This window comes from Medicago truncatula, chromosome 8 (genome assembly GCF_003473485.1).
Source record: "Medicago truncatula cultivar Jemalong A17 chromosome 8, MtrunA17r5.0-ANR, whole genome shotgun sequence".
Taxonomy (NCBI): domain Eukaryota; kingdom Viridiplantae; phylum Streptophyta; class Magnoliopsida; order Fabales; family Fabaceae; genus Medicago; species Medicago truncatula.
Window position 1 is genome coordinate 2,009,333 of NC_053049.1, and position 60,311 is coordinate 2,069,643.

General features: G+C 31.9%; 3 protein-coding genes and 1 long non-coding RNA gene across 4 annotated transcripts; all 4 read right to left on the bottom strand.

The window, feature by feature from the left end:
* Positions 1–4,586: 4,586 nt before the first annotated feature.
* On the bottom strand, positions 4,587–5,942 carry LOC112417014 (uncharacterized). Its single transcript, XM_024771616.2, has one exon. It carries the CDS (start codon positions 5,591–5,593, stop codon positions 4,778–4,780), a length of 816 nt encoding a protein of 271 aa, XP_024627384.1. The 5' UTR covers positions 5,594–5,942; the 3' UTR covers positions 4,587–4,777.
* A 1,950-nt stretch (positions 5,943–7,892) lies between these two features.
* On the bottom strand, positions 7,893–10,786 carry LOC120577667 (uncharacterized). The gene is made up of 3 exons (XR_005643635.1): positions 10,646–10,786; positions 10,488–10,557; positions 7,893–8,194 (listed from the first exon to the last, which is right to left on the bottom strand). It is a non-coding gene; the product is annotated as an uncharacterized lncRNA (long non-coding RNA).
* Positions 10,787–38,291: 27,505 nt separating this feature from the next.
* On the bottom strand, positions 38,292–40,957 carry LOC11421991 (pentatricopeptide repeat-containing protein At4g16470). Its single transcript, XM_039828513.1, has 2 exons — positions 39,734–40,957; positions 38,292–38,556 (listed from the first exon to the last, which is right to left on the bottom strand). The coding sequence occupies exon 1, from the start codon at positions 40,764–40,766 to the stop codon at positions 39,816–39,818; it is 951 nt and encodes a 316-aa protein (XP_039684447.1). The 5' UTR covers positions 40,767–40,957; the 3' UTR covers positions 38,292–38,556; positions 39,734–39,815.
* A 3,452-nt stretch (positions 40,958–44,409) lies between these two features.
* LOC11420682 (NAD-dependent malic enzyme 62 kDa isoform, mitochondrial) lies at positions 44,410–58,882 on the bottom strand. Its single transcript, XM_003626777.4, has 19 exons — positions 58,569–58,882; positions 55,723–55,819; positions 55,281–55,399; positions 54,032–54,199; positions 53,169–53,297; positions 52,537–52,597; positions 51,750–51,853; positions 51,558–51,641; positions 51,084–51,190; positions 50,585–50,696; positions 50,170–50,283; positions 49,226–49,291; positions 48,849–48,921; positions 48,664–48,750; positions 47,034–47,088; positions 46,862–46,933; positions 46,213–46,275; positions 46,008–46,122; positions 44,410–44,830 (listed from the first exon to the last, which is right to left on the bottom strand). The coding sequence occupies exons 1-19, from the start codon at positions 58,752–58,754 to the stop codon at positions 44,756–44,758; spliced, it is 1,887 nt and encodes a 628-aa protein (XP_003626825.1). The 5' UTR covers positions 58,755–58,882; the 3' UTR covers positions 44,410–44,755.
* Positions 58,883–60,311: the final 1,429 nt, after the last annotated feature.

The following is a 60,311-nucleotide window of genomic DNA, read 5'->3' on the forward strand; positions in this document are numbered from 1 at the left end:
TTCAATTACCCCAACAATGTCACCATACAAAGTTATCAAACCAGTGAGATTCATAAAGTGGGAACCCCAACGATGTCATTCGCTCGAGTAACATATGAATCTTGATTCATTCTACTACCAGTCTATATCTTGCCCTCTTCAATCAATTTAGCAAATTGAGTTAGTTGTTTGTCCTGAAATATTTTTTGTCTCTTGTTAGAAGATCATATGAAATTAACAAACATATTGACCTTACCAATAAAACCACTAACATGTTTGTGATTCTTAGAACAAGCAACAAATGCCAATTAAAGTTGATGTGTGAAACAATGCACATAATAAGCATATGAATTCTCATTTTAGATTAAAATTTTCAAACCACCAAACCGACCTCGCATATTGCTAGCTTCGTCATACCCTTGCCCCCTAATGCTAGACAAACTCAAGTCATTAATAGACAAAAATGTCAACAACTGCTCAAGTGCATCTTTAAGTGACTTAGCACTTGTTTCTTTAACATTTACAATGTCAAGAAATCTTTCATTTAAAAAACCTTCACTATCAACATAACAAACAACAACGACCATTTATTCTTTACCAACATAATGAATATTGCTTAATCTCTGATATATATTTTTAATTGATTTTGTTTTTGTAGGGACTAAAAATGAAATTCAAAATTTTTACAGGGATCATTTTCTTAAATAACTATATGTATCATTATAGTTTTTTTTTATTTTTATTTTTATTTTATTTTTATATCAATTTCATTATAGTTCTCCTCTTTTTTCTTCTTTTTATTCATTGACATCAAATATCAAGTCTACATCTTGGAAAAAAGAGAAATAAAGATAATTAATGTGATATGTTAATGATATGACGAGAAAGAAGAGATAAAAAAAAATGTTGAATAAATATATTATTGATGTTTTTAATCACACTCACATCAAATGATCACATTAAAGTCTATGTATATACAGGCGTGAGAAAATCGTTCACCATATTTACTTGATTAGTCTACATTTATTATCATGATGAATACCAGAACATGATGACCATTAACTTCTGCAAAATTACGATGGATGACCGTGGTTACATGCATATCATGATATCAAACATATAATTTGAGTGACCCAGTTGCAACTTGCAAGTTGCAATGCCTTTGCATCATTTTGCTTGCGGGTCTCACGCCTCCATATTTAATATTTTATATGTCACTTTCTTAGCATTGTTATGACTTTTTTGCATTCATTACTCTAGCACAACAATTTCAATTTATATTGTCTGTTTGCATTTGTTTCTTTGCCATATTCGGTAAGGACTACACCTCAAATGTCGAGAATATTTTACCTTTTTTACGGCATTAGTATTACTTTTTGAAATACATAAAATTCAAATCAAATTTAAAACAACAGTTATGGTGAATCATATATTTACCTAGAGTTCTCTCAAAAAAAATATATTTACCTAGAGATAGAATAAATTCTTTGACTGCACATGAAGGCCAACCTGGACATTTGTCCATGACTAATTATTCACCATACAAGTTCCTGAGTTCCTGATACATGGGGTGGGCAAATACGGGTGGACCCGAATTTACCCGACCAATCCAATGTAAATTTATACATTTGGTTTGGGTTAAAATGGATAATGTATTAGTCGGGTGAATTTTACGGATTATTATAGCTATATTTGGTTCGGTTCGGGTATATACCAAATCCAAATCCTGTTTGCAAACTCTTAGGGGTGAAGCATCAATCTTCCAATGACATTTCACAGTGATGATTCTTTATTCCAACAATTAACAAAATGGTGACAAGAAATCAACAGCAAGGGGACACAATGAAGGGCATGTCACTTCTCATCGACCAAGATTAACTCTTGTTGGGAGACAATTCCTTGTTACTCTAGTTTGTAGAGCAGTTGCACATCTTTAGGATTTGAATGAAATCATGTTCATTAATTGAACTTGAACTTTGTAATGGATGTATAGAAGCTTCCCTCAGTTCCATGAAAAACTTAGACTCTTAAAGGCACATCTTAATAAATCAAATGTAGCAATGTAATTTTAAAAAACATCTGTTCAAAGTTAAAATTCATCGACAATTAATTGCTGATGAAATTATTTTGGTATTCTATATTTGGACACTAGATTTTCTACCCAACGCAAATCCAAATAAAGGCCTAGTCATAGTCACTTGGCCCTACTGATTTATTATCTTGTCTATTAATTGAACTTGAACATTGTTATCCCTTTGTTGACTCATGAACTTGTCTATAGTTTGTGAATTTCTACTACTTTTCAAACCGTGATGCTTCATTTGTGACTAAGCTATCAACCCATCGTTGTTTATTTACTGGCTTATAAATTACATTTTTTTTTTTGTATTGAGATGCACATGGTAAATTATTGTTTGATGTTTATTTTTTTTTTTTTAATTTGTAATGGTTATTAGTTTGTGAGTCTAGGTTTTAGTCACATAATTCACAATTCGTCTTGGTACGTGCTAATAGGTTTTAGTCACATAATTCACAATTTGTTTTGGTACGTGGTAATAGTATGCGATATGAGAAGAGTTTGGTATATATATGAGTATAGAGTTTCGGTACACGTTGATTCATATTATTAGAATTTTTAAGCGGAAGTTAAAATTTACAGGTGATCATAACTACTACCTCCGTCCCTATATATAAGACTCTTTTGTTAAAATCACGTGAATTAAGAAAGTGGATATTTATATTAAAGTTGTTTGTAAGTACTATTGTTTTTACAGTTTTATCGTTAAGAGAGAGAGTTAGTTTATGTTTTCCATATGCTATTTATTGCTGATTCAAGAAAAAGATGTATAATAAATAGGGGCATGTATGTAAAGAAATAATTAATGTAGTTGGAAATAGCAAATAGGTCTTATAAAAAGGGACAAAAAAAATTCTCAAAAGGGTCTTATAATTAGGGACGGAGGTAGTATATAAAAGTTTATCAACCCTATGCTATTCCCGATATTTTTTGGTCCTATTTAAGAAAATATCACAATTTTTAAGGTGTGTTATTACTTAAAAGACTTTTCTACCCCTTATTTAATGTTTATCTTTTTTAATATTAGCGAGTCTATTTAATGCTTCACAATTTTTTATAAGGGTATATTTATAAAAATATTCAAAAAGTTACACTAACTAATGAACGTAAGTTTTATGTTTTTTAGTTTTTCTTCTTATAATAAGAACGCGAGGGAGTATCTTAATAACACCTAGAAAAAGCCTTTTACTAATATTTATTAATAGTGCAAGAACATGGAGTGATTAAAGTAACAATTGCACCAAATCCAACAAATGTCCACTTCCCAATTTTTTGTCTTTTCACTTTCTTCTTTTTATCGATGTAATTTGCAATTGACGATTCTCTTTAGTCAAGCTTTCTAGACGTTTTTCCTCATCTTCCTCTTTCTTCGATCTTCATCCGCTCATGGATTCTTTGGTTTGCATGAATTAAAGAGAAATTTGTGTGAACCAATTCACAAAGGTAGTGCGAATCGGTACGCACATACGAATTTACAGTTCATAACATGTCAAATGAATTATGTAATTATGGTCTAGTTTACGAGCCAAATTTGTATAAGTTCCCGGAGCTTAGAGACTAATCTTAATTGTGAAAAATAAGATTGGACTAAGTATAAAACCTTAATGCCTAATCCAATCTTATTTGTGTTTACAAGCCATCCAAGAGATAGTCACATGTAGTGAGCCTTCTCGTCGTCGAGGGAATCACACACACCTTTCATGCATTATGAGAAGGATTGTGGTGCTGTGTCACATTTCTTTTCTGTTTTCATAACAATCCCAACCACCCTAGGTTTCCGGATTACAATTATATATATCCATTACTAACCTTCTATAAATGTACAACTTTATCTTGCATTTAACAAATTGTCACAAATTACCTTACAATTCTCAAACTCTTTGCTCTCTCTGCAATAGCTATTCACAAATTGACACTGAAAGGTTTTGGCAAACATTAACATAATAACTCGACTATTTTTGGCACTCATTGCTTTGGTTGCTTTGGAGTAACAGGTTGTGGAGAACTCGCTACCGTCTTATAACACCCACCTGTTCGTCTAGTTCAAACTGTGGTCATCTTGATCATTGCATGTGCTATCAACTCTCATTGATGTACATTTGTGTTTATCTTTTGGATCATTACTTTATGGATTGTTGTATTACGATGGAACGAAATGGTTCAACAAAGCAACAAGGAATGCTGTGGCAAATCAAACAAGGTTCAGCCAAATCAATCTTGATCATTACACACATTTATTTCATTGTAGTTTTCTAGGCAATGTTAGTTTATTGCAGCATCATTATGTTTTTGTATTTGTATTGTAATTCCTCATATATGTTATCTTTCAATTTCTTCACAGTCTAGACAAGAGCTAACAAAATTTTTTACCAATTACTCACAAGACAACTAGAGTTGAACCGACAATGACATAATCAACTTTTAACTTCTTATCAACTGAATCAACCTTCGTTGGTTTAATAAGTTGGATGGCTAGTTTTAAGAAGAAGACATTGTAAAATCTAAAAAATTCAGATTAATCATAATACAATTGAAAAGATATGAATTAAATTGCACCTCAGTGTCAATAATCATTACACAAGTTCAATTTCTTCTATAAAAAAGAAAAAAACTATTAACATTTAACATTGTATACAGAGTGAGAGTACTATATACAGTATACAATACATGGAGAAGAATTATGACAACAAGTAAAAAGGAATTACCACCGTAAAAAAAACATCAACGTTTATTCACGGGTCTTCCAAGATCAACAAGCTTCCTTGATCGACTGGCGCAAAATGAAGCTGCACTGGAAATATGGTGCACCCCACCCGCATTCAATTCCTGTCCCAATCCCTTATTCCAGTTCCGATTCGGACTCGCCCGAACCAACGGACTCAAACAAAACGCCATACTAGCTAAACTCTTCCCGGCGTAACCTAGCTTCGACCGCCGCGCCGTCGTCATCACCGTCGTCTTGTTCCGACTCCGCGGTGAAGATTCCGACGAGTTTACAAATTCCGATCGGTCTAGTGTTTCGAAATTATCCACCGGTGATGCTCCCCGATCTATTTGACGGCATCTCCGTTGATCACTAACGCGGTTGTTGTTTTTCCGGCGAGCGGGAACCGTCGTCGCTGACGGAGGAGATGCTGATGCTAGCACCGATGATGAAATCTCGCATGATTCTTGATCTGAATTTGTTCTTGTTCGGAACAAATTCGATAAAATCCAGAATCTCTTCAATCTCCGTTTCTCAGATCCACTTCCTCCGTCGTTTACGGCGGATGATTTTAATTCAACCTCCGGCGTAGTTTGAAACACAATCTCCTTCAGGCGAGTATCGGATTTCAGGTGAGAAACGTACGGCGAAACCGAGCATGGAAAATCAGCCTGCAATGATGGAAGATTCTTCTCGTTCTCAGGTGGTTGGGCCTGGTCTTGGGTTTGGGCTTGGACCTGGACTTCAAAAATTAGCTGGAGGCGTTCACGGAGGCAAGAGGCGCAAACACCGACGGTGCTTGTAAGATCCGGTAAGTGTTTCTTACACCTCATTTCTTCTTCTTCTTCCTTCTGGTGTGTGTTTCTCTATACGACACCGTTTTGGTTTTATATTGTGGTTGCGTTCTTAATGATTGTGTTGTGTTACCAACTATAAGAAAGGATCTGAATTTGATGGAGAATTCTAAGAGAAGGTTTTGTCCTTTTGTTGGATTATTAAGTTGATAATTTCAATAAACCAATAAATGAATAAGAAGATTATAAGGATTTAGATTTTGAGGAAGAGATTAAGAAGAGGTCAATGTTGGTTAATTGTTGGGGTTAAGGATAAAGATGGAGAACCAGGTTTGTTAATGTTAACAAGTTGGTTAAGAGAAGATTATGTGCTGGATTACAACGTCCTTTGAGGTGTGTTTTATTGTGGTCCAATAGTTTTGTATAATTGGTTAATTAATCTACCTTTTTTAGGCAAACATTAATGAATCTACCTAAAAATAATATTAATATTTTTTTTTACCATTAAAAACCATAATCAGTTAGTTAATGTAAAAAAATGAAATCAGTTCATCATTAAATTTAAAAGATATTTTAAGGGAACTTTGTTACCCATTGTGGTCTTATCTTGTTGGTACGGTCCCATTTGATTTGAGTATTAAACAAGTCTTTGAATTACGAGCGGAAGTTCACACTAAAGGAGCGCGCTTTTTAACTTCATTTTCATTTGTTAAAATTAATATAAGTGCCACCAAATTCATGTGAGATTCGCGTAATTTTACAAGACTCAAATAAATTTCAATCAATGTCAAACGAATTTCAATCTATGCATAATTTTACGGGATTCAAATGAAATTCGATCAATAGATGAGAATGTTATAGAAAATGTATATTAAGAGTTGTAAAAAAATTAGTATATTTTTTTGAAGGAAAAAAAATTGTATATTAAAGAGTGTGTTTTCATAATTATTCAATTTAAAAATACTTTTTTTTTAATCAAAATAGGAAGGAATTAAATTAAAAACCAAAGGAAATATAAGATTGGGGGCAATGACCTGACCAGTAAACCACAAAATCAAAACCCTAACAGATGACACAATAATACAGGACAAAGTGGTATAATACATCCAACGCTAAACCATCACTACCACAGATAATCCAACGAACCCACGTGTGAGTACGAAACCGAATTGAAAATCCCACGTGTGAGCACGAAACCGAATTGAAAAAAAAAACAGAGTGACAAAAAGATAATTCTTTTTGCAGGCAAAAACAAAAGGTATGATTAATTGCTTAAAAAATAATAATTATGGAGCATAAATTTGGACCAAATACATATTGTTTTTGACAAATTTTTCTTTTTTATATATTTTGTTACGGATGGAATAACCGAAGAAATAATATGTTGATGCCAGCTATTGTGTTAATTTAAAATCATTTGTTATTTTCCTTTTCCTTTTTCGACAATATCATCTGTTTAATGAAAACAGCAAGAGTAAAGAAATGTACAACCTCGTTTACCCATGAGTAATTTTTTTTTTTTTTTTTGGTTGATATAGGTAAATTATTTTAATTAACAAGAGAAGAAAAAGATATAATGATTTAAATACAAATTAAAATATTGAAAAAGTAATGATTTGTGGGGGTGCTGACTTTTCAAGTATACTATATTTTTTGAAGGAAAAGTATACTATATTGAAAAGTAATGATTTGTAGATAAGATAGTATAATGATTAATTGAAGTTAATGTTTTTTTTGACCAAGTTAACATCTTTTTTGACAAGATGTTAGTGTTTTCTCTAGTAAGGTGTCTTGCTTTATCGCGGGTTTATTGATTATATTAGTCGGTTCCTCCTTTTTTAGTGACAATTTGTGCTGTTCTTCTCTTCTAATGATTTTTTTTAAAGATTTTAAATAACTTTTATTAAATAGACCTTTTTGTTACAATTTAAGCAAAGACTTTGATTCCAAGTCTATTTATGTATTTATGGATGGATGATGTGTTAGATTAGGAACCAGATTCTTGCTGTCACTAACCAGATGTATGTAGTTAAAAGATCTGTGACCGTCTGATTGAGACCAAACTATTCAAATCTCAAACTCCTGATTAATTTTAGAGCTTAAGATTTAGACCTTTTGATCTTGATTTGGATGATCATAAATCTCTTGATCGTGTGAGTGAATGCGGTCGGTGATTGCAAGGAATTCAAATTCTTTCATCTAATGTTTGTTTACTCGTTGACAACAGATTAAGGTTCTTTTTAAGAAGCAAAAGATACATTTCAATAAAGTAAATTGCATCCCAAAGCACAAGTTATGATGATCGGATGCTGGAAAAAACAGTACAAAATCCTCCGACGATCAACCTCAACAAGAATAAAAACAAGAAAAACCTAGATATGTAAAGATTAATCTAGCGTGAAAGTGCTATTACCCATTTGCCACATAGGAAAACCTCACCCGGACCTCCAATATCGAAATAAGAAGCTACCAGGCCTCCAATATAGCTCAAATAATACCTGAGCTGATCAAACTACACTGACACACTTTGAGAATCCTCTGCCCTACCTAGCAAACCTTCAAACTGCTCTAGATGTAACATTCCTTCCTTTTGAAAGGCCGTAGAAATCCTAAACCAACTACATATATTGTACCATGAACCTGCCAAAAGACAACAAATTAAGGTTACTTAGTGTGGATGTGTGGTGTGGGAGTTGCTTTCTCTTTATTTTACGATATATGCTCTCTCTAGTTTCAAATATAAGCAACAAAACTTTATATTTTATTTTTTAACACACACGCACACGCAATAACAAGCTTTTATACGAGGTTATATTTTAAAACTTCAAATTAATTGAATCTTCCATGTTTGATTCCAGTGAGATATTTGCAAAACAGACTGAACTGTGTATCATGCATTTTCTCCTGCATCATTTTTTGAATATTGGTTTCTTCTGCAATTCTTTTCTATATAAACATCAATGCTTAAAAATATCCATGTATCAATTCAACTATGGAAAGCCTACTTCCTTGCATTTTTATGCATAGTATCAACCAAACTATTGAGTGAGGTTATATTTATATTTTGTCTCAATAGGATTCTGTGTTTGGTGGTATATATTTTGATGTTTGTTTTATATTCTCAGTGAAGATGAGTAATCTTTGCTCTTCATATTTCAATTTGGTGAAGGTGTTTGATCTCCAATAATCATCTAAGGAACATAACTTGAGCAAATGGAGCAGGCATATATTAAGGCGTTTCAATCCATGAAGTATGTATTAGGTTCATAATCCATTCCTCTCTAAACTGATTCAAATATCTTTTGCAAATGTATAATTTAATATACAATTTTAAAATACATTACATTCAATTCAAACGGTTTATCTTCTGTCTCTGTACAATTAATAGTCTTGAAATGCAACGAAACACATGTAATAATCCATTTGAGATGCATGTTCCTGGTAAGGTAAGATACTGTTATGCGAGTTAATTGTAAAGCATGAAATAAAATTTTTGCATGATAAATATTGAACGAAATTCAAAGTGTATTCGAAGATGCAAAAGTTTATAGCGACTATAAACAATCCGAAGTGTATGAGTTGCTTAATAAAACATATCAGTTACTAAAACATGTGCTAGAGGAGGTAAATTGGCACAATTATTTCAATTTGGGTTCAAGTTCACATGACTTCCAGCCATGAATTGAGAGAAGTTGATTAGTTCTGAGATTTCAGATGATTAACTACATCAACCAAATGCTGCATATTCTGCCAAGAACAAAGGGGTATCCAATTCTAACATCTCTTAACAGATACACAATGATTCACACCAAGAACAAAGTTAAGGCCAAACAAGTTAAAACCCAATTCTACACTCACATACAAATTCACCAGTGAAGAATTCATGACCCCACCTTAAAGAGTTCAGATCTCCCTCTTTCTCTGCAAACTTTCGCGATCCCATCCTCTTCCCTCTTCTCTCTTCCACTGCACCATCGCTCGCCTGCTGACCTTTTCCCTCCAGCGCTGCCCTGCACCAACCCTTAATACGGCCCAACACCGCGGCCCACTCAATTGATATGGTAAATATTTGAATTTGATGTTAAATGAGAATGGACTACATAATGATTCACAATTGAATTCTATCAGGAACAATTGTTTTTTAATTATTATCTTTGCATTTTGTTTAAGATACTCAAATTTATAGAAAGTCAAGCTAGAATTTTGGTTGATGCTGACATGGAAGCATATGTTGTACCGTATGATATTGATTTATCAAAACCTTGCACAATTATGAAATTTCTACATTCGAATTGGAAAGGTACCTCTAAAGTAACGTGACCTCAAATCCAAAACACCACATTCGGTGTACTTTATTCATAAATGATGTTTCTACTTAGATAAACAAAATCGTAGTTGGTCTATATAGGAGAAGAAAACAAAATTATGAATGCTTATTGTACACCATGCATTTCATAGTGTAAAATAGGAATATGACCCAAATAATTGCTATGGTTTCTTAATTCCTTTTGAATACTATATCTTCACTAGAGATGACTTACCAATTAGCAATGATAAAGTGATGCAATAATCATGCTCCAAACGATCAAAATGATGATATCAGCTGTCCACGAAATAATAGTCATTTCCAAAAATGATATTGCACTTGTTTTCAGAAGTATGAATAAGATTCCAAAGATGCTGCTGTTTTTAGATTTTAGGGTGGTTTATCGTAACTCAAAGTAGGCATACTTGAGTAATTAAAACAAGAGCGACCAACGAGACCGAGCATTTGATGACATGTTTAATATAGGGTAAGCATAATGTACTATATATTTATATGTATTTATGAGTTTTTTTTCTTCTGCTTTTTTCTCTTTGAACAGCAAGAATGTAAAAGCTATAAAGAAAAGTATAATAGTGGGAAAGAAGGTAAATCAAAAGGATTGGGTACCTTTGTATCAAAGGAATTAGTTGATTCTTCCATCGCGATCACTTGATCTTTAATGTTTTGGTCACAATCACTATAATAATGTGTATATATTCATCAATTATTATGAGAAATAAAAGCGAAAAACAATAGGATGAGGATAAATTAAAGAGATAAAATACCTTCGGTTAACTGGATCATAAAAGGACTTAGATTCAACCATTAGAATCACTTGTTCTTCGATTCTTATGCTTGTAATGCTAGATTAGAGCAGCTTTAAGTAAATATTGATTGAAGACCCGTGTTCTCAAACTCTACGTTAACTGCCCAACTCACTCGAGTTTATGTTTTTAAATGTGAATTTAGTGTTACCTTGGTGGTAAACTATTTTTTTTTTTTTTGTGAAATCGGAGTTTGCATCGAGTTTGAGCGAGATTTCACTCGGTGAAATGGGATAAACTTGTTCGATTTTCAGTGAGTTTGCGATTTTACTTTTAAAAACTTTTTTTTTTTCTAGCCAATTTTTTTCCTTTCTGGCCCTGAAGTCCATTTAACATGCTTTTTTGGATTATTTGTTGGATGTTTATGTATTTATGGGATAATTGTGTATTTTTATACAATATTGAGCATGCCAATTTATTCGGATGATTAAGTATATTTTGACTTTATAAATAAATTAATCTTTTGAATTTTTGATCTATTTATAACATTATATGTCAATGTGTAAAAAATTGATATAATTTTAATTTTAGATAAACTCATACAATTTTAAGAGTCAATTTTTTCTTGGGAAAAACAAATTGAGGTAAAAGCGAGTCTCACAACCTTGTTAAAGAGAAATTGTAAAAGAACAAGAGTGGATACCAAAGGCACAATAATGATAGACACCTAACCCATATAGCAACATAAGAAATTCATTGAGGGCATTACAAAACCAGAATGGTGAGTATTTTTCAGGAGCAGGACTTCAACAACTAGGCATGTCGGGAGTCATGAGTTTTTCCAGCTGGAGCTTCCGGATTTGGGTAACCCAAGACCTCATTTGGACGTACCAACTGGGAGTATTTTTGTGTGTGAGACTTTGGTATATGCCAGCAAAATTGAGGAGATAAGGTTGAGTTTGGGATTCGGATTCGATGCAGCATTTGCACTTGACAGAATGAGAAGAATCGGTGGGTTTTGAATGGTCGCTACAATGGCACTCATCAAATTTTATTGACCTGGATGACACTTTACATGTTTCTATCGTTTCCCTGATGCTGCACAAACGAGTGAATCTTGGAATCTCCTTCACAAACTTGCACTTGATAATGTTTCAAGAAATACCTTAGACAAGGCTGATCTAACTTGTTTGTTATTCTTTTCATGTTCACACTTTATTTTTGCCGTGACATAAATAAAATGGTGGATAAATCTTCAATTTGTTCCCTCTAAAATACACACAACACATAGGCACAAGGCTATGCAATTATATTTTAAAGCTTTATGTTAATTGAATTTGCAAGGTTGACTCAATTAAAATATTTGTAAAACAGATCGAAATGTTCGTTGTTAACACAATCATAAACGATTTAAGGATTGATATATTAAAAGGGTTTGTCTAACATGTGCAATATTGCACATGTTAAGGTAACTAAAAGTAGCAAGTTTTTATTGAAACCAACAATTATTTAACAAAAAGTTATATATTTAATTCAAAATGTTCAAGTTCCAATGCAAAGTTACTATTTTAAATTTCTTAACATGTGCAAATTTGCACATGATAGAAAAACCCATATTAAAAATATGCACAATTTTATAAAGTAATGTGACCTCATAATTCCAAAACACTAAACTTGTTTGTTGCATGGATAAAACAAACAATTTTATTGAAATAGACACATTCAAGCACAAGGTGTGCAAGAATATTAGTACTCATATGCTTCTTGCATTAAGAAGACGTGAATAACATTTCCCGTGTAAAAAATAGAAGAAATACTAACTAGATTCTAAATTTCAAAAGCTAGATACCCTACCAAGCTAGATGTAATTCTAGATACCCTATCAAGCTAGAATTATGACTTGAAATCAAGCACTATGCTTCTAACAGCGTAACCTAGCAATAAGATGCAAATAGCTGTTATCAATTTCTGGATTCCATGCGAGAATCTAATCTCTTCCGAATAGATCACTTCCCAATGCACTATGAAAACCCAACAAAATACGTGGAACCAAGTGATCGAAATAACGATAGTAGCAGTCGTCGAAACAAGAATCACTTCTATAAATGATATTGCACTTGATAGAAGAAGTATGAATAAGATCCCAAAGATGCTGCTGTTACTAGGGCGAAAGCTCGCAAGATAGACTATACATAGCTGAATAGATATAACAAAACTGATGATCAAGGCAGTCACGACAGTCTCATTCAATTCACCATCAGCTGATGACATCTTTAGTGCAGGGAAGATAATCAACAGCAAGCATAATATTACTGAGGTCACGAATACACGCCAAAGCCTCTGTTCATCATCGGTATGATCGTACCTATATATTTATAATTATAATGTGTTCATACGATTAGATACTTACACACCTAACAAAGGTTAGTAGCACACATTCTAAACACTTTTTTTAATACTCTCTCTAATTGTTTGAATCTTAAACGGGTCCCTTTAAATTCATGTGGGGACTACATGATTTAATGGAGTCCTTTAGAATCTCAACCAAATTAGAGATAATTGTTGAAAAAAGTGTGTTAGAAGGTTTGTAGTTCGCATTTCTTTAGATACATACATTTATGAGATTTTAAGAAAGTAAAAAACTATAAAGAAAAAATAATAGGTTGAAGAAAGGTAATGAAAAGGATTGAGTACCTTGTTTGGTTATTTGGATTAGAGGAATTAGTAGGTTGTTCTACATCAATCACTTGAGCATCGCTATAATGATGTGTATAAATATTCATGAGATACATATACATATTTGAATTATGAGAAATCAAAAGAAAAAGAAAAAAGAAAAAAAATAGCATGAGAGGGTAAATTAAAGAGATAAATATACCTTGGCATAATTGGAGCAGAGGGAATCACTTGTTCCACTGCCATTATTTTGCTTGCAATTCTAGAGTAGAGAGAGATTTAATTATGTAAATTCTCATGAACATATAGCAATTTTGAGAATAGGTGTTCAAATCAGTTACAAAATTTAAGGATTAATATTGATAAACCTTAGACTAAACTCACCTTCATTTCCATTTTTTTAGATATTTTTTGTTGGTTTTGTTTTGATTTTAAAATTATAACCATTATTCACATTTTTTATGTGGTTTTTCTTTCGATAAACCGGCCGAAGAGATCGGAAAAAATTCCCTTTTAATTTGGAAAATCCTTTTGACGAAAATCTAGAAAATATTAGCTTGGAATCTCTGCATTTTTTTGATTTTTGTTTTTGCCCACGTTTTTTTATTAACTTACACTTTTTTTCTTTCTTTCAGTAAACATATATTCTTCTAGAGATTCCAATTTCTTTTGGATTAAATACATTTTTTATCCCCCTATTTTGGTAAAATAACAATTTTTATTTATGAAAATCATGGATGGTACATTATTACCCCTTAAAAATAGTTGCGTCTTCGAAACTACAATGTCTCAAAAGATTATGGTTAATTGAAAACACTCCATTGTGAATTTCTTCATTGGTATTGTCAGCATGTTGTTTACATTCTTCAAAGTCAGCTAAATCAGTGATGAAATTGTCTCATTCTCTAATGGATGAGATAATCTTGATACTCATAGTTAGTAGTTGGTAAGTTGGTTATAGTTAGTTTACTATGTTCCAACTACTTGGTGCATGGGTTAGAAAAATAACAAGCTTTGTAGTTGTCATTGAACTATTATACAAGGCACAAGAATATAATCAAAATAGATGAAATTAAGCCATCAAGAATATGATGATTGAGCTTTGACAGTTGTAACTGCATGAGACGAAGTGATCAATAAAGAGACATATTCAACACCTCATTTTTTCTCTATATCTCTATCTTCCTATCATATACAACCACATGTGACATGGGGTGTACACAAAACATTTTTATTGTCTATAATCATTCATTGTTAATTAGAATCAAATGAAAGAAGGAAGGGCTGCAAAATAGTAAGGAAATCAGAAGAGTCAAATGAAAATGAGGTATATTACTTGGTTATTCGATGTTTCTTCAAGTTACCTTAATATAATTTAGTCGATATTTTTTATCCTTAATATAACTTGATATATTACTTGGGTATTCTCAATGCGAAAAAGCAGAGACAAATTCCTCAAGTAAGACTACAAATAGGTGACCTCTTCCTCTATAAATTTTACACTGTTGTATTCTTAGGGTATGATTCGAACACATGATCTCTAACACTGGAATATTCCCCATGAAAATAAAAAAAAACACCAAGAACCAAGTGATCGAAATAACGATAGTAGCGGTCTTCGAAACAAGAATCACTTCTGTAATTGATATTGCAGTTGATAGCAGAATTATGAATAAGACCCCAAAGATGCTGTTGTTTCTATGGTGATCGTACATATTACAAAGTATAATTATTTGATAAACTATAACAAGTGGGATGATCAAGACATCCACGACAATCATATTGAATTTACCATCATAAGATGACATCTTTAGGGCAGGGAAGATAATCAATATCAAGCATAATATTAATCCTTTACCATCATAAGATACCTAAATATTTATCATTGTGTTCATGAGATTAGATACATACATTATTTTATGAGCTTTTTTTTGTTTTGAACCACAAGAAAGTAATTAAAAACCAAAAAGAAAGTAATTAAAGATCATGAAAAGGATTGAGTACCTTGTTTGGTTATTTGGATTAGAGGAATTAGTTGGTTGTTCTACCGTAATCCCTTGAGCATCGCTGTAATAATAATGTGTATAAATTTTCATGAGATACATATACATATTTCAATTAGGCAATTTCTATGGTACACTCAATAATTTTGAGTGTACCGGTACATCCGTGTATTTAAATGAATAGTTTAATGATTTATTTTCTTTAGAAAAAAATATTTTCTATCATTTATAATTATAATAATTATATTTTATTTTTTAAAAGTGTCGGCAAAGCAAAATTCAATTTTTTTTTAATTTTTATTACTCATAATAGTGAATATTGATTATTTTTTTCAATAAAATGTTAAAAAATTTAGTATAATTCTTATAAAAAATGAAATGATGTTTTTTCTTATGGGATAATATTTTCTAAAATATAAAAGTCGATAAATATCTCTTTATCACATAAAAATTATCGTTAACTTATAAATTTATGAAATAGGTGTACTGGTACACCTTAATTGCAGGGTGTACCGTAGAAACTCCCTTTAAATTATATGAGAAATCAAAAAAGAATAGCATATGAGATAAAGTATACCTTGGCATAATTGGAGCTGAGGGAATCACTTGTTCCACTACCATTATTTTGCTTGCAATTCTAGAGTAGAGAGAGATTTAATTATGTAAATTCTCATGAACATATAGCAATTTTGAGAATAGGTGTTCAAATCAGTTACACAATTTAAGGATTAATACTGATAAACCTTAACTCACCTTTGTTGGAACACTAGTGTATAATGAAAAAATTTTGGAGTATACTAGTGAGTTTGTGGAGTCTTTGGGAATGTAAACACAAGGATGGAGAAACTAGTGTAAAGTGTGAATTGAAAATTTTATGTCCCACATCGGGTAGATCACACACTCTAGTAGAAATCCTCCTTATAAATTGAGAGCTCGGGAAAAGTATTCTTCACTCCAAAATTGAGAATCAAATGCTCTTCTCTAGTTTTCTCTCATCTCTTCTCCCTCCCGCGGTTTGTCTTTGGGCGGAGGTTGTTTATTGTATGGTGTTTCTAGAATATGTAAGAATAAAGAAGCTAGGGTTTTGAAGGAGTGAAATGAGTATATAATTATTTTAGTTTTATTTTTATTTTACCACTTATATAATTATTTATAATATATCGTAACTTTTACTATCTCACCTCCGCCTTGAAAAATGCAACACCCAACTATTTTTCTTTAAGATATTCACATTAAACAAAGATGATACATGTACCATCCCATGTGACAATACACCCTTTACACCCACACAAAATTCTGACACGTGGCAACCTGAACCCCACACAAATAGAAGATAAAGTGTGGTTATGAGATGAACTTACCAAAATATCTCTAATACATGGGGTATACAATGGGGTGTAGGAATAAATGGTGTTCATGTAATATTTTCCCACATTAAAATACTATCATGTTAGAAAATAATTAAATTATAAAATAAACAATTATAATATTAACACTTTTATTTAACTACTCATTAAGAAAAGACTTATATTTAACTGATAATACATATGTATAAAAAAAATCACTCAGAAAATTAAAAGAATTAATTACAATATTACTACTAATATAAATATATACGAAAAACGATACTTAGAAGTAATTAAAAATATAAATATATACAATTATCATCACTCTAATATATACGAAAATGTCATGATAACTACCAGCACACATATACTTAATTCAAATGAATTGAGCCAATAGTTATTTGCATAAATGGATTCACATTGTTTGCATTTAGGAGCTTCTGAAATTAGAACAACTGTATTTGCATTCATATTTGGTACATTATTGACTTCATTCTTGATGATATCCTAGTATGTATGAAAGAAGAAAGAACCAAAGCCCTTTGGACCAGGGGCTCATTCTTTGTTAATTGAAAACACTACATTATGAATTTCTTCATTGGTCGAAGTCATTGTGAGCATGTTGTTTACATTGTCATTGACCACCTTTGGCAGAATTTCTTTTATGAGGCCATTATTAAATAGTGCAGTGAAGTGATTGATCATATGGTTTACGAACCCATTTGGGGTTGGCCCAGTGCAGTTGGTTTGGGATCTTGGAGTTTGCTTCTCCAAAGGTCTCAGGTTCGATTCCCTCGTGCCAATTTCAGTAGGCTAAGTCCATACAGAGCTTGCTCTGGCTTTAAATAAGACCCCGCAAGTGGGCGGTGGGATTGGTCCCCTCAGATTAGTCGATTTTTTGATTGGATACCGAGTTTTAAAATAAAATAAAAAAACTGGTTTACAAAGTCTCCTAAATTAGTGATGAAATTGTCTCATTCTCTGATGGATGAGATCGTCTTGATATCATCCTTGACTTTTGCAATTCTATGAAAGTAGTTGGTGTTTTTGTCCCCTTCATTGCAGCATCTTACCTTTGCTTTTTCTTGCCAAAAAAACTTCTTCCATGCTTAAAGTTAAGTCCAAATATATTTGTGCTCGCTTCTTCTGATTCAACAAATTATCATTACACTACAAGAAAATATGCGATTTGCTAAGGCCAATTTCGTAGCTACTCCGTAGCTAATTTCTAGTAAACCTATTTAGCTAGAGATATGCTACGGAATAACTATTGAATCAGCCGTAGCATGGATTGAGAGACAAATTTGCTAAGGAATTAATTCTTAGTAAATCCGCAGCTAGTAAAACTAAAATCTTAGAAAACAATATTAATTTGCATCTATGAAAATCTCAACCACAAGTAAAAAGATCATAGAAAAGTAGCAAGAAAATATCAAGTTCAACAATACTTTAGTAACTCGTGCATGAATCTTAATACTTTAGTAACCCGTGCATGAATCAAGTTTAATTTCAATGTAGTTGAAGTTCAGTACTACAACTCCAAACATGCATCAATAATGCAAAACAACAAGAGTAAACTTGATTTAGTGCATATATAAGATACTGAGCATAAGGTATATAACATCATAGTCATAAGTAACTCTACTTGATATAAGGAATGACCCAGACATATTCCAAAAAGTGATGGTGGTGCATACCTTTGTATTTGAAAGTAAGGTATATATATAACACCATGGTCAGTTTGTTAGTATATTATTATAGTGTAGGGGAAAAAACCTTGATCAAAAAAGATTAAACTTGATCAAAAAAATTATAGTGTAGGGGAAAATGTTTGTAGGGATAATCCGATTTTGAACCTCTTAAGCTCCGTCAATGTCGCAATCCTTTAAATACTGGACTGCATGTGACAAACTCTAAATAAATCTAGATGGTATTATAAGAAAAAAAGAAAATACTAACTTGTGTCCTTGAGGCATAAGTTAAGAAATCAAAGTAGAATTTTTTTATTAGAACTTTGCATTTAATATCTTAAAATTTGCAAAAGTTATACTTTCAATATAATTTTCTTTTTTTAATTTCTTTTTTAAGCTCCTTAATTTGTGCTCTAAAGGCACAAGTTAATATATATAACCCTAAGAAAAAATAATTATTATATGACTTTCATCACCTACAAGATCCAAAAAAAAAAATTAAATTAAATTAAAGTTGGGATTGTTACCTTGAACTATGTCCACGATTTGATTAACTTACGCTCATCTAGAGAGATACTCCATGATCATGTCTTTTAACAAATTTAGTAATTTACCAAAATTTACTCGATAAATTTTCTCAAAAAATATTATTTTACTCGTTATATATTTTAAAATTTTAATCGTTGGATTATAAGTTTGTATCATAATATATTTATTTTTTTGGTCAAGTAGTATATTGAGTAGAGTTCACACAATTTAATTGTGGAGAGGTGGAGTGTCTGGTATTCGAACATCGGCACCTGTATATAAAATGTAATATCCCTACCAACTGAGCTAAGCTCACGGGGATAAGTTTGTATCATAATTATCTGTGTAAAATTTGACACAAATCAATAATCATTTGATTTAATAATATCAAGTTCACAACCCATTTAGGTTGGCATAACAAGGCTGGTTTTTAACTTCGATTGTGGTTCGATTTTATCCAATACGAATTCAATGAGTTAATATTGGTTCTTCAAAAAGAATAATATCATGACCACCTAAATGGTAAAATCGATACAATTTTATAGATTATCAATCGAATATAAACGGTAAATCAATAAAACTCTAGATCATCAATCAATTATAACGGTACAACATTTTTTTTTTTTACTTTTATCATAACCATTAGATATTTGATTAATAATTTTCTAAGACTTATTTATATGAAATTAAGTATGATTTTCGATTAGTTGACATAGGATTTAATAGCACAAAACATATTAGCACATAAGTGAAAAGCTTTGTTGTACTGAAAGCAACAATGCACAAGTAAGACCTAAACTCATTTGGTGCAGTTAGTATTAAAATTTGAAATCACAACCTTAAATGTTAATGGTAAATTAAAGAAATAAAGTACCTTTGCTTGATTGGAAAATAAAAGAAGTTGGATTCAAATATCAGAATCTCTTGTTCTTCTTCCAGTCTTTCCTTTGCTATGCTACGGGTAGAAAGAGAGAGATAATAAAAAATGAAGTGAAAAACACGAACTTATTTTCTTTCTCAAATCAAACTAAGCTACGGGTTTTTGTAGTCGTTGTAGTCAATTTGGATGATGAAATGGTGCCTCATTTTTTGTTTTGTTTTGTTAATCCTCCTATCTCATGTTTCTAAGAAAAGGAGCATTGATTAGGAATTTGTAGTTCGGCCAAATAAACCAAGAATTATAACAGTTACATTTAGAAATAGAACTCGAATTCAATGGCGTCTCATTGTAAAATTTATGTGCTGACTTCCAAAAAATTACATTTATTAACAAGACAACACATAGTTAGATTTAATTATGAAATAACCTTACAATACTAATTAAATCGCTTTTGTTTACAATAAGCAAATATATTAATTTTTTAACCCTTTAATATATATATTTTGTTAACAAATAGATATATATCGTTAGCAAGAGTATTCTTTGACCATAGTTAGAAAAATTAGTTAGTACACAGCACCTAAGCGTGATGCTTGCAACAACAATCTACCCCGGCAATTAAGGAGAAACTTGACAGTACAGCTTTTTCGATTTTTTTTTTGTTTTTGTATGCTTCATATTTTGGACTGTCATGATGGTTATTATATTTCTTTCAAAAAATTATGGTTTTTTTTTTAAGAAACAAAAATGGAATATATTACTATGAACACCGTAATTGTTGAAGCATAAGACGTGCCATAACAATCACGAAAAGATCACAACCCTGTCAAAATTACATCAAAGATAATCGATGTCCATACATAAAAGCGGGCTCGACCACCAACTATGTGTACCAAAAATAAAGACTAAGTTACTAGCTTTCAACCACCACAAGGTATGTGATTTTACTTTATCTAGCAATAGATGTATAGAACTTTGACGATTCAGAAATAACATATCATTCCGTTCTTTCCATAAAACCGAAGCACACTGAAGCCAAATCAAATGAAATAAGGATCGACGAGATTTCAAGCCACCTGCATATTCAATAAATTGCACAAAATGATCTGAGATAGCATGAGAATCTACCCCTTCGACACCAAGCCAAGCCCGCACCATAGGCCACAATGCACCAAAAATTGGACAAGACAAAAACAAATGATTCACATCTTCAACCTGCCCACACCCCGTTACACAAAACACCGATTTTCCACAGATAGAATCCCACGTTCTACCAAATTTGATTTAGTAGGTAAACGATCCCTCAACGGTCGCCAAGCAAGGATAGAAACTTTTAAAGGAACCTGTTTATGCCAGATTAACTCCATATTTTGATGAACATGAGGTTGTTCCTGTGATGTCAACATGTCATATACACCACGGACAGTATAACCAGTAATCTGATCCGGCAACCACAACCACATGTCTGTTTCTGTTTCCTACAAAGAGACTGTTAGTAATAAATCCCTACACTCTACTAGCAATTCCTCCTCCCATACCCATAAACGACGACGCCACTGTCACGCCCCCCCCCCCCCCCCCCCTAACAAAAACATGTTCCGCACCGTAATTACTTTATTGACAGTTAAATCATAAAGCCGCCTAAAACGCACACATAACGGAACACTACCACACCAACAATCTCGCTAAAAATCGGTATCGACTCTATCCCCCACCCTCCTCCTAACCTTAAAAAAATATGGTTATTATACTTTTTTAAGGGGTATTAATATTATACTTTTGTCATAGAATATTATTTGAGGGGACTTTAAATATAAATTTATCTTCATTAAAAAGTTTAAACTTTTATTACTTTTAATTTATAGTTATTGCTTATTAATGAAATATAAATAGTTGATCAAACGTAACTTTATTCAAATTAAGAGAAATGTCAACAACACACTCTCTTTTATTAGTTAAAATTTACATGTGTCCCACCAAAATTATGTCGGACCCATATAAATTTGGTGGGGTCCAAGCGAATTTTAACCAATTAAAAAGAGTGTGTTAAAATGTGTATTGCTGACATTCGTCTAAAATTAAAATAGAGTTAATTTATTTATTTTTATCAAATAGCATATTGTCTAAAAATTAACCTGTTGAATAAGTGGAAGTCCGGGATTGGATCCTCAATTTCTACATATTTAATAAATGTTTCTACAAATTAAGTTAAACTTAAGAAAAATAGATTTGCATTATATAACTACCTTCCAACCACCGTAAGAAAATAAAAAGATTTATCGTCCAAACATATGTTGGAATTCCAGGCTATAGGAATTTGTTAATGGAACTAATAAAAGTATAACGAGTCTATGGAACATAAGTTAAAATAGTGAGTCATAGATTGAATGTTGGACTCGAGTGAACATAATGAGTCGGACAAATGTGTATTGAACTCGTTTTTATTTATATATTTATCGAACTTTGGATAACATGCTATTTAAATCAATAATAATAAAATAAAATCTTGTATAACTAAAAAATATTATTCTTCAACGACACATGCATCATATTTACATAAGTAATTTCCATAAAATAAAACATAGTAAATTTTTTTTTTTGCGCAGAGTGATTTCACACATGCATCACATCATATGTGATTGTAACAGAATTCCAATGCAATTCTAGAGAGAGAACGGTGTTTAGTCCCCATATAAAAGGACACGGTACTATTTCATTCATTCCGATTATCATCATTTTCCCTTTCATTTTTACTCTCTCTCTCTCTCTCTCTCTCTCTATATATATATATATATATATATATATATATATATATATATATATATATATACACGGAAACCATGGATGTTTTACCACCAACCTCTTCCATTCCTCTTCTACCTCCCATCGTTACTGAGCTCCTACCTACTGTCGTATCTGAGCTAGTGGAAGAAAACAAAATCCTTCTCTTTTATCTTGTTTTACTTGTGGTGTTAGTTTTTCAAACGCCGTGAGATTGCTGCTAGGGTTGCATGGATGCATAGTGATATCTTGTCAGCTATCATGGCTATAGGGCCTTTCTTAGAGGTTATTGGTTAGAATTAACATTAGCAATCATACACCAAAACGGAAATTAGAATTATGGATACCACATGTTATTCTTCACAAATTCCACAAAGAAGCATGTCTGGCATTAACTTATAGATATGTAGTTGTAAATCTTTGAATTTGATGTTAAATGACAATGAACTACTTCACAATGAACAGAATTAAGGATTAACATGAATATTAATGATTTAAAAACAAATTACACCTAAAATAAATAACTTGTTAGCGGAAATAAGACGACAAACTATTGAATGCTAAACGAATGCACAAACACTCAAATACAAATACGACGAGTTAGTTGAAACTTTCTCCGAGGTTGTAGGAGTATTAAAACCTGTAAAAACTTGATAACATTTGACAACTAGACATTCTAATTGTGATCCATGTTAATTTATAACACCACTAACGGAAAATTAAGAGAACAAAACCATATTTTGAGGGAGTTGCACACACATGGATTAGTAAAGAAGATAGGGTGATTCACGCATTAGCCGTGTAAACAACATAGCATAAGCCTAATTTCTGTAGGTCACTTTTTTTGTCAGTAGGACTATTGTTTGTTTATTATAAACACGACTTGTAAAAAAAAAAATTCACACGCAATCATTCAAATAAACTATTTTAAATTTTTATCTCTTTATTGTTTTTCATGTATGTTTCATTTTATTCATTTTTTTAGACACCCAAAATATTGTACTTAAACTTTTTGGAGTAGTTGAAAAATCTATAAATAATTGACAAATTTTCTTCCTCGGCATAATGACACAAGAAAATAGAAACATTGTTGAGAGCTATTAGTCGATAATCACATAAGAAAATCACACACACACAAATATATATATACACACACACACGCACGGAAACCATGGTTGTTTTAACACCAACCCCTTCCACTCTTCTTCTACCTCCTATCGTTACTGAGCTCTTACCTACTGCCGTATCTGAGCTAGTGGAAGAAAACAAAATCCTTCTCTTTTACCTTGTTTTACTTGTGGTGTTGTTTTTCAAACGTCGTGAGATTGCTGCTAGGGTTGCATGGGTTCATGGTGATATCTTGTCAGCTATCATGGCTATAGGGCCTTTCTTAGAGGTTATTGGTTAGAATTAACATTAGCAATCATACACCAAAACGGAAATTTGAATTATGATACCACATGTTATTCTTCACAAATTCCACAAAGAAGCATGTCTGGCATTAACTTATAGATATGTAGTTGTAAATCTTTGAATTTGATGTTAAATGACAATGAACTACTTCACAATGAACATAATTAAGGATTAACATGAATATTAATGATTTAAAAACAAATTACACCTAAAATAAATAACTTGTTAGCGGAAATAAGACGACAAACAATTGAAGGCTAAACGAATGCACAAACACTCAAATACAAATACGACGAGTTAGTTGAAACTTTCTCCGAGGTTGTAGGAGTATTAAAACCTGTAAAAACTTGATAACATTTGACAACTAGACATTCTAATTGTGATCCATGTTAATTTATAACACCACTAACGGAAAATTAAGAGAACAAAACCATATTTTGAAGGAGTTGCACACACATGGATTAGTAAAGAAGATAGGGTGATTCACGCATTAGCCGTGTAAACAACATAGCATAAGCCTAATTTATGTAGGCCACTTTTTTTGGCAGTAGGACTATTGTTTGTTTATTATAAACACGACTTGTAAAAAAAAATTAACACACACAATCATTCAAATAAACTATTTTACATTTTTATCTCTTTATTGTTTTTCATGTATGTTTCATTTTATTCATTTTTTTAGGCAACCAAAATATTGTACTTCAACTTTTTGGAGTAGTTAAGAAATCTATAAATAATTGACAAATTTTCTTCCTCGGCATAATGACAAAGGAAAATAGAAACATTGTTGAGTGTTATTAGTCGATAATCACATAAAAAAATCACACACAAACACAAATATATATATACACACACACACACACACACACACGGAAACCATGGCTGTTTTACCACCAACCCTTACCATTCATCTTCTACCTGCCATCGTTATTGAGTTCCTACCTACTGCTGTATCTGAGCTAGTGGAAGAAAACAAAATCCTTCTCTTTTACCTTGTTTTATTTGTGGTATTGTTTTTCAAACGCCGTGCGATTGCTGCTAGGGTTGCATGGATGCAGAGTGCAATCTTGTCAGCTATCATGGCTATAGGGCCTTTCTTAGAGAATATTGGTTAGAATTAACATTAGCAATCATACACCAAAACGGAAATTAGAATTATGGATACCACATGTTATTCTTCACAAATTCCACAAAGAAGCATGTATGGCATTAACTTATAGATATGTAGTAGTAAATCTTTGAATTTGATGTTAAATGACAATGAACTACTTCACAATGAACAGAATTAAGGATTAACATGAATATTAATGATTTAAAAACAAATTACACCTAAAATAAATAACTTGTTAGCGGAAATAAGACGGCAAACAATTGAAGGCTAAACGAATGCACAAACACTCAAATACAAATACGACGAGTTAGTTGAAACTTTCTCCGAGGTTGTAGGAGTATTAAAACCTGTAAAAACTTGATAACATTTGACAACTAGACATTCTAATTGTGATCCATGTTAATTTATAACACCACTAACGGAAAATTAAGAGAACAAAACCATATTTTGAAGGAGTTGCACACACATGGATTAGTAAAGAAGATAGGGTGATTCACGCATTTGCCGTGTAAACAACATAGCATAAGCCTAATTTATGTAGGCCACTTTTTTTGTCAGTAGGACTATTGTTTGTTTATTATAAACACGACTTGTAAAAAAAAATTAACACACACAATCATTCAAATAAACTATTTTACATTTTTATCTCTTTATTGTTTTTCATGTATGTTTCATTTTATTCATTTTTTTAGGCAACCAAAATATTGTACTTCAATTTTTTGGAGTAGTTAAGAAATCTATAAATAATTGACAAATTTTCTTCCTTGGCATAATGACAAAGGAAAATAGAAACATTGTTGAGTGTTATTAGTCGATAATCACATAAAAAAATCACACACAAACACAAATATATATATATACACACACACACACACACACACACGGAAACCATGGCTGTTTTACCACCAACCCCTACCACTCATCTTCTACCTGCCATCGTTATTGAGTTCCTACCTACTGCTGTATCTGAGCTAGTGGAAGAAAACAAAATCCTTCTCTTTTACCTTGTTTTATTTGTGGTATTGTTTTTCAAACGCCGTGCGATTGCTGCTAGGGTTGCATGGATGCAGAGTGCAATCTTGTCAGCTATCATGGCTATAGGGCCTTTCTTAGAGAATATTGGTTAGAATTAACATTAGCAATCATACACCAAAACGGAAATTAGAATTATGGATACCACATGTTATTTTTCACAAATTCCACAAAGAAGCATGTATGGCATTAACTTATAGATATGTAGTAGTAAATCTTTGAATTTGATGTTAAATGACAATGAACTACTTCACAATGAACAGAATTAAGGATTAACATGAATATTAATGATTTAAAAACAAATTACACCTAAAATAAATAACTTGTTAGCGGAAATAAGACGGCAAACAATTGAAGGCTAAACGAATGCACAAACACTCAAATACAAATACGACGAGTTAGTTGAAACTTTCTCCGAGGTTGTAGGAGTATTAAAACCTGTAAAAACTTGATAACATTTGACAACTAGACATTCTAATTGTGATCCATGTTAATTTATAACACCACTAACGGAAAATTAAGAGAACAAAACCATCTTTTGAAGGAGTTGCACACACATGGATTAGTAAAAAAGATAGGGTGATTCACGCATTAGCCGTGTAAACAACATAGCATAAGCCTAATTTCTGTAGGCCACTTTTTTTGTCAGTAGGACTATTGTTTGTTTATTATAAACACGACTTGTAAAAAAAAAAAATAACACGCAATCATTCAAATAAACTATTTTAAATTTTTATCTCTTTATTGTTTTTCATGTATGTTTCATTTTATTCATTTTTTTAGACACCCAAAATATTGTACTTAAACTTTTTGGAGTAGTTGAAAAATCTATAAATAATTGACAAATTTTCTTCCTCGGCATAACGACACAAGAAAATAGAAACATTGTTGAGAGCTATTAGTCGATAATCACATAAGAAAATCACACACAAACACAAATATATATATACACACACACACACGGAAACCATGGCTGTTTTACCACCAACCCCTACCACTCTTCTTCTACCTTCCATCGTTATTGAGCTCCTACCTACTGCTGTATCTGAGCTAGTGGAAAAAAACAAAATCCTTCTCTTTTACCTTGTTTTATTTGTGGTGTTGTTTTTCAAACGCTGTGAGATTGCTGCTAGGGTTGCATGGATGCAGAGTGCAATCTTGTCAGCTATCATGGCTATAGGGTCTTTCTTAAAGGTTATTGGTTAGAATTAACATTAGCAATCATACACCAAAACGGAAATTAGAATTATGGATACCACATGTAATTCTTCACAAATTCCACAAAGAAGCATGTATGGCATTAACTTATAGATATGTAGTAGTAAATCTTTGAATTTGATGTTAAATGACAATGAACTACTTCACAATGAACAGAATTAAGGATTAACATGAATATTAATGATTTAAAAACAAATTACACCTAAAATAAATAACTTGTTAGCGGAAATAAGACGACAAACAATTGAAGGATAAACGAATGCACAAACACTCAAATACAAATACGACGAGTTAGTTGAAACTTTCTCCGAGGTTGTAGGAGTATTAAAACCTGTAAAAACTTGATAACATTTGACAACTAGACATTCTAATTGTGATCCATGTTAATTTATACCACCACTAACGGAAAATTAAGAGAACAAAACCATATTTTGAGGGAGTTGCACACACATGGATTAGTAAAGAAGATAGGGTGATTCACGCATTAGCCGTGTAAACAACATAGCATAAGCCTAATTTCTCTAGGCCACTTTTTTTGTCAGTAGGACTATTGTTTGTTTATTATAAACACGACTTGTAAAAAAAATTAACACACACAATCATTCAAATAAACTATTTTACATTTTTATCTCTTTATTGTTTTTCATGTATGTTTTATTTTATTCATTTTTTTAGGCAACCAAAATAATGTACTTCAACTTTTTGGAGTAGTTAAGAAATCTATAAATGATTGACAAATTTTCTTCCTCAGCATAATGACAAAAGAAAATAGAAACATTGTTGAGAGCTATTAGTCGATAATCACATAAGAAAATCACACACAAACACAAATATATATATACACACACACACACGGAAACCATGGCTGTTTTACCACCAACCCCTACCACTTTTCTTCTACCATCCATCGTTATTGAGCTCCTACCTACTGCTGTATCTGAGCTAGTGGAAGAAAACAAAATCCTTCTCTTTTACCTTGTTTTATTTGTGGTGTTGTTTTTCAAACGCCGTGAGATTGCTGCTAGGGTTGCATGGATGCAGAGTGCAATCTTGTCAGCTATCATGGCTATAGGGCCTTTCTTAAAGGTTATTGGTTAGAATTAACATTAGCAATCATACACCAAAACGGAAATTAGAATTATGGATACCACATGTTATTCTTCACAAATTCCACAAAGAAGCATGTATGGCATTAACTTATAGATATGTAGTAGTAAATCTTTGAATTTGATGTTAAATGACAATGAACTACTTCACAACGAACATAATTAAGGATTAACATGAATATTAATGATTTAAAAACAAATTACACCTAAAATAAATAACTTGTTAGCGGAAATAAGACGACAAACAATTGAAGGCTAAAGGAATGCACAAACACTCAAATACAAATACGACGAGTTAGTTGAAACTTTCTCCAAGGTTGTAGGAGTATTAAAACCTGTAAAAACTTGATAACAACATTTCACAACTAGACATTCTAATCGTGATCCATGTTAATTTATAGCACCACTAACGGAAAATTAAGATAACAAAACCATATTTTGAGGGAGTTGCACACACATGGATTAGTAAAGAAGATAGGGTGATTCACGCATTAGCCGTGTAAACAACATAGCATAAGCCTAATTTCTCTAGGCCACTTTTTTTGTCAGTAGGACTATTGTTTGTTTATTATAAACACGACTTGTAAAAAAAAATTAACACACACAATCATTCAAATAAACTATTTTACATTTTTATCTCTTTATTGTTTTTCATGTATGTTTTATTTTATTCATTTTTTTAGGCAACCAAAATAATGTACTTCAACTTTTTGGAGTAGTTAAGAAATCTATAAATGATTGACAAATTTTCTTCCTCAGCATAATGACAAAAGAAAATAGAAACATTGTTGAGAGCTATTAGTCGATAATCACATAAGAAAATCACACACAAACACAAATATATATATACACACACACACACGGAAACCATGGCTGTTTTACCACCAACCCCTACCACTTTTCTTCTACCATCCATCGTTATTGAGCTCCTACCTACTGCTGTATCTGAGCTAGTGGAAGAAAACAAAATCCTTCTCTTTTACCTTGTTTTATTTGTGGTGTTGTTTTTCAAACGCTGTGAGATTGCTGCTAGGGTTGCATGGATGCAGAGTGCAATCTTGTCAGCTATCATGGCTATAGGGTCTTTCTTAAAGGTTATTGGTTAGAATTAACATTAGCAATCATACACCAAAACGGAAATTAGAATTATGGATACCACATGTAATTCTTCACAAATTCCACAAAGAAGCATGTATGGCATTAACTTATAGATATGTAGTAGTAAATCTTTGAATTTGATGTTAAATGACAATGAACTACTTCACAATGAACAGAATTAAGGATTAACATGAATATTAATGATTTAAAAACAAATTACACCTAAAATAAATAACTTGTTAGCGGAAATAAGACGACAAACAATTGAAGGATAAACGAATGCACAAACACTCAAATACAAATACGACGAGTTAGTTGAAACTTTCTCCGAGGTTGTAGGAGTATTAAAACCTGTAAAAACTTGATAACATTTGACAACTAGACATTCTAATTGTGATCCATGTTAATTTATACCACCACTAACGGAAAATTAAGAGAACAAAACCATATTTTGAGGGAGTTGCACACACATGGATTAGTAAAGAAGATAGGGTGATTCACGCATTAGCCGTGTAAACAACATAGCATAAGCCTAATTTCTCTAGGCCACTTTTTTTGTCAGTAGGACTATTGTTTGTTTATTATAAACACGACTTGTAAAAAAAAATTAACACACACAATCATTCAAATAAACTATTTTACATTTTTATCTCTTTATTGTTTTTCATGTATGTTTTATTTTATTCATTTTTTTAGGCAACCAAAATAATGTACTTCAACTTTTTGGAGTAGTTAAGAAATCTATAAATGATTGACAAATTTTCTTCCTCAGCATAATGACAAAAGAAAATAGAAACATTGTTGAGAGCTATTAGTCGATAATCACATAAGAAAATCACACACAAACACAAATATATATATACACACACACACACGGAAACCATGGCTGTTTTACCACCAACCCCTACCACTTTTCTTCTACCATCCATCGTTATTGAGCTCCTACCTACTGCTGTATCTGAGCTAGTGGAAGAAAACAAAATCCTTCTCTTTTACCTTGTTTTATTTGTGGTGTTGTTTTTCAAACGCCGTGAGATTGCTGCTAGGGTTGCATGGATGCAGAGTGCAATCTTGTCAGCTATCATGGCTATAGGGCCTTTCTTAAAGGTTATTGGTTAGAATTAACATTAGCAATCATACACCAAAACGGAAATTAGAATTATGGATACCACATGTTATTCTTCACAAATTCCACAAAGAAGCATGTATGGCATTAACTTATAGATATGTAGTAGTAAATCTTTGAATTTGATGTTAAATGACAATGAACTACTTCACAACGAACATAATTAAGGATTAACATGAATATTAATGATTTAAAAACAAATTACACCTAAAATAAATAACTTGTTAGCGGAAATAAGACGACAAACAATTGAAGGCTAAAGGAATGCACAAACACTCAAATACAAATACGACGAGTTAGTTGAAACTTTCTCCAAGGTTGTAGGAGTATTAAAACCTGTAAAAACTTGATAACAACATTTCACAACTAGACATTCTAATCGTGATCCATGTTAATTTATAGCACCACTAACGGAAAATTAAGATAACAAAACCATATTTTGAGGGAGTTGCACACACATGTAGTAAAGAAGATAGGGTGATTCACGCATTAGCCGTGTAAACAACATAGCATAAGCCTAATTTCTGTAGGCCACTTTTTTTGTCAGTAGGACTATTGTTTGTTTATTATAAACACGACTTGTAATAAAAAACTAACACACACAATCATTCAAATAAACTATTTTACATTTTTATCTCTTTATTGTTTTTCATGTATGTTTTATTTTATTCATTTTTTTAGACACCTAAAATATTGTACTTAAACTTTTTGGAGTAGTTAAAAAATCTATAAATAATTGACAAATTTTCTTCCTCGGCATAATGACAAAAGAAAATAGAAACATTGTTGAGAATATATATATATATATATATATATATATATATGGGATTTGCTAGAAGACATCCACTGGTTTTTATATGGGAGTGTTTTAGCAAACCTACACTTAAGGTGTATTTAACCACTTTTTAGTTATTCATTTGCTAAAATACTCCTTCTAAAAAATAAGTGGGTGTATTCTAGCAAATGCCTATAGGATTTGCTAGAATACACCCACTTGCTTTTTCTAGAAGGTGTGTTATAGCAACATACACCTTAGTGGGTGTGTTCTATCAAATCCCTATATGTATATATATATCATTGATAAGATACCTTCAGGAATTAGTAAGAGATAGAAACTCTACCAAGGGTATATCACATGTAAACTATCATTTCTTAATCAACTAGTAAAAACTACCACTGACCCTCCCTCGAAACAAAGACTCATTTTCATTGGTTGGTAGCTAAGTTATCCACCATTCTTTACTTTAGAGTTAATCTAAAAAAAATCTGATTGAGTGCTCATTTTTTATAGCTTTTTTTAAAATAGATTTTTATAGTGTAATATGTTTTTGTTATAATTCTTTTTATCAAAGAAATTTTTAAGGAAAGCTTCAAATAAAAAATGTGTTTGAATAACTTATCTTAAAATGTCATTCTAAATATTTCATCATTTTGTTATCATTTTTTTTTATACTAATATTTTGGAAAAAATCTAAAAAAAAAATTACATAAATTTTATAAAATATTGGGTGGTTATAAAATGAACAAATAATTTAAAACAAATAAAAAAGAGCAACAAATAATAAAGGGGACATGAGATGAAGGGGAGAACCTTTCAGTCATAAACGAAGGTGCTATCTTTATCGAAAAAAACAAAATTTCAAGCCGGTCCTTTGAAAAATAAAATTTCAAGCTGGTCCATATAGGAAAAGAAGAACAAAATTATAAATTGAAATAATCTACTATGCCTTTAACAGCATAAGCTAGCAATAGGAACCAAGTAACTGCTATCAATATCTGGATTCCTTTTGAGAATACCATATCTTCGTTGGAGATCACTTCCCAGTTAACAATGATAAGCGATAAAATCAAGATGCCCCAACCGATGAAAAATTAATTAATGAAAAGCATAGCATGAGGGTAAATCGAAGAGATAGAGTACCTACCTTTGATTTATTGGTTGATACTTAGATTCTTCCATCGGATTCACTTGATTTTTTGTGTGCTGGAGTAGAGAGATCTTTAATAAATATTGTTTGAAGGCTTAACGGAAGAAGACCTAAAAGGTTCGTTATTGAATCAATTTTATTTTATTTTTATTTGTGTGAAAAAACATTACATTTCACGTACACTACTACTACCACCGACTTATCTATCTAAGTGTGATGGTTTTTGTTGCGCTAAATCCTCCTTGAGAATAAATGGATTAATTGGTGTGACAAGTAATACTAATTACCTCAACAATAAAGAGATCACTAGTTGTACAAATAAAGAGGTGTAAAAGAAAATAAAGTAACTCAATGGCTGCTGATAATTTGTATAACTTTTAAGTTTAATATTGAGAAAGCTTTCTATTTTCTTTTTCTTTTTTTGAGGAATTTTTTTTATTTCTTTGTGAATTGTGATCTCTTCATGCTTTAATTATTTTCTGCATATTCACCGGCTAACAGCAACACTTGGTTTTCTTTTTTTTTTTTAACAATAAAAAATGGAACTTATGTTAACAAACTAAGGGCTTTCCCTAATACAAGGTGTACAAAAGGGACTCCAAAAAATTACAGATATACAAAGTCAATCAAGAGTTAGCCAAGACCCAAACAATCCAAGGGTCTTGACCACCACAAATCAGAACCAAAAACAAAAACGGCATGGCTAGCTTTTAGTCACCACATAGAATGTCACTTGACATTATCCAACTGATCAATGGAACTACCTACATTATTAAACAGCCTTTGATTACGGTCATTCCATATAATCCACGCACAAAGCAACCAGACAAGCTACATAAAAGAGCATCTTGCTCGCAACACTTGGTTTTTAATCTTTGGATCTCCTCGCAAACAAAAATATAAAATCTTTGAATCTTCGATTTATTGGAATAACATAATGGCTAAAGAAGAAAGAGGTACTGCTATGGTTACCATCAGCATTATATTGCTATGCAAATTGAATAAACAAAAAGTTAGAATAAATTTCAACTTTCTTTTTTTCTACTTCATTAAAACATGTATGCACATGCACAATTGTTTAATGATGGTGGATTAACAGTTTAAAATAATTTTGCACACATAATCTATCAAAACATTCTGAATTACCATATAAATTAAATTTTGGATGGTTGCGGGTTCTGAACACCACTTATTGATGTTGCGATTCTAAATGTTTTGGTTGGTTGCGGGTGAAAAATCATTTTGGATTATCAATCCACCACCATGCATTGTTAACAATCATTCGCCAGCAGGGAAATAATAATAGATTGTTTCTACATTTAACTTGTTGTTTTGATTTAAAAAGGCTTGTCTCGTGAGCTTAACTTAATTGGTAGGAACAATGCATAATATATGTAAGGTCTGGGGTTTAAACCTTGACCAACACCAAAAAAAGCTCGTCTAAAGTAACATGGTTTCGGAAATCCAAAACACTACTTTTGAGTCTATCTAATTAATTCATAAATGGCAGTGCTATCTTTACTGAGATAAACAAAATTTTAAGCTGGTCATGTAGGAAAAGAAAAACAAAATTTTAAGCTGGTCATATAGGAAAAGAAAAACAAAATTATAAATTAAAATAATTCACTATGCCTTTAACAGCATAAGCTAACAATAACTTATAAATTCAAATCATCCACTATGCCTTTAACTGCATAAAAAAGCAATAGGACCCAAATAACTGCTATCAATTTCTGGATTTCTTTTGAGAATACCATATCTTCATTGGAGATCACTTGCCAGTTGAGAATGACAGTCGATGCAATTACGTAGCCCCAAACAATCAAAATGATGATAGCAGCGATCCACGAAACAAGACTCACTTCTATAAACGATATTGCAGTTGATAGCAGAATTATGAATATGATATCAAAGATGCTGTTATTAACAGGGTGCATTGTCGAAAAAATAAGTGTAAACATTTGAAAAGGTATAACGAGAAGTAGGATCAAGGTTATCACCATGGTCTCATTGAATTTACCACCATTTAATGACATCTTTAATGCAGGGAAGATAATCAATAGCAACCATAGTATTATTGAGATGGTAATTACGATCGAAAGCCTCTTTTCTTCATTAATCATGGACCTGTATATTAATTTGTTTATGAGATTAGATACATACATTAATGGATTAAATACCTTTTTTTTTGGATAATTAAAAGTTTATTGAAATAGGCTAATCCGAAAAGATAGATGAAAAGTTTTTTTTTTTCCAAACCAAAATGAGATATATTAACACAAACACAAACCAAATGGGTTACCAAACACAAGGATTGCTGCTTAGGAAACGTGCCAGAAGTTTACAGCAGTTCAAAATCTATTGCAACCCTGAACACATAACAATAACCTCGTTCTCAAAGAGAAGCATTGAAAACTCATAATCCCATACCTTAATTTTAAAGTTCAGTTTGATACCTTAAATTGAAAACTGGTCAATTCGGTGGTGTGGTCTTTAATTTATGTTGTTAATGCAACTTGGTATTTATGAAATGGAAATGTTAACAATGCTCTCTCTAGGGAGTCTTTAAGACACCCACAGTGGTAAGGTCTTATGAAAGTTTGTGAATTGAAAATTGAAGGCTTTAATTTTCTTAAAGAATTAGAAATGCTTAAAGAGTGTCCGGAGGCACTTTCGTTAACAAAACCCTTATGAAAATATGCTATTATGTTCATTTAAAGAAAGACTGAATTACATTAACTTACAACATAACGACCTCAAAATAAAATGATTTGTGAGGATAATAGTCATTAAAAACTCACACAAACAATGATGGAGTCTAGGTTAACTCGGCTTAACAATTTCGACATTTCTTTCAAATAACTAAAACGTGTAAACTATTTTTTATTTTTATTTTTTCATTTTAAACATCATTCAATAATTTATATGTCGTATTGTTATCTATTTAATTCTTTGCAAATAAACTTATTGAATAATAGTGTGGTATCGAGACTTGATTTTTAATGGAGATAAACTTAAAAATAATCAAAAAACTAGGACAAAAAAAAACTTGAAAATAATCAATAACTTACTATAAAAATAACAAACTAATTGGGAGCAGCCCAATACTAGCACCGTACATCCGTAGTGGACTAAATTGATAGGTTTCAAAATTAAGCGACCAAACTCATGTTAAAATAAGTTAAACAATCAAAGTGGTATTTAAACCTACATAATTTTTTATTTTTTGTTGACAGCATTAATCTAAAATCCATACATATGGACCGTTAGGGTTATATCCTCAAACACACTATTTATACAATAATTGTTAAATTTGTTGGTAAAGGAGTGTGTCGGAGGGTGTGACCCTAATATAGACTACCTTATTGGAAGGAAAGAGAATCAAAAAGATTGAATACCTTGTTGGGTACTTTGAATCAGAGGAAGTAGGTGGTTCTTTGATCGTAATCACTTGAGCTTCCAAGTTTTTTTCACAATCTCTATAATAATGTGTATAAGTTAGTGAGATACATGCAAGCATATATGGCTTTCTTGAATTGTGAGAATTTAAAAAAACGGAAAAGAATAGCGTGAGTAAAGTGAAAGAGATAACCTTTGATTTATCGGTTGATACTTAGATTCTCCCATCGGATTCACTTGATTTTTTGTGTGCTGGAGTAGAGAGATCTTTAACAAATATTGTTTGAAGGCCAACGAAAGACCTAAAAATTTTGTATGCCGTCGCTAAATTAAAGATGAGGTATAGGCATGACAACAAAATCCATGCTCATGGGTACCCACCCAAACCAACTCCGATTTTACGGATTTTTTTCAATTTGACTGGGTTTAGGTATGAGTTTGGATTTTCTCCGATTTCAAAATACGGGTACGAGAGAGGTAATGGAGATATATGTACCCACCCCGAACTCATACTCAAACCCTACCCGAATGTAGAAAGGTCATATTTTTGTTTTTGTTAAGGAGGTTGATAATGATATGCATGTTATTTGGTTTGATAATTGCATGTTATTTGGTTTGATAATTGTCATGATATAAGAACTTTCATGGATAGTTAAAGGAGCAACCGAATTATTCGGTAACAAAATTTTAAAATGAGCGCAAATTGTTGGATAATGCATTACAACATTACCATTGAAGCTTAAAAAAAACTCTTTTTTTATTAAAAAAATTGATTCGGGGACGGGGATGTGGTGGGAATACCCGAACCCATTGGGGACGGGGATGAAATTCAATTTCTCATCCCCGTTGAATATGGGTAGAATAACGGATAAGTATATGGAAGTAGGGGATGGGGATGGGGAAGGCGAAAACCGTCTCCATCCTACCCCATTGCCATGCCTAATGAGCTATAGCAAATTTTGGAAAAGTTTGTTACTCAATCAAATTCTTTATTTTTTTATTTATTTATGGTGAAAAACATACAATTTACCTACACTATCTCACTATCCGCACGTTTTGGTTAACTTACACTCTTCTCGGTTAGCACAAACTACTTTTTGTTCACAAGCTTAAAATCAAATCTAAGGTACTCTTTCGCCAGGGTTTTTTTCGGTTCAAAAGCTACTTTAAAATAAAGTTAAAATAAAGCTCATTAAGAAAAAGGCAAAAGCTGTTTGATTTCTTTTTTTTTTTTTTTAGTTCTAAAGTTATTTTAAAGTTAAAAGCTGTTTGGCAAAATATTGTACAAAACTTTAAATTTATTATTTTTTGGTGGTGTCTGTGGTTCGAACCCGGGACCTTGCATATACTTATGCATTGTCTATAAAAAATTAAAAAAAAAAAATTGAATTCATTATGAATTAACATAATAAATAAAAAAATGTCTAAAATATTTTTTGAAGGGAAAAAATGTTTAAAATATAAAAGATATATTTTTATAAATACTATATTTATTCAATGACGTTTATTTTGTGTAACATGAATACAAATTTGTATCATCATACAAAGGACTTGTTAAATATTTGAATAGGAGAAATAATTTAAGGAGGCTCAAATAATAACATAAATAATATCAAAGTAGTTTGGAAAATTAAAAACAATAATCATCTTTTTTTTTTTTTTAAAAAAAAAAGACATAAATCATCACAAACTCAAACATTTCTACTCTCCATCAAGGCAACTCCTATTTGATTTCTAACTTTATTCATGTAGCCTCAATCTTGTACTCATCCTGGATTTGTATATGTGTGTGTATATATAAGGAGAATAATTTATTTTTCTTTTCCAATTATACTCTACAACAAATTTTGTTATAAGAATACCATATTTTTAGTGTCAGTCAAAAAGATAAGAATTTATATTATATAATATTATTTTTGTTACATTGTTGGTGTCATTGAAAAAGATATGTTTAGTTTTTTTAATAAGAAAAAGATATACGTTACAAGACAAATGTGTAAAATATATATAAGTATAATTTTTTTTAGGCAACTACATTTGTGCTTTTAATTAAAATCAAAATTTTAAAAAAATAATTATACACATTACGCAACACTAAAAAAAATTATATGTATTAGCGTAACAAAAAAACAGACGGACAAACATAAAGTATTACTCTAAACGCTAATGTGTAATTTTGTCACGAGAAGGGTGAATTATTGGTCATCAGTGTAATGTTGACACTTACATTTGCATTAAAAATGAATTTACAAATACACCATTTAAAAATTGGTGTAACGGGTGCACAATAGTAAATGGTGCTACAACCTCACAAAAACTATATGTTACTAATTTACATGAAACTATAACTCGTAAGCTTGGTTATAAACCCATGATAACAAGTGTAAGACAACAAAATAAAAAAGTTGTATGAATAATCAATTTGCTTTTCTTGTTTAATCACAAAATAAGCTATGTGATGATATTTTAGAATCTATATAAATTGAGTGTGTAAGGTTGATTTCACCCTGCTGCAGATTGCTCAATCTTTCCTGTAAACTAGTGTTGGGTACTCTGGATTCCACATGTTATTAATCACGTATTCCTTAATTTCATCCTGCAACTCCACAAAAGAACATGGATAAGTATATCAATATTTGAATTTAATGTTAAATAAGAATCATTTCTTCCTGATAATTCATATTGGCATGCAAAACTTAACAATGTAAGCCAAAAAAACTAAGCAGTTAAAACCCCAATTTCTGAAAAGCCTATGGAAAGCTCACAAACTTTGAACCATGGACGGTAAGTCCTACAGAAAACAAAACACCATACGAATCAAGCAGAATAAAACCTTCATAACTTCCCACTTTTCAAAATTGTCTACCAAGGAACCTTTTGATGAATACAGGAACAAATTCCCACCCATTCTAACCATGTTTGCATCTTAAACATATTTTATTTGGGCAAAGGGAGAAATGGTTAAAAAAATCCTCCAATGCAACAACACTACGTGAAGCCAATGTTAATTTGAACCGGATCCTTGATCATGTTTAACAATCATACATTGATCATCGATTTGTGTTCTGCGAATATTTTAATACCACGGCATGAGGAACAATTTGCTAAGAATGGAAAATGCACAACCTTTAAACAGTTTTGTAGTAGTTTTTGGTTTGAATTTGGAAGCAACTTTGAGCACAGCTAAGTGAACCCATTTAAGAGGGTAAATCTCTCACAGTAGCTATATTTTCCATTTGTAAGACTTGAACCTAATACTATGAAAACCAATTTCCTTACCATTTGAACTAACAAGAAGTGTAATATAATATAATGGGTCTATTAACTTGGTAAAAAGGATCTGCAACTTTTTTCTTTCAGCAATAGAGACAGTAATTTATATTTATATCATTTTCAAAAAGGAGTTTATAATTTAAAAAGATGAATTTTTATATTATTGTTTTTTGTAAGTAAAGTAAAGTATGATCATGGAGACATATTTATGCATAAGACTTATTAAAACTTCACATTGGCCTGGTATGTGGATAACGTCATAAAAACTTGGGAAATCCTCTCATAAATCTAAAGAGAATAGCTGGAGTAAAATCAATCTCCCGCGCAGTAGACAAGCCTAGTCTAACAGATGGTAGTGGTACCAACTAATTCCACATGGACCTTACGAGTGTATTTGCAGGCAAAATTAATTCGAACCACATTATAGTAGAGATTACATTGGTACGTAGTCCAGAAGTTACAAACATAATCTCTAATATTTTGAAACAAACAAAACTTACCCGACTAAGTTTGCGAAGCTCTCGAGCATCCATTTCATGATATCCTTCTGCTAGATCCTCCTCCACATCATGTATATTGAATTCAAATTGAGGATGCAACAACACTCAGCTCTGTCCCATAAAACCTCTCTGCAACTCTCTCAGCAACATCAACCCTCCCATGAGTTTTACAAGCTCCAAACAAAGCACCCACCAAAGCTTCATCAGGCCTAACATCCATTTTCAATGTCAACTTCTCTGCTTCTTCCACTAAACCAACCCTCCCCAACATATCCACCATACATGTATAATGCCTCACATCAGGTTTCACCCCAAACCTCACCTTCATCATCTCAAAAATCTCCCTCCCTTTCTCGACAAACCCGCCATGACTACACGCAGTCAAAACAACCGTAAAACTCACATTATCCATCCTCTCTCCTACTTCCACCATTCTATTAAACATCTCAAAAACCTCTTCAAACCTACCATGCATTCCATAACCTGCTATCATCGTCGACCAAGTAACCTCATTCCTTTCGCACATTCCATCAAACACTTTGCGCGCAAATTCTAACTCCCCGCATTTAGCATACATGTTTATCAAAGCATTAGAATTTTTCAAATCTAACGCAAACCCATTTACCAAAACAGCTCCATGAACTTGTTTCCCAAGCCTTAACGCCGATAAACCAGCGCAAGATTTTAGCACAAGCGGCAAAGTATGGCAATCAAAGGGTTTATAAGACAACCTCATTTCACGAAATAGCGAAAGCGTTTCTTTAAATAGGTTGAGAGATAAATAGGCTCTAATGAGAGAGTTGTTGAGGAAAGTGGGTTTGCGATTTGTGAATGAAAAAAGAATATTTGCTTGGTGCAATTTGGAACATGAAGCATAGCAAGAAACAAGTTTGGTTCGAATGAAATCATCGTGTGAAATACCTAAACGAATTGTGCGTGCATGGATTATTTTGAGGCTGTTTATGTTTTTCGAGGAAAAACATTTGTTGAGAAGTGTTGCGTATAATGGTTTGAGTTCATGAGGTTTGGCCATGACGTTAATAAACCAAACACCTAATAGGTTGAAACAAAGAAATTTATGTTATGAGAGTTGTTCAAATTTTTTAAGGATTCTATATTCTATTTTGATTGATCATTGTATTTGACAGTGGCTTTTGAAATGCTGCAAAAACACTTTGCAAACGAAACAAGTTTGGGTGTTGTGGCCGGGTTGTATCTATTAAGAGGGATAATTCGGTAGGAAAAAAGTTTTTTTTTTATAGATGCAAACATAAATAGTTTATTTTTTTTATTTTTTTTAAATTTCAACAAAAAAATCTATAGATATTGTTTTAACATAAATTGTTTTTTTTTTAAGTTCAAACAAACTCACTCTAAATCGAGCGTAGGCTAGCATGCGTTAAACCTATATTAAAAAAGATTTAGTTTGCAAGCGACAAAATTGTAAAAATAGGGTTCTGAAATCCACCAGAAATTAAGAAAAAACTCTCTAAAATATTATTGATTGAATAAAAGTTATGCCGCTTAGGCTACATCTGTTTAAGCTTAAATAGGAAAATAATAGTCCTCCTCGTGAGCTTAACTCAGTTGGTATGGACAATGGATAGTATATGCAAGGTATAGGGTTTAAACCCCGACTACCAAAAAAAAAAAGGAAAATAACAAACTCTGATGGGCCTAAAAATAACAAACTGAAAATAAAACAAACAAATAATAAATATAAACTTAAACAATAAAATACTAATAAATTACTAAGGAAACCTTCCTACGTGAGTCTCCTCCATCTATGAAGAACTCGACTCCGAGTTCTTGTTCTCCACAACCACAAGTATGTTCTTTGGTTTAATATCTCAGTGCACTATTGGTAGATAACTTAACAAGACCTTTCAATTTGTTGTTGAATATTTGGTTTGCTGAATTGATTTCTTGCACACATGTTATGCCATTTGCTTTTCTACTAGGATTACTCTACACTCGGCCCTTGGCAAAGTTCTCAACCTCATCTATTGATGATGATAAACTTGAGCTGTTGATTGAGTTTGAAACATTCGTTGGCTTGGGAGAAGGCCTCGATAATGGGGAGGTGTTGAGCTGCCACTTGTATGTTTAGAACCATTCTTAGTGATTTGCTCTAATGAGTCCAGGAATGATTTTGAAGATGTTGTGCTTTCAAATACTAAAAACGGCCATTATGAGATATGGCAGTTGGTTTCCGAGGATTATTCTTCTCAATGGTTGCTTTCCCATTATTGGATATGCTGCTTCCACCAAACCCAATCATGAAGTCATCAAAATCATGCTATTTTTTTTTTAATGGAACTTTTAGCGCTTGGTGCATGCAATCCACCGATCTTATCTAATAAATCATCAAGACCGACAGTTTTTTCACTAACTCCATCGAATATATCATCTACATAAACCTGCGACAACGAAGATCCGAAAATCAGATTATTGTCAAGTGAAAAGCTCGATTTGAATGTCAAAGTCTCCTTTTGCAACACCGACTCAATATTTCGATTGTTTCCACTACGTGAAACCCTAATTTGTTCACATATCATGTTTTGATTTTTGTTATTGTTGATGTTGACAATATTAGCCGTCAACACCATCGTTCGAGTCGTGGTTGTTGAGGATAACGCCGCCATCAAATCCGCCACAGCTTTGATGGTCGCAGCTAATCCGTCAATATATGCCCTCCTAACCGGTTGATCTCCCAAAAGAACATGAGAAACATGCTCTGATACCAACTGACGCAGTACGGAAGCGTAGGCTAGCAAGCGCTAAACCTCGATTGAAAAGAACAAGTTTGCAAGCGACAAACTTGTGAAAATAAGGTTTTGGAATCCACCAAAAAATGAGAAAAAACTCTAAAGTATTATTGATTGAATAAAAGTTATGCCTCTTAGACTATATCTGTTAAGCTTAAATAGAATTACCCACCCCGAACCCATACTCAAACCCTACCCGAATGTAGAAAGGTCATATTTTTGTTTTTGTTAAGGAGGTTGATAATGATATGTCATGTTATTTGGTTTGATAATTGCATGTTATTTGGTTTGATAATTGTCATGATATAAGAACTTTCACGGATAGTTAAAGGAGCAACCGAATTATTCGGTAACAAAATTTTAAAATGAGCGCAAATTGTTGGATAATGCATTACAACATTACCATTGAAGCTTAAAAAAAACTCTTTTTTTATTAAAAAAAATTGATTCGGGGACGGGGATGTGGTGGGAATACCCGAACGGGATGGGGATGAGATTCAATTTCTCATCCCCGTTGGATATGGGTAGGGTAACGGATAAGTATATGGAAGTATGGGATGGGGATGGGGAAGACGAAACACGTCTCCATCCCGCCCCATTGCCATGCCTAATGAGGTATAGCAAATTTTGGAAAAGTTTCTTACTCAATCAAATTATTTATTTATTTTTATTTATTTATGGTGAAAAACATACAATTTACCTACACTATCTCACTATCTGCATGGTTAACTTACACTCTTCTCGGGTTAGCACAAACTACTTTTTGTTCCCAAGCTTAAAATCAAATCTAAGGTACTGTTTCGCCGGGGTTTTTTTCGGTCCAAAAGCTACTTTAAAATAAAGTTAAAATAAAGCTCAATAAGAAAAAGGTAAAAGTTGTTTGATTTCTTTATTTTATTTTTTTTAGTTCTAAAATTATTTTGAAGTTAAAAGCTGTTTGGCAAAATATTGTACAAAACTTTAAATTTATTATTTTTTTGGTGGTGTTGGTTCGAACCCGGGACCTTGCATATACTTATGCATTATCTATAAATAAAAAAATTTGAATTCATTATGAATTAACATAATAAATAAAAAAAATGTCTAAAATATTTTTTGAAGGGAAAAAATGTTTAAAATATAAAAGATATATCTTTATAAATACTATATTTATTCAATGACGTTTATTTTGTGTAACATGAATACAAATTTGTATCATCATACAAAGGACTTGTTAAATATTTGAATAGGAGAAATAATTTAAGGAGGCTCAAATAATAACATAAATAATATCAAAGTAATATCAAAGTAGTTTGGAAAATTAAAAACAATAATCATCTTTTTTTTTTTTAAAAAAAGACATAAACCATCACAAATTCAAACATTTCTACTCTCCATCAACGCAACTCCTATTTGATTTCTAACTTTTTTCATGTAGCCTCCATCTTGTACTCTTCCTGGATTATATGAACTGATTTCTTCATTTATATTGCTTTATTCGTCACGTTCAATCATATATTCAGAGATAACATTTATAATATGTATATGTGTGTGTGTGTAAGGAGAATAATTTATTTTTCTTTTCCAATTATACTCTATAACAAATTTTGTTATAAAAATACCATAATTTTAGTGTCAGTCAAAAAGATAAAAATTTATATTATATAATATTATTTTTGTTACATTGTTGGTGTCATTGGAAAATTTATGTTTAATTTTTTTAATAAGAAAAAGATATACATAATTTGTTACAATACAAATGTGTAAAATATATATAAGTATAACTTTTTTAGGCAACTACACTTGTACTTTTAATTAAAATCAAAATTTTATAAAAATATTATACACATTACGCAACACTAAAAAAAATTATACGCATTAGCGTAACGAAAAAACAGACAGACGAACATAAAGTATTACTCGAAACGCTAATGTGTAATGTTGTCACGAGAAGGGTGAATTATTGGTCATCAGTGTAATGTTGACACTTACTAAAAATGAATTTACAAATACACCATTTAAAAATTGGTGTAACTGCACAATAGTATATGGTGCTACAACCTCACAAAAACTATATGTTACTAATTTACATGAAACTATAACTCGTAAGCTTGGTTATAAACCCATGATAACAAGTGTAAGACAACAAAATAAAAAAGTTGTATGAATAATCAATTTGCTTTTCTTGTTTAATCACAAAATAAGCTATGTGATGATATTTTAGAATCTATATAAATTGAGTGTGTAAGGTTGATTTCACCCTGCTGCAGATTGCTCAATCTTTCCTGTAAACTAGTGTTGGGTACTCTGGATTCCACATGTTATTAATCACGTATTCCTTAATTTCATCCTGCAACTCCACAAAAGAACATGGATAAGTATATCAATATTTGAATTTAATGTTAAATAAGAATCATTTCTTCCTGATAATTCATATTGGCATGCAAAACTTAACAATGTAAGCCAAAAAAACTAAGCAGTTAAAACCCCAATTTCTGAAAAGCCTATGGAAAGCTCACAAACTTTGAACCATGGACAGTAAGTCCTACAGAAAACAAAACACCATACGAATCAAGCAGAATAAAACCTTCATAACTTCCCACTTTTCAAAATTGTCTACCAAGGAACCTTTTGATGAATACAGGAACAAATTCCCACCCATTCTAACCATGTTTGCATCTTAAACATATCTTCTTTGGGCAAAGGGAGAAATGGTTAAAAAAATCCTCCAATGCAACAACACTACGTGAAGCCAATGTTAATTTGAACCGGATCCTTGATCATGTTTAACAATCATACATTGATCATCGATTTGTGTTCTGCGAATATTTTAATACCACGGCATGAGGAACAATTTGCTAAGAATGGAAAATGCACAACCTTTAAACAGTTTTGTAGTAGTTTTTGGTTTGAATTTGGAAGCAACTTTGAGCACAGCTAAGTGAACCCATTTAAGAGGGTAAATCTCTCACAGTAGCTATATTTTCCATTTGTAAGACTTGAACCTAATACTATGAAAACCAATTTCCTTACCATTTGAACTAACAAGAAGTGTAATATAATATAATGGGTCTATTAACTTGGTAAAAAGGATCTGCAACTTTTTTCTTTCAGCAATAGAGACAGTAATTTATATTTATATCATTTTCAAAAAGGAGTTTATAATTTAAAAAGATGAATTTTTATATTATTGTTTTTTGTAAGTAAAGTAAAGTATGATCATGGAGACATATTTATGCATAAGACTTATTAAAACTTCACATTGGCCTGGTATGTGGATAACGTCATAAAAACTTGGGAAATCCTCTCATAAATCTAAAGAGAATAGCTGGAGTAAAATCAATCTCCCGCGCAGTAGACAAGCCTAGTCTAACAGATGGTAGTGGTACCAACTAATTCCACATGGACCTTACGAGTGTATTTGCAGGCAAAATTAATTCGAACCACATTATAGTAGAGATTACATTGGTACGTAGTCCAGAAGTTACAAACATAATCTCTAATATTTTGAAACAAACAAAACTTACCCGACTAAGTTTGCGAAGCTCTCGAGCATCCATTTCATGATATCCTTCTGCTAGATCCTCCTCCACAGCTTCTTCTATAACAGCTGCAGCTATCTCCTTTGTAATATCTCGAATTCTGCAAATATGAATTAGTTTTGAGAAAGATGAAACTTCGTTTAAACTACCTCTTATAAACTATATTTTGTAATGAAAAGCACATTTCTACCTTGATATTGAAGGGAAAATAATCCCTTTGAGAACCTCTTCTTCACTCATATATGCAGCCAGACTTCAGTTTCCAATGATCAGGCAGACAAGAAAAAGAAAAACAGAGATTAAGGTGACATTTCAAAGTTAGACAGCAACTCAGCAAAAAAAATACAATGCACAGATCAAGTGTTATGCACGAAATGAAAACAGTTCTGTTATTGTAAGAATTTATACACTGTGCTATCTTTATTGTATCTTAGAGTAATTTAGAGTATCTAAGATTATCTCTCATGATGTGTTTCAAGGGAGAAAAAATTATTTCCGGAATTGTGAACTAGGTATCTTTCTCCTCCATAAGGAGAGAATTCACTTTAGAGTATAAACTACAATGATAACCACTACTTGAAAATTCAATAGTTGACGTTACAATAAAATATATGCACAAGTTAGCAAACCGTGAAGTTATTAAAATATTGACAGTTGAAGTTATAAATTCTAATTGACAGTAATAGTGGTATTCACTAATTCACCATAGCAGTATTTTTCACAATACTTGTAGACTGAATAATAGATTCACAAGTCCTGTAAATCATGAACTTATGCAAATAATTCACTAATTCATAATAGTGGTATTTTCAGAAATTACTGAGTTTTATAAAACATACCGCTCAGCAGCAGCCTGTAACATGCCGTCGGATACGATCCTAGAGCCAGACAAAAGAGTTCCAAGACCAATGCTGAAATAAAAAAGACCTAGTTAAAAGCAAAAGAACGGTATGATATACAATAGCACAGCTTAGATTAAATCTAGTTTCATTTGCGAAACAGCAAACCTACCCTGGAAATAGGTACATGTTGTTTCCCTGGTTGCAGTGTCCAATATTACCATTTCCTGCAAATTATAATAGAAAATTGTCAGTGAATGTTTCCCTTGAATGAAACACAGAAAACGATAACAAACTAGAGTATTTGATGAGAATTCATACTTTACCAAGATAAACAAAATTTATAAATTTCAAAAAACATGGTAGAAAAAAAAAATCAACTTTAGATTGTTCTTGTCCTTTTTGCTTTATACTTTAGTTTCTAAAATAGAATATGAAGAGAATCTGAAGGGCCTGAATATTGTACTTGTCTTTTTGAAAATCTATTTTAGAAAATAAAGCATAAGGCTTGCTTACAAAAGGCATATAAGCAAAAAGACAAGAATCGATGTTCAATTTTGTAACACAAATTCAAAGTATTTCCGGTCACATGAAAATAAAGAACCAATACTGTTTAATGTTTATGACAATAGTGTTAGGAAGTAAATGATATTCAACGAAGTTGAATATCTTTCATGGTTGAAGAGAGGGATGCAAGACATGAGCCAAAAATAATTGTTGTTGGGAAAAATCAAAGTAACTTATTGACTAGAGATATTGCCTAAATAGAGCTTATAAAGCTAAGGCAATCATATAAGTCTGTTTTGTGAGGTTGAAATCTGAATAAAACCTAGATTTTAATATGGTATAAGAGCCTATCTTAGATCTAGTATTGAGTCAAAATCTCTGTTATTCCACCCACATTATGTTGAGTAAGGACGGACCTGAAAATATAAGAATTAGATAATTAAAATGTCACAAATTAAAGGGATAAGCATCCCTTTGTGATTATTAATCTATCGAACACAGATGCATATTACTTTCATATTCCAGGAAATCAGTATCATGCAGCAAAAATTGGGAACCTCCAGGTCAATTCGTTCCATAATATGTAGAATTGAGATTTCCTGATGTTATTAAGATTTAGTAAAAATTTGGTAGCGAGAGATCTAACCACCTACTCTAGAACATTTTTCTTTCAATGTTCCTAAGGCAGTAAAGGAGGCTAGACAAGCTAAAAATACAACTAAAACAGTTAAATCTCAATTTAGAATATAGTTAGTACTCTCTCCGTCCCATAATAACTGAGTCATTTGCAAAAAAATGTTGTCCCAAAAAAATTGACCCATTTCACTTTTCAATACAACAATAATTACTTTTTTCCAATTATAACTCTAATTAATACTACTTTCATCACTCCCAATTCAATATATTCTACTTTGCATTTATGATAAGAAAGAATGCACCAATACTTAACAAGACACTCAAAACTATTTTTCTCTCTCTTTCACTTATACACTTTTTCTTAATATGTGTGAAAAGAAAAAGCTCAGATAAAACGGGACGGAGGGAGTAATACATAAGACATATTTACAAACAATGTGTAGCGATATGGAATTCTACAACCTGCTGTTCAGAGAGAAATATAGCAGCGGGAATCTAATCTTCCTATTTGACATGAGTTTATTTACGATTATCATAGTTCTTAAATTTCCAGAAAGCAATAAGCAAAAATAATTACACTACCACACATTACGCAGCAATCACTAGATTATAAATATGAAATATATGAAAGATTAGTCTGGGGATTTGTAAACTTATACCTAGATCAACATTACTAAACGGACTTCCACTAGCAAATATAATGTTGTCGCCCAAAATGGAGAATGCTTCGTCAGGGGTACATTCAGCTGTCAAAGAATGAGGGCAGTGGTATGCAAACTATCAAAAATCCATGTTACCCGCTGCAACAGCACATACCAAAAGAAATGAGAAAAATTATATATACCATTCTTTGTTGGATTTGACATGGCAAATATGGCTGGTCTTGTTGACGTTGAATCCTTGAGGGCCTCCAATACCTAGAAAATAGGATATGTCATTATCAGTATATCAAAGGAAAGAAAGTCAGCAAAATGTTATATACACACATTAAGCATAATAAAGTCAAAAACTCTAAACTTAATAAGGAGAATATAACATTCTGCAGAGCAAAGCAAATTTCAGATTGCACACAGAAAAAGATTATGAACATGGACATTTTGAACATTTGTATTATTAAACTTTTCCAATGAGATGGATAGAAGCAATGCTGATTCCATAGTCTTACTCAACCGAATAAAAGTGCAATGTAATATCTAACCAAAGCATCGGAAATATATATACCTCGTTCGAGAACAATCCTCCAACAGCAGATAGTCCTAGGAGGACATCAGGCTTCACTTGCTTGACCTGTTACCAAAGTTAAGCAACGATATATGAAGGAAGCCTCTCAAGTTGATCAATAAAAAAAAGAATGAAATTCAAAGAAAAGAAGTGCATGACATGACAAAATATTAAACGAGGGAATTTCCCAAAAATGTGTAATGAGAGATTGGAGAGCCACGTTATATTGATGTTTTTCCCATATGTTTTACTTTTATATCATGGAGGATCCCCTATCCTCGAGACTGATGGCAAAAAAATCATCTCATTTTATTCAAGGTAGATGATGGCAAAAAAATTATCTCACTATAAAAGGTACTAACCAATATGCATGTTTGTGTAATTATAATGAAGAGAGAAGACAAAAAAACTTATTTTTATAGGTTTATGATGGTGGAAAAGGAAAAGAGTGAAAGAAAGCTGGAATAATTAACAGAAAATATTGCAGATAGATTACAAGACTAAGTATAGGTCAAGGATTGGTATTATTAGTAAAATCCCAGGCCCATCAACAATAGGACTAAAACAAATCAAGAAAGATATTCTATGATAATATAAATACCTCTTAAATATACTGTAACAAGGCATACAAATGTTTTTCTTCAATCAGACTTATTATCTGTTATGATATTTAGTTTTTAAATAAAAACATGCTATAAAAAGATACTACGTTAGTAACTCCCATGGCTGAAAGTTAACTTTTAATCTAACAAGTTGGATTCTTTATTCTTCAATTCTTAGGCATGGAAGGTGGTTAAGTTTACCATATCTAAACCAAACGCTGAGAACCTTTCCAAAATGGGGTAATATTAACTGAAGAAAAACAAGCTACGTCAAAAATTTGTTTTCATCTATCTCATATTATGGCATTTCATATTTGCATCTAAAGTGATATTTTAACGAACCACTTCTGCAAGACTTGCTCCTTCCCTTAGTCCTTGGCGATCCATTTCTTTCAAATTCCTTGCAAAAGGAAGGGCATCTGGATCAATATTTTCACGTCCTTCTGTGATTAATCCCTGCATTTTCAACAATAGGAAAAGTGCATATCAAATGGTGACCAAAACATTTGAAAAAAATCATAAATATGGCTAAAAAAAAACTAATCTTCATTATGATGAGTTTTCGTGGCTCACCAAGAATTTTATTTATATTATAAATAAAATTAAAGCCATCACAAATATAACTTCGTTAAACAGGGTAAGTGAATATCCAACGAACTGAACTGAGTTTAAAAGATTATGTTTTCTATCCAAAAAAAAAATTAACTACTACAAAGAACCAAACCATGTTTAATATGTATATCAAGCTAAACAGTACCTTTGCATCAACAACCCAAAATTGACTCTTTGCACTCTGAAAAGCTACTTCATTATTACCCAGCATCCTTGCCATTGTTTTTCTTGCTGCATTAAGAACACCGATTCCAGCACTGCAGTAGTACAAACATAATTAACAAAACAACACACCAAATGTGAATATCCTTAGTGACTATGAACTCAACAAAGACTTTCAATTGCAACAACCATTCCATTCAAAGCTTTCATTAAAATCAAATCTATTCTAAACATAACTGCTGAAACTTTGACCAGGATTCCTAGGAGATCATTCATCCTAGTACAACCTCCCCAAACAAACTTAAGGATGGAACACATGCTGGATCTAATGCTTAAGTTCTTACCTATGTCTCCAACGACACAATATTTTCAAGATATTTCAAAATAAATTGTGTTTCAGATAACTAGTTCTGAGCTAAGAAACTTTATGCAAAATCATAGAAGCCTGTTCATCCTTTCACAAGAAAAGATAACTAGCTAACCTTCCAGCACCAGCAACAACTATCTTCTGCTTGGGGAAGTCAATCATTGGCCTTCCTTGAGCTCTTACAGCACCTAGAAGTCCAGCAATTGCAACACCAGCTGTTCCCTGGGGTAGAGAATTTCACATACATTAAGCAATAAAATGCCATGGCAAGATCTATACAAAATTTTCATCTATGCAATGAATTCAGTTCTCATGAGGTAGAGATGATAACTCGGTAGCTATAGAGCAAAAAATGTTATTGTTCTGAAACCATTGATCAATGACTGTTGGTGAAATGATCAATGGTTTGTATAAATCTTAACAAAGTAACAAAATACTCTCGCTGTGTGGTACCTACGATAAGTGAAAGTTATTCAAAAACATCCATCTCAAAAATTCCCTAGTTCAAAAAATAATTAACAATATTTCCTGAGGCCTGTAAAAGCAACATGTAAAATACAATTCACATGATAAATAAAAGAAATTTTACCTGCACATCATCATTAAACATTCGGTAGGTAGTTCTATATCGTTGTAATAACTTAAAAGCCCATTTGCTTTGAAAATCTTCAAACTGTGAAAGCACAAGATTAATGATAGTCGAATAATAGAAAAATATGGACCTTATGAATAAAAGGAAAAGGCAAGCTACTAGTTTTATTTTAAACATCACTTTCAATACCTGTACAATCACATTTGGCCAGCGAGTAAAGACAGCTTCCATAAACTCATCTATAACAGCAAGATAGTCATCCCCATCAAGGCGATGCTGCTGCAATCCTAAATCTGACGACAAAGAATAAGCCAATTATGTTCCATAGAGTGAATTCAACTCATAAAGCTTATGATGAAACCAGAATAAATGCAACTGAAGCAACAATAGGTATATGAAATATCTGAGTGAGCTGCACAACACAAATAGTGCTTAGACATATTAAACCACACATAGGCTTCAACCAGATAACTTAAGCATTTGTGAAGTTGATCTTTTAGTCTAGATGATCAAGATTCAACTCTGCGACTATCATTCTTTTACATAAAGAATTTTAGCACAAGCTCAAGGCTTGAGCATTCTTCACATTGCAAGTAAGCACAAAGAGCTCATGAGGAAGGAAAGTATGTTGGAGATGTAAAACAATTCATAGTCTTCTCTGCCAAATAGATTTGGATTTTAGGAAAGTTAGTATTTAATAGAAGCAAAATCTAACATTGATGAAAATTTAGATATGGACACTCATTTTGATGCAAATATGCAATCATGTCAACCCAATATAGGTCCAATTATATGATTTCTAACCTTTTTTTTTAGGCAAAATAGAAATTTTAATTAAAATAAAAAGGAAATACAAGACTGGGGGGCATGAACCTGACCCAGAAAACCACAAACTCAAACCCTAACGGGTGATACAGCAAATCAGTACACAAGTGGTATATAAAAACACTTACATAATGGATATAGAAACACTTACATAAAGGATCCTCGAGTAACTTTTTGTTGTTAGTCCCAACGTCAATCATCACAGGAAGTACCTATTAGAAGAACGAGGAAAAAATTCTTGGAATCTTAAAAGACATGTATGTACTATATAGAGCTTACAATAGAAGAACAATAAAATACATAATTCTAATGATGTAAAGGGGTAAAATAGCATGGTTATAAAGGTCAATCGTACCACGGCATTGATGGGAGAAATTACAAGAACTATATAATAGCCAAGCAAGATGGGAGAAATTACAAGATAGAATAACAAGTAAAATAACAACCAGAAGCCATGACAAAATTATTATTAAATTAAGCACAAAATAATCTGACTATTCCGGTTACCATCTTGTAGAATGAAGGAATATTTTCCACAACTGAAATGTTTATTAATTAATATACAAATCAAATTAATGTGTTCCCTCAAAAAAAAAAAAAAAATCAAATTAATGTGTATAAGGCATAGCCCAAAGACAGTAAGTATTATACAAAATAAAAATTAGTTTCATCATTGAATTGGGGTATTTGATATTTTCTTACCAACAACTTAGAGATATTAACTAAATCATGAATTTTAACAGTTTTAAAGAACCGATTACAAAACATTGAGCAGCCACATACTCTTTGAGGATTTATGCCAGCAGCAGCAACATATAGATCAAGTTTCCCAATAGTAATGCCAATTCCTTGAACTCCAAGATCCCCAAGTCCCAGAATTCTGCTCCCATCTGTAACTACAATCATATCGACCTGAAAAGGATCAAATGAGATGTCGCCATTTGAAACTTCAATAAGTTATTGTCTACCGAAATAATATCCAAACACAGGCCATAAAGAATTTAGAACATAAGAAAATGCTAGTGTTTAATCGTCTGAATACGAGTTAATGAACATGGAGCAAAAGTGTTTGAGAGAGAAAGGTAAGAGAGGATTTAATATTGATTGCACAGTGAAAGAATAAAAGAACTTCAGATACAAAGTTTGCAAGCAACTAAGCTATTTACAAAGGATGTGGTATTTGTTTCACAATGATTAGGTAAAAAACAATAATCCTCTTACAGGGGACTTCTCCTTCTCCAACTGAGAAAATCTAAGTTTTAATTACTGAAGAAAGCTAACTGCTGATTGAAAGAAAAAGGACTGTATAATTCGTAAACCACGGATACAAAAACTCAACATCACTGAACCAACCTGAACAGCATGTTATAGATATTAGCCACGAAGGGCTTCCACTGAACAGTTTAAGCATTTTATTGGATAGGTTGTAGACATTGTATAGCGTTGTCATTGTATCGGAGCTTGACAAGAGGTAATGATTTCAAATCGTTCCGCCCAAAAGGTTCTACTTAAATTACATTTTTCAGCTAATTAAATTAATATATTCAAGGTCCACACATAACAAAATGGAAAGAAAAAATAAATGCCTTCTAGGATACCCAATAAAGTACTGGCTAAAAATTTGTAAAGGAAATGGATTTAAAGACCTGCTCAGCTGGCCAGTTATAGACCATGGACATCATTTCTCCACGATCCTCAGCACTGAAATACATTCCTCTTGGTCTTCTGAACAGCCCACTATAGTTCTGACATACAAGACCTACTGTTGGAGTATATACTATTGGTGCATATTCCTCAATGTTGTTAATCAAAACCTGACATTATACAGCATGTCATTGAAGCTAGAATCATTCTTTTGATAAAGTAGAATTTTTAAGATGCATAAGAACAAATTCAATAATTTACAATATTCCAGGATACAGGGCGAATTTAATTTTCCAATGCATGACTTTAAGGAAATATACATCCAAAAATATGATACAGCATAAAATATTATCATGCAGCTTTGATGCAACTGACTATAAGTTTCAACTTATTTATTTTTTTGGTATAATTTTGTAATAGGATTTCATCTGTACAATAGTATTCTAAATGCAGATGTTCGTGTATGGAACTCCATGCTCAAATCTTGAAGCAAAACAAATGCAGTTGTGGCCTGTTTTATTTATTTAAGCAAAAAAAAAGTATGCAAAGGCATCACAATAGAGAACGGGGTCCCAACTATGTAATCACCAAAGACCCTAACAATCATCTGCAGCGTGCCAAGAATTTTTATATAGAAAAAATAAAGAATTCAAAAACAATGGTGGGAGATGGAGCAAACACATGAAGACGAATAGAAGGAACTATTTTCTCTATATATAATAAATAACTAGGAAGACGAATAGAAGGAACTATTTTCTCTATATATAATAAATAACTAGGAACGCGAACAACGCAGCCATGGCCTGTAATATTTATTAAAGCAAAAAAAAGGTATGGAAAGGCATCAGTTATAGTGCTAAAGTTGCAAAAAACTTCATAAACTTCAAGTAACTCAGTACCCACTACCCTTCTAAAAGATGGAAGAGCCTAATCCACAGCTACCAAATTTACTAGAAACACCAACAAGGACTGCAGGGTGAACAAAAGACTAATTGACCACTAATACTAATAAAAAAACTAGACAACAGAAATGTCAATAAACAAAACCTTAAATGATAGTCACGCCTATAGCATATCATTTTATCGCAACCACCTAAGCAATTTTACATTACTGTAAATCATGGAGGCCTAAATCATTGCTAATCTTTTGGCAAGCACTTCTAGAAATTGACCCCAATATCGAGATAAAAAATTTATTCAGCCTAGAATTGTTTGTTATCAAAATAGTGCAATAAAAAACTCTGGACATACTTTATAGTACATAGTCTCATTTCTGTCATGCAGTCGGTTTAGTATTCGCCACTTGGCCAGTGCATTAGGATCAGAAGGTCCATCTCTTGCTTGAACTTCAAGCCTTTTCAGATCAACCACTATAAACACAAAATTTATAGAAATAATTAATAAAAAGCAGAACAGCGCACAATTGAAAAATTACCGACAGAAAAAGTAATAAACAAATATCTCTTACTTTTACATGCAAAAAAGTCACATTATATCTTCTATAAACAGATAAGATAACTGAATGATGGAAAACCCTTGATTTGAATGACCTAATTCCCATTCAAAGGCAATATCGACTCAATAATTAACACCACCACCACTAGCAAGAAGAAGAAAAATTACTACCAAACAAACCCGCATTTATTAGATACTGTTAACATTGCATGAGACCAAAGAAAATAGAAAAACATACTGAAACGCTCAATCTGCACGTCAGGAGACACAACATTTGGAGGAAGCAGTCCTCGTAGATCAAGACGATCTCGTTCTGTCATGGAAAATGCTGTTCCCTATATTCAAACAATCAAAGTACATATATTACTAAATCAGACTGAAAGTTATTAGGAAATGAAAAACATATCCACGATTGGAAGAGTAAGTGACTATAAAACTTGTAGCAAAAGCACACAGCAATCTTCGGCCTGTTACTTAAAAGAAACCTAGGCAAAATATCAGAATGAAGAAAATGGAAGTTGCCTGAAATTTCATGTGTACTTTCTAGCATCATGTAAAATAAGCAGAAGACTGGCACAACTTATGTATGGATTTCAGCTTCTAAAGAAGTGTTTTCTATTAGATACTGAGGAATATAAAAACATTATTTACAAACATATATACTTTATATATACATCAAAATCTGCTATTGACAAGATGAATGATAAATAACCTGAAAACATTTCCTGGTCACTCACTTAGTAATGTTTTAATTCCCATATCTTATGGCCCACTTGGGTTGGCCTAGTGGTATTGGCTTGGGACCTGGGAGTGTGCTCCTCCTCAAGGTCTCAGGGTCAATTCTCCCCGGTGCCAATTTGGGTGGGCTAATTTAGCTTATTCAAAAAAAAAATTCCATATCTTATGTTTCCAATTTCAATACCTATGCAGAAAATCACCAAACTGGCATCAAATTTACTGCCTTTGAAATGAAAGGCTGTGTTGAATAAATGTTTCCTTTATTAGGACAGGCTATTTCCTTTATTTATGTTTTAATCTATACAGATTTATTTCCTTAATTCTTGTTGGCAGATTTACTTCCTATAATGTGGCCTAACCGTTTGAATTGTGACAACTTCAAACTTTCCAACACTTTGTTAGTCAAAAACCACCCATCATTCTACCACTATACAATCAAACGTGTCAAATACCATGCCTCTACCTCCAATTGATCTCCAAATCTTCCATTGGCATACTACCTTGATGGGATGAATCATCTGAAGTGAGCTCATGCTATGTGCACTACCCTTAAAGGACGTTCAAGGTTAAACTATAATGAAAGGACAACTCCTAGGAAGGATGACCAGCAATTTGAATTGTGGGATGATGAGGACTCTTATCATGACATGCTTTAGAACTCTATCTCGACTTAGATTAGCATGAGTTGTGCGTTTATTTCCCTAGCCCAACAACTTTGTAACAATCTTCGCCAGCCTTTTTTGTGAAATAAAAGATTACGACCTACTTTGAGTCGAATAATATTATAGAATGCTTAACAGCATACTGGTTGAATTCGAACAGCACCAAAAATTATTTTTGACAAATTATTGTTAATTCAGTTTTCTAATTATATAGATTGATTTCCTTGGTTCCTATTGTTAAGGCATATCTACTTCCTGTAGTATAGCTCTATTGTAGACGATTAATCAATAGCATCATTCTTCATTGCGTAAACCACAGCACAAAAGAAAACAATATAGAACCATTGAAGCCTCCTTAACTATAGTATTCTGACAGAAGCCTTGTTTGCACAAGATTATTTTCACCTCATTTGTGTTTCTCCATAATAATAAATAACCACTTCCGCAACATTTTACACTTGTTTGAATGAACATATAATAGTGTACGAAACTCATTAGTTGTTTTCATTTATATTTCCAATAAAATAATCCTACTATGTGAATCAAAAATTAAAATGCCTGCAGCTACTTTTCAGCATAAAAACTGTCTATCTAATCATATTCAGCTTAATTAAAACTAGAACAAAATTTAGATGCAGTTGCTTAAGCGCAATTTTCCTTTTCTTCAATTTCAATTCAACATATGAATTATACAATAAATATCCCATTGTAAAAGTAGGATTATTTTAAATTCAAATTTAAGTGAACAATTCATCCGCGTAACAAATCATAATTAGTGAACATCACAAATAGCAAGTGAGTTTTTTTAACTATCCTATAAAAACATCCCTTGAGTTAAGCAACTAAACAAAAATTAACACTTCACCTTCCGAAAAATGGTGTTCTGAAACTCAAAAATGTTGTTTTGAAGTTTAGTTTTTCTTAGAAATTAAGTCATTATCAAAATTAAAAATACCTGAACTTATTCTTCAACATAAAAACTGTTTATCCAATCATATTCAGCTTAATTAAAACTATCCCAATAAAAACATACCTTCAATTCAAGTAAATAAATAAATAGAATAAACCATCAATTTAATCCCTAAACTATCAGTCTCTCCGATTTCGTCCCTAAACGATATAAATATAATAAATAGTCCCCTAATGTGTATAAAATCCATCAATTTCGTCCCTGAAGTATAAGAAAATCCATCAATTTAGTCTAACATCTAAATTAACAGATTCCATATACTTTAGGAACTACTTATTAATACATTTATATAGTAACTAAATTGGAGAGAGAGTAGTAGTTTGCACACTAAATGAATTTTACGAAACACTACAAATTCAATGGGCTAACTTATTCGCTATCAGCTATAGCTATCTTATAACCATCTTCTATAAGCTACCTTATCAGTTATCCACTATTTTTTACCAAACAGAGCCTACATGAATTTTACCAAACACTACAAATTTAATTGTCGTTAATCCTCTATAAATTCATCTGATATAAGCTACCTTATCAGCTTCAGCTATAAGCTATTCTTTATTAAAGAGAGTAAATAGAGTAAATAAATAAATAAATAAAAATCAAAAGTTGACTTTGAATAATGAACAAGTTATTCATCCATTCAAATTAACTAGTTTTCAATTCGATTCAAAGTAATACAAAACTAAAAACTCAAATGAAGAGATTATTACGCACTTTATTGAACCAAGGATCATGAAGAATGTCAAGACTCCGTTTATGAACGATAGTTGGACGATGACCTTCCAACGTAGTGAAAGATCGCGACAGTATGAAGTAATCACCGCCGGTGATGACGTGGCGTTTGATTCGTTGAAGTAACGGAGACGATGATGATCTCGCACGGTTCCAGAAGATCGCCATTTTTATTCGCGATCGATGATGATGAAAGATCTAAGAGAAGTTTCGCTCTCTCGAATGTGGGAAGAATCAATGGCGCGTTTGTTTGATGTTGATTTGTTAGAAAGTATTCTGGTATATATATATATATATATGTATTAATGAGTGTAGTTGGGGATGAGAATATTATTGCAATTGGACCGGTAGTAGTACTAGTAGAGTATGCTACCCCTAACTATAATAAATAAAGTCAAATAACCCAACCTACACGGAATTACTCTAAAAAATGCCCATTTGGTTAACGAATAGTGGGTTTGTTTGTTTGTTTTCCCAGTGGATGGGCACTTTTTCCTGTTTTTACGGTGGGATTGTCGTGATGGCAAACAGATGCGGAACTTGTTTCCTTGTATTGTTTCAGTTGATTTTGAACTTGATTATGTTGATTTTCAAACTCGTTTAACCTTTTGTTTAACTTAACTGTGGTTGGAATTGATTTAGAGTGAATTAATTATATAAAATTGATTTTTATTAAAACTGAATTAAAGATAAAGTGATATATGTTTAGATATGTTTATGTAAAACTTTGTGCGTAGAAATTAATTTTAGAATTAAAATCTACGAATCATGACTTTATGTCAAATTTCCTTAAAAAAAAAAATGACTTTATATAAAATATATTCTAGAAACAAAATCATTTATGTTCGAAAGCAATGAAACATGTCAAAAATCAATTTTACATCTCCGAAATCAATTTTAACCACTTTAATGGTGTGTTTGCTTTGGAAGAGAAATTGCATAGAGAGAAGTAAGAGAAGTGATAAGAGAGAATCTGAGAAGTAGAGTAAGATTGATTGATTATTTGGTATAAGAGAAAGATAAAAGAAATAAAGAAGAAAAGTTTATGAATTATTTATGAAAATGCAATAATACATATAGATGGAAAAGAAGAAAAAAAAAACTATTCAAATGAGATGATAAATTATCCGATGTAGGAAGAGTTGGAAGAACTTGAAGACCAAACAGCTTCTAGCTTGTATTGCGATGAATCGCATAAAATATTGAAAATTCCTATGATACACCAGAAGATAATTATTCAACTCTTGTTCCAGTAGATATTGAGTCATACTCAAGCAGTGTCTCGTATCATGGAAGTCATGTTAAATTCGGATACAAGGTAAAATTTACAATGGAGCCAAATATAAAAGCTCTTTTTTATTGTGCATCTACATGTACCGGTAGGCCATGACCTGGCTAGAATAAAATGAGTTTTAGTTGTATGGTCATTCATGTGTGGAGTGGGTTTCTAGTCCTAACTGGTAACTTGTTGATATTAGACAAAATATAAAATAGGGTTAAATTGTTTTTGTCATGAAATACGACCTCAGTACTTCATGTCTCCACTGATGGGTTATCGTTTTTCATCTTGAAGGAGATCATCATATATGTCATTTACGGGATCATCATATGCGTCACGAACATATGATGTTGATGTTGTTGTTGTCATTGTATCAGTTAACAAGGTAGACCTCAAAATTTAAAGTGCTTACACAACTAGTTACTGTAAACACACCAAAAATATCA

Excerpts from the sequence above, each read along its gene's own strand:
- LOC112417014 (XM_024771616.2), bottom strand. The coding sequence starts at position 5,593 with ATGAGGTGTAAGAAACACTTACCGGATCTTACAAGCACCGTCGGTGTT.
- LOC11421991 (XM_039828513.1), bottom strand. The coding sequence starts at position 40,766 with ATGGCCAAACCTCATGAACTCAAACCATTATACGCAACACTTCTCAAC.
- LOC11420682 (XM_003626777.4), bottom strand. The coding sequence starts at position 58,754 with ATGGCGATCTTCTGGAACCGTGCGAGATCATCATCGTCTCCGTTACTT. Across the intron at positions 55,400-55,722 it reads CGTGCAGATTGAGCGTTTCA|TGGTTGATCTGAAAAGGCTT; the intron begins GTATGTTTTTCT and ends TTGTGTTTATAG. Across the intron at positions 52,598-53,168 it reads CTGGCATAAATCCTCAAAGA|GTACTTCCTGTGATGATTGA; the intron begins GTATGTGGCTGC and ends TTCTTCTAATAG.